We start from the raw sequence: 72089 nt of genomic DNA on the forward strand, positions 1-72089 counted from the left end.
CCCCATGATGTTACACTTAAACTCATAAGTTCTTTAGACATTTCCATTCCCTCACGACAAACCCAGATAGATGTAACCACTTCTTTATAGCGGCCAACAGAAGATTCAAGGAGAAACAAGAGCAGGTTCATGAGAAGTTTTCTGAGAAGGATCAGCCAGAGAAACTAAAACATCCTATGCGTCACACTAATAAATAATAAATTTAATTGACTTAGTGAGTTTGTGAATACACTACTCACATTATGTGTTAAGATTATTACTTTTCATGCAACCAGTAACAGATATTCAGTTCACAGAAATTCATTCGAGGATAACCACTTCTGATTCATGAAGTTTATTTTATATATAGACTTTCATTATGAATTATTTTCCAGAACCCTATGAAAGTCGGAACCAGATACACTAGGAAACAAGGATAACTTAGTTCAAATATCACTCGTACAATACCCACTTCTACTTACTATCATGGACATATCTCAGAAATGTTAACAGAAACATTGAGAGTAGTCCAAAAAAGCATGAAATTGTTTAGTACATTTAAGTTGATGGAATATGACTAGTGATGACCATCATTACTCACGAGATCATTCTTCTCCATGCAACGATTTCATGTCATCACAAGGAGGAAACCAACTAACAGGCGAGGCACCAATTCTACAGATAGACTCCGCTACTTTTCAGGCTGCGGTCACAGCTGCTATGACAGCCGTCATGGCACATTTTGATGCTATTAACGCTAGCAGAAGCGGAAGGGGTGTCGGGTATGCTAATCACAATAACAATCAAGGGAAACAACGAGTGTCGGTTGAAAAGGACACTCCAGACCATAAACCTAAGAACAAGAAACGAAAGAAAAAGGGGGAAAAGTCCGTTCAAGGTTCTAACAAGAGACGACAGCCTCTGACTACCCCTGCGTTCATAACAAAAGTCATGATATCTAGCATTCCATCTGCCACTACAACCCCCGTCAAACGATATGCTGGAAACCTCCCAAAGTGCAACAAATGCAACTACCACCACAACGGAGCTTGCCGAGAGATGCAATGTACCAATTGCAGCAGGAAGGGGCACACTGCTCGATTTTGCAGGGCGTCGGCACAACCAATCTCCCAAGTAAAACAGGTTTGTTTCAAGTGCGGCGAATCTGGACACTTCAAGAAAGACTGCCCAGCGGAAAGAAATGACGAAGGAGTTCGCTTCTGCAGAATCCCGACTCAGCATATCACTTCAACCACTGATGCTAGTATAGTTCAGGTATGCCATGCATGTGGTGAAATGGGACATGCCAAGAAGGACTGCCCAACAGAGAAAGGTGACGGAGGAGAAGGAGGAATCTAACGACTTGACATAAAGGAGTATCGAAGGACCCCTCTTTTGAAATTTTGGTACGTCTCCTAAAATGGTAATTACTTTAAAATTTTAATTTATATTTATATAAGATTAAAACTTGGGGAAAACATTTAAAAGTAATCATAATAACTTGTTCAAGTCACAGTATTCACAAGAGAACTAAAGATCTGTTTAGGGAAGCTATGATGGCTTAGTATATACATTAGGGTTGTGCATAACTAAGATTTTGCAGACTTAGAGTGAGTAATTTCGCCTTAATTCCTGTTCCTTGTCTGGTTGTGGATTTGAGGCAGAGTTTCTCAGTCGACCGTCCAATCCATCTTAATTATTCATAACTTGTATATTCCAGGCAATCATAGTGGTACCAAGGAGGATCATAGTTTAGAGTATCAATACTAGATAACAAAGCATTTTCACGGTATGTACGCGCACATCGCGGTACGATACGTAGAAGTGTTAACAACAAGGAGAAAACAGAAAGCACTAGAACATTTACAAAGAGTACATTTTCGAGCACACTAGGGAACTACATCATCATATAACAAACATTTCTTTCAAATCGGCCAAAACTTTGTTCAGTAAACAGTCCGTTACTATCATTCGTCATGAGTTGGCGTGGTCCTCACCATACTAAGTTCATATGTTTCTATCGCCTCGACCGTCAAATTCATGAAACCTTCGTCATTCGTAACGACAGTCCGACCTAAACCTCAGTTTTTGTCTTTCGTATTCCAAACCCCGAAGTACTCATGCGAAGAGTACTTTGCCCTCCGAAACCTTGTCGTCGTATGTTCCAAAGACCTTTCCGAAATACTGCTCGTCCGGAACACCAGGTTCAAGCACAGAGGCTAAGGACAAATACAGCCCACCTATCACTATTCTGTGTATACTCGAGGGTGGTATATGATTCCGCAGATCTAGTATGTGTGTTTCCGCCCTATCTCCTGTTCCTTGTTTGGTTGTGGACCTGGGGCAGAGTCGCACATCCGACCGTCTAACTAATCTTAATTATAAACGACTTGTATACACGAGGTAATGATAGATGGACCAGGTATGAATCCTATCATGAACAGTAGGGCAAAGTTTCCAGGTCTACGAATAGGTATTCTGCCAATCAGAGGAGCACAACCGCAGTAGTATTGCTAAGAAAGCTAATTTCGGGATGAAATTCCATCTAACGGGGGGATGATGTGACAACCCAAAAATTTTGCCTTGTAAGGCCCAGTCAGTCAACTCAACTGAGTGTCATACTCATTTCTGCTATCATTTAGCCTCGTTTGGAGTCCGTTTAAAGGTTCAAGCTCAGTACATTCAAGCCTCGAGTATAGGATTGGGTCGCGTACACTTTTAGCACCAAAATCGAGCCTTACACTCCAACATAAGGAGTGTACGGCCGTACACTAGGGTGTGCGGCCGCACACCCCTCTCCTGGAAGCACACTCACGTGTACAAAGGTAGAACTCAGCCTTCTTTCATCCCTTTTCACACTCCCAAGCCTAGAACTCGATTTCTCTCTCAACTATCATCCGATTTGCAGCCTAGATCTTCGAGTTTGTAAGTGTTCTTCTCCCGATTTATTGTTAATCTTCATAAACTAGTTACATCCTTTGATTTCATCCATTTGAAATCATGTTTTGGCTAGATCTTCAAATCTTCAACCATTTCACCAAGAACACACACTTGTTCTTGGCGATTTTGGACCTTCTCGAGCCTCCGGATTGTAAGTACCCTTCCCTTTTGCTTGAATCTTGTTTAGAACACTTTATTTTGTCTTAGAAAAAGCCCAGAACTCATAATCACATGGTGTGTGCGGCCACACACCCAGGTGTGGCCGTACACCCCTTAAAATACCCTGAAATGGCCTCCAAAATGCATTTCCAGCTTCAACACTTGCTGAGCATTATTCCTACAAGCCTCCCTACCCTTGGATAACGGTTTTGTGCACTTTTTATCATGAGTGTGTGGCCGCACACTCCTTCATATGGTCGTACACTCCCTTTAAGTGAATCACATGTGATTCCAACACTTGGTCAAAGTGTTTCCTAGTCCCGTAAGGTGTTTCCTTGCATTTGGTCGCTTCTAAACACTATATTTATGTCAATATATGCCATTATATGTCATTTAGGACTCGTTAAGTCTCGGGACTTCATTCGTGGAACTTCTCATCCTTACGCGCATATTCGTTTGAATCACCCACATAAGGTGAGTTCATACCCCTATAATGAATCTTGTAACTGTTTTAAATGCTATTAAGGGGGGCGGGGAATACAAGTTCAACACAATGATAATTGTGTATTAAACATCTTTCAAAAGATTTCTTATGTCTTTTATAAGTGATCAAATCATTTCAAAAACTCTTTTCAAGTTATGTTACTTTATAGTTTAACAAAACTCCGTTTTTTTTAAAGTACAAGCATAACTTAGTAGAAAAATGAGTCTTTTCAGTAACAGTTCAAGTAAAATACTAGTAAACTATAAGGGGTATAGTTTAGGGGTTCAGTTCATACTATAACTATTACAAGAAAGAACATACTATAACTAGTGTAGAGAAGGAACATACTATAACTAGTGCAGAGAGGAACATACTATAACTATAACAGAAGGAACATACTATAACCAGTGTAAAGAGGAACATACTATAACTATAACAGAAGGAACATACTATAACTAGTACAGGAAAGAACATACTATAACTAGTGCAGAGAAGGAACATACTATAAATAGTGCAGAAGGAACATACTATAACTATAACAGAAGAACAAATCATGAATTACACACTTATACTATATATTCCTAGTATTCTAGGAAGAGATTGTATCTTAAACTCATTACTTTTAACAAATTAAGGTAATACATCACGCCGGGTTTGTATTAACAATGGTACGAATACCACGTACATGGGTTAGCAAACACGATGCCGAGTTTGTATTAAAAAGGGTACGAATACCACGTACATGGGTTAGCAAACACAAAGTAAAACGTCATACCGGGTTTCAATAACAAAGGTACAAATACAACGTACCAGGGTTAGCAAACACGAGTACGATTTATAAAGGGTACATCTACAAAGTATCGGACAATAATATATACAAAATACAAAATACCGAGTTGTTACTAACAAGGGTACAAATACAACGTACATGGGTTAGCAAACACGAGGTAATAACACTTCATTCCGGGTTTGTACTAACAACGGTACGAATACCACGTACCAAAGTTAGCAAACACGACATAAAAGTCATGTCGGGTTTCAATAACAAAGGTACAAATACAACGTACCAGGGTTAGCAAATACGAAGTATGATACAGGGAAACATATAAACATATGTAAAACTTACAACAGTATCAACTGAAGCGTTAAGAGTACAAGATTTCATTACTTCTAATAGTTGTCCAAACATTAAAATAACGCCACATAATTTAATTATAACATCAGCATTCAGTTAGAAGATGCACTCAGTCTACTATCTATTCGATCTTAACTATATACATATTTCGTATACACCAACTAATCATAAGGAGTACCAGGTATAGGTCGGGTCATAGTATACAACTTCAATACATCGTTTTCTAGTACAAACACATATTTTCAAATAGAACATTGAGTAAACTAAACCAGAAACTTAACAGTGAAAGGTTTAATCCATTTTATTAAACCAATACAACTTAAAGGACCTTAATTAGTTAAATATATAATACCTTAGTTTACACATCAGGGTTATATATATGTAATATCCGACAAATAGTTAGATGTGTGTTTTCCGCCTTACTTCATGTTCCTTGTTTGGTTGTGGGCTTAAGGCATATTCACACAGTTAACTATCTGTTCGATATTAGATCATATATAACTAGTGTAAACTAAGTGATTATAGAAAGAACTATTGTGGTTACTATTTTTACTAAAGGAACTATTACAGTTAACTCCGTGAGTACCTAATGAATGCATCAGAGTTATATACAATGAAGATCTAACAAACAATGGGATGTGTGACTTCCGCCTCATTTCCTGTTCCTTGTTTGGTTGTGGGCTTAGGGCAGATTTACACAATCGATTGTTTGTTTGATCTATATTCTATATAACTTATATTCATTTAGTATTCATAGAAAGGATTGTAGAGTCATTTATAATTATCTTTCTTCATATCAGAAGGTATAGGATCTTCTGAGGAACAGGCAAACTTTTCTAAAAAGAGCTTTCAACTTACTAATACATCACTTAAATACTTATGAACTCACCAGCTTAAATGCTGATCTACACTTTCAAAATAACTTGTATTCTCAGGTAACTTGTAGACAGGTACACGTGCTGGGATTCAGAAGATGGAGCATAGTAGCTTCATGTCTTGTTTTGTCATTTACTTGTGTAATCTATCTTATGTCAATCACATACTTTGTAAAAACTTTCTTCTAATGAAATGGTTGTTTATTACATTGATTACTATGATGCATGTCTTGTGATACTAAACATGACGTCCTCCACCCCAGAACGTTTCCGCCGTTCCAGTTTTGGGGTGTGACACTAGGCTTCCAAGAAGATCAAGATCAAAGGATTAATAATTGTTTGCTATAACAATTGAAAGGTATGTAACTCTAAAACCCTAGTTGGTTAATTTTGAAAATAGCCTCTCTCCTTAGGGTTCTTGTTTTGCAATTCAAAGTTATATGTTCAATAGTTAAAACATAGATCCAAAGTAGGTTACATGTGAACTTAGGAATTGTTTTCTAGTTTATTTGTTTTACCCAAAACCCATCAGTGGTATCAGAGCCATTGGTTTTGTTTTAAATTGAATAGCTATAATAGTTGAATTGCAAATTAGGGTTTATAGCTATTAAACCCTAAAAGGCCATGTTTTCTTTTTTTAGGGTTTTTGGCTTGAAGGGGTTTCGAAAACCCTAGCCTCCATGAACCCTAAGCGAAATTAGGGTTAGGATTTTGGAAAACCCTAGCCTCCTCCCTTAAATTTCGAAATTTGCTTCATATTTTAGGGTTTATCTTATTTTGGATAATTATTGCCTTATTGGATAATTATTGCCTATGTGGATAATTGAGAAAAATAAGGAAATTATCCTTTACCCTAATTTTCGAAATCTAGAGGGATAAGGATTATGATTAAATTAATTGTTTAATTTGATTGGATAATCCTTACAAGATTTAATAAATTAATTAAAAGTTAATTAATAGATAATTATTAAATCTAGTTATTTGGTTTATTTTAAATTTAAATTAACAGTTTAATTTTTCGAAATTTATGTAAACCTTAAAGTTTTAAAATGTTTAAAACACACCTTATATATATATTATAATTAAAAGTTAAATATTATATATGTATAAGAATATGGTTAATCAAATCGCTAGTATGCCTCATTCACGAAACTAGTCTATAAGGAGGTATAAGGAAACTGCCTATAAAATGGTAGTTGAATGGGTGTCCACTCTCACCCACCGCTTCCTTGATTAGTGGAGGGTCGTTAGCAGAACGGGTTTGATAGGACAACTACATCTCATTAAAAGTATAATGTTATTAAAGAAAGTAATAGAACATTATTTTACAAAAATCCCAACTCTAGTTACTTTAGGAAAAATGTGAAAAGTATGCTAATCCATGAAATTGCACATTATGCTTTATTGGTCGTTAGTGGAGCGTGTGTGGATTACCAGCACACTAATAGGCACTAATAAAGAGTAGTAATAGGTATCTCATAATTATCATTTTGGTGGAGCGTGTGTGGTTTACCGGCACATCAATAGTTAATGATAAAGACAATGAGGTTACCAAGCACATTTGCATGGTTATTCACATCTTGTTTGTGATCCTCGGTATCCCAGTCACAAATAGAAGAGCATAATCCGATATTAAAACATGTCATTGAATAGTTTCAATGTATCTCAAAAGGAATTAGGAATTTCACTTCGTTTATTTCGTCTAATGGTGGAATTGGCGAATCATCATTTACCTACCTTTATGAAATTTACACTTGGATCTCGACATCCCATTTCTAAGTTGTGAATCTTCATAGTTGGATCCTAACCTTGATATTATATCTTTGGGTTATTCTATTAAGGTATCTTGAAATCTAACTAAAACTTTCTTTCTTTTCAGATATCTACTCCTGGAAACACTTCTGCTTCATCCTCCTCCAACCAAAACTTCTCTTTGCTCAATATCTGTTCCAAAGTCGTTATGGATGGCTCAAACTATAACGATTGGATGCGCAACATCAAGATGACGCTTCTTTTTTAGGACAAAGAATATGTCCTTGAAAAGGAGCTCAAAGAAATTGATGAATCTAAAGCTACTCCTGAAGAATATGCTGCCTACAAGAAGCACTATGACGACGCCACCAAAGTGGCATGCATCATGGTCGCAACCATGTCCCCAGAACTGCAGAGGTACTATGAGGACTACCGGCCCTTTGAGATGAACAAGGACCTTATGGAGAAATACCATAAGCGAGCTCGTCAAGAAAAGTTTGAGGTAGTCAAGTCACTCATGGCTTGCAAGATGAAGGAAGGGGAGTCGGTTGTTAGTCATGTGCAAAGAATGCAACACTACATAGAGTGTTTGGTCAAGCTCAACATTCAATTTGATGAGGAATTGGCCATTGACATGGTTTTGAACTCACTACCGGATTGTTATGGTCAGTTTATCCTAACTTACCATTTGAACAACACTGAGCATACACTGGCCCAATTGCACAACTTGTTGCAGACAGCTGAAGCAGGGATGAAGGGTAAAAGTATAGCCTCCACTCCTGCAAGTGCCCTGTCTTGGCTATTGGACAGGGAAATTGGAAAAAGAGGAAAGGTCCTCCTAAGCAAAATTGGAAGGGCAAGGCCCAAGCTGGGTCATCTAGTAATGGCCCAAAGGCTAAGCCCAATGCTACAATTCCCCATGTTTCTGATCCAAAGGATGTTGATTGCTTTTATTGCAATGACAAAGGGCACTGGAAGAGAAGCTACCCAAAATATCTGCAAGATATCAAAGATGGCAAAGTGAAGCCATCTTCAGCAGGTATTTACACTATTTATTCTAATAACTCATTATCTTCTCATTCATGGGTCCTTGACACAGGATGTGGTTTTCACATTTGTTTCTGATTTGCAGGGGCTAAAAGAAAGTGAGAAGGTAGAGCGAGGGAGGATAAACTTGATCATGGGGAACAGAAAGTCTTCACCAGTAACCAAGATCGGATTTTATCAACTTTTTCTTAATAATGATGTTAGATTAGATTTATTGAATTATTGCTATTCGTCCGAGATGACAAGAAACATTATTTCATTTCATGCATTGTTCAGACAAGGTTTTAAGTATTCTTTTAATGATTTGAATGGTTCAATTTCTGTTTATAAGAATGGTGTCTTTGTGTTTGAAGCTTTACCTTGTGATGGTGTGTATGAAACAGTGACTTGTGTTGATAGCTTAGGTAATAGTGTATTTAATATTGACTTGTCTAATAGTGTAGACAAGGCATGCTTGTGGCATTGTCATCTTGGACACATTATCAAGAAACGCATAGCCCAACTCCAAAAGGATGGAGTGTTGGAATCAGTTGACCTAAAATCAGATGATATGTGTGAATCTTTTCTTTTGGGAAAGATGAAGAAATCACCATTTACAGGGTCTTGTGAAAGAGGTGAAGGTATGTTGGACCTCATACATACAGATGTATATGGGCCCTTCAGATCAACTACAAGGGATGCTAATCGATTCTATGTGACTTTCACTGATGATTATAGCAGATATGGCTATATCTACTTAATCAAACATACGTCAGAAACCTTTGAAAAGTTCAAAGAGTTTAAGCATGAGGTCGAAAATCAATTGGGTAGGAAGATAAAGGTACTTAGATCCGATAGAGGCGAAGAGTATCTTAGTATCGAGTTCAACGACTATCTAAAATAATGTGGGATAGTCTCACAATTAACTCCTCCTAGGACACCACAGTTAAATGGTGTAGCTGAGAGGCGTAATCGAACCTTGTTAGACATGGTTCGTTCTATGATGAGTCGTGCTTCGCTTCCTATTCACTTCTGGGGGTATGCCTTAGAGACAGCCGCCCACATCCTCAATCTTGTCCCTACAAAGAAGGTTGCCAAAACACCTCACGAAATGTGGACGGGGAAAGTTCCCTCGTTAGCACATATTAAAGTCTGTGGTTGTGAAGCTTTCGTAAGACGAGAGACTCACGACAAGCTAGCAGCTAGAAATGAAAAATGTGTTTTCATTGGTTACCCAAAACAGTCTTTTGGATATTTGTTCTACAGACCTAGTGAAAACGTGGTCCTTGTAGCACGAAGAGGAGTCTTTCTAGAAAGAGAGCTCATATTCAAAGAGGACAGTGGGAGCACCATTGACCTTGAAGAAATTCAAGAGTTAGCCAATGAAGGAACCTTAGATGACACTAGCACTCAACTAGAGGAAACAGTTCCTGTTGAACCAGTTGATAAATCATTACCTCTTCGAAGATCCACTAGGGTGAGTGTCCCACCTGAGTTGTATGGTTTTCATATTACTTCAGATGGTGACACATTCATCAGTGATAGGACACCGGTAAATTTTGATGAACCAGTTACTTACAAAGAAGCAATGGCAGGCCTAGAGGCTTCCAAGTGGAAAGAGGTAATGGACAGCGAGATTAAATCCATGTATGACAACCAAGTTTGGAATTTGGTTGATAGTGCACCAGGTCGTAAGACAGTTGGGTGCAAATGGATCTTCAAGAAGAAGACAGACATGGATGGAAATGTGCACACATTCAAGGCTCGACTGGTTGCAAAAGGTTTCACTCAAACCCTAGGGGTTGACTATGATGAGACCTTCTCGCCAGTAGCTAAGATTAAATCTATTAGAATATTTCTCGCCATAGCTGCCTTTCATGACTATGAAATATGGAAAATGGATGTCAAGACTGCCTTCCTTAATGGGAAGTTGGCTGAGGATGTTTACATGAATCAGCCAGAGGGTTTTGTTGATGCAAAGTTTCCCAATAGAGTGTGCAAGCTTGAGAAATCCATTTATGGATTGAAACAAGCATCTCGCAGCTGGAATCTTTGCTTCCATGAGAAAGTCAAAGAGTTTGGTTTCTCTAGAAGTGAAGATGAGTTTTGTGTGTATATCAAGGCTAGTGAGAGTATAGTAACTTCTCTGTTATTATATGTCGATGACATATTACTCATTGGTAACGACGTTCCAACCTTGGAAGATGTTAAGTCTTGGCTTGGAAAGTGTTTTGCCATGAAAGACCTTGGAGAAGCTGCCTATATTCTTGGGATTAGAATATTGAGAGATAGAAAGAAGAGACTAATTGGACTTAGTCAAAGCACATACTTGGATAAGGTACTAAAGAGGTTTAATATGGAAAATTCCAAGAAGGGAGAGATACCTATCCAGAGCAATACCAAATTGAGTAAGACTCAATGCCCGAGTACAGATGAGGTAATAGCTGACATGAGTCGTGTACCTTATGCTTCCGTTGTCGGATTGATCATGTACGCTATGACATGTACTCGCCCTGATGTGGCATTTGCTTTGAGCATGGTCAGTCGCTATCAGGGAAACCCGGGTAGAGCTCATTGGATAGCGGTTAAGAATATACTCAAGTATTTGCGAAGGACAAAGGACTGGGTCCTTGTACTTGGTGGCAAAGATACTTTGAGAATAGATGGTTACAGTGATGCCAACTTTCAAACGGATAGAGATAACTTCCGTTCTCAATCAGGCTGGGTATTTTTACTGAATGGAGGAGTAGTTACTTGGAAAAGTTCCAAGCAAGATACGGTGGCTGATTCTACTTGTGAATCAGAGTACATAGCAGCGAGTGAAGCGTCGAAAGAAGCAGCTTGGTTGAGGAACTTCATCGGAGATCTCAGAGTTGTTCTAACCATCCAGGAGCCTATGGAACTGTTCTGCGATAATGAAGGAGCGGTTGCCTTAACAAAGGAACCCATGGATCATGGTAAAACCAGACATATCGACAGAAAGTACCAATTCATAAGACATAGATTAGAAGAAGGCCATCTTGTTGTAAAGAGGGTATCATCTGAAGACAACCCAGCAGACCCCCTCACAAAGGGTCTGAGTAGGGTTAAGCATATTCAGCATGCTCGGAGCATTGGACTGAGAGATGATATTATTTTTAGTAGTTAGATTAGTTTTGTTCTGAAACTTGTAACAAAGTAAATGTAACTGACTTTTGGTGATTAAATAATAAAGTATTATTTATGAGTTTGGTTACTGCCTTTTGTCAATTGTTTATTGTTGTGTTTCATATTTTCATGTTTTACTTCCTGAATAATATGATTATTCAAACTCCACAGTCGGTCATACTTTTGGAAGTAAGTAGTAAATTAAGACTGTCATGAATTGGATTGCAGATTGTCTAAGGATAGACATAGCAATAGAATTGATGCAATGATTCATGAGTACTCAGAAATTGAGATTTGAGTATTGCATAAACCCTCGCTCAGAGTATTACTTCATGGAATTCATCACGAGTAATACTGAGACGATAATATCTTATAATTTTGAAACGAAGATATATGAGTTGTAATTTGCAAATTCGATTATACATTGGTGATACGAAAACGCATCAATAACTTGGTTTTATAAAACGTATTGTGATGTATAGTTTGATGAGTAAAAGATACAAGCATATGAGTCAAAGTTTATTCATTCCTTTTTCCCTAACCGGAAAAGCAATATTTGTGGGCCCCTCGATGATTTGGTGTTGACTTATGTGTTGAGCCCAGCCAGGACTAAATTGATGTGTTCAATTAGAAGTCCTATATCATCACAAATCAGAAACCGGGAAACATAGATTCTGGACAAAGAGATTGATTACATTCCATGTCTTATGTCTGGGGATATCTTGCAGAACAAATGATTATATGATCACTTATCTTAGGACATGTAACTGACTGGGTCAGAGTTCAGCAGTGGCTTTTGGAAGCTACAATTTGCTGGTCAAATTTAGAAGTCATACTAGCAATTATAGTTATAGACTTATCCAAGTGGGAGACTGTTGGATTAGGTGTCTAAGCCCATAACTATAATTGGTATGTACTTGAATTGATAGCAGCACAGTCCTTTTGGGTTGCCCTCAAACCTAGCAACTGGACAAGGAAATTATGAAAGGAGAGATATTGATTTATTATAAGACTAATAAATTAATATAAATGATTTATTAACATGTTAAAAGGTTAACATATTAATTAGAAATCATAATATTTAATTATAGTTAGCCATAAATTAATTAGAATTAATTTTGGGGTTAATTGTAATAATTATAAAGCGCATGGACTAGTTTGCAATTATCTAATAGTTGAGTGGAAGGTTCTAGAACCTCCTTGGAAGGGGGTGGACGAAATCTATAGGGGAAACCCTAATGATTTTGTCCAAGGGGTTTGGATAAGGCCTTTGGATAAGCTTAGGCCTCAAGTAAAGGAACATTAGGGTTTTCCCTAAACCCTAGATCCCTCAGCTATATAAGGAGCCTCCTGGCTCCCAAAATTGGCACTCCTTCTCTTGAAGAAACCCTAGGACGATTTTTGCATACCTTAGCCTCTCTCCTCACAAGTTTCCTTCTTGCTAGCTCTTGGGTGTGATTCCATTAGAGGCATTACAATTGTTGTGCTAGGCTTCCAAGAAGATCAAGATCAAAGGATTACCAATTGTTTGCTATAACAATTGAAAGGTATGTAACTCTAAAACCCTAGTTGGTTAATTTCGAAAATAGCCTCTCTCCTTAGGGTTCTTGTTTTGCAATTCAAAGTTATATGTTCAATAGTTAAAACATAGATCCAAAGTAGGTTGCATGTGAACTTAGGAATTGTTTTCTAGTTTATTTTTTTTTACCCAAAACCCATCAGTAATCTCCATTCTATAAAGCTCTAAAACACCTAGTTTTTGGATGTTTCTATTATCAGGATTACGGCCTGTAAATGGATCGAGTAAAGGTCTTGGGCTTCAAGGGAAAAGATTTTATACCCTACCGGATGTTGATAATGTTGGGTTAAGTGATTAAAGCCATCGAATTGTGCTTCGAAACAAAAGGGTAAAATGGGAAAAGTTATATATTAGGCTTCTTGCATGGATTATGGTTTTAGTTCGACATGTATTAATACAAAAGTAATTATATAGAGTTGTAGGGAAAGTCATTACCTTTCCATCAACATAAATATCATCAAAAACGAAGTTGAAACGAATAAGTTATGACTGTTTGAAGTTAGAATGAAATTTGGGGAAAGACTGTCCTCACGACGTGATAGTAATGCTTTCATGATGTGAGGGCCTTCATGAGGTGACAAACAGGCTATCACGAGGTGAAAACTGGGAAGCCCAAGCCCACAAATTTTTAGGACTTTCTAGGTATTTAAAGAGTGGTTCCCTCTTTTTGGGGTATTTTTCCATCCTCCATCTCATCTAAGGCCTCTTGAGAGAAACCCTAGCCTCCCCTTCACCACTTTGAGCCTCATCTTTCCTCTCTCATCCATTTTTTGAACTTCTTGGTGGATTTTGGAATGAAGCTCTTTCAGGATGGAGTTTTGGAGTCGTGCATAAGAATATCTCAGCTTCCAACTATTTTATGGACCTTGGGTATGATTCAAGTTTCCACCTTTATTCTTATAAGTTGCTAGATCTAGATTCTAAGATTGTTTTTGGTCCATTAAATGAATATTGTCTTGTGGGATGTGATAAAGTTTGCAAATTTATCATTCTACCTTTTCACAAGAGTATTTTGGTCTATGGATTTGATCTTTGATGATCTTTTGGGCACCATGCTTGAAGTTAGGATCTTATTTTGGTCATTTTGACATAGCTTGTGTTTAAGACATGCATTGGACATGCAAGTCCAAAAAGAAATGATTTTTATGGTGCTTTGGAATGGATAAAGCCTTCTGGAAAGTTGGTGTTGATGACTTAATGGATTAAGGACTCAAACCATTAGGATTATGCTTCAGAATGTGGTCACGTCGTGACCTGGAGAGTGTCATGACGTGACGATCAAGGATGTCGTGATTATCTTACCTTGTTGTGTTCACGATGTGAACAACGAGGGCTCATGTTATGGTGCATTCTCACGACGTGACCAAGGGCTGGTCACAATGTGAGGGTCAGCTGTTAGTATTGTTGGTTGTTGAATTTGACTTTGACAATTGACTTTTAGCATGGGTTGATTTTGGTCAAGCTAAGGGTTTTGGAGTGTAGACTGAGATGATACTCTTTATTACTGTTAGATTCCATCTAGGATCAGTCATTGCCGAGTGAGAGTTGTGGTGTTTAGCTGTTACTTGCGAGGTGAGTCTTCTAAGTAAACTTGCATGTGTGGTAGTATATGCATGTTGACCAACTGTGTCTTATTTGTTGATTTTGGTTACATGTGAAATGAGTTGCTGATAACTTCTAGACTGATCTAAATCCATGGGATTGCTGATATTCCCTAGGGTTGCTGATAACCTGATATGTGTGTTGTTAATCCATAGGGTGTGCTACTAGTTTGTTGATAACCTTAGTTGATTATTATGTTACGATGCATATGGTATTGGGGAACTCACTATCTTTTGTGCTTACAGTTGTGGATTAAATATTTTGTAGGTACTTATCGAATTGCGAAGGTGTGATTGTACGTATACATCAACCGATTTATGATTTGAGATTTCACATTGTCTTCCTAATAACTCTTATTTCTGAATAATGGATTAGGAACAAATGGGTTGCTTTTGATGTAATATTGTTAAAATGGATGTTTTATTTACTTTAAAATGAAAATTTTAGCCATGGTTTTTGGGATGTTTCAAGTTGGTATTAGAGCCCTGGTTTGAAGGATTTGGATAGACATTTGTGGGATTCCAAACTTAAGCTATAGAATTGAGAGTTTTACTAATCATTTTTTGATTCATTTCAAGAGAATAAAAGAGAAGATCCAATGTGTACAGCCAGCTGGAGCTCGTAAAGTGATTTCCCAAAATATCCATACTTGCTTTATATGTTGTGATTGACTTGTTTTTATATGTGTTATATTATGATGTGTATGCTATAAGATAGGTTAAGGATCTACTCAAGGTTTCATGCTAGAGTGCCTGCTAGGAGAGATGCCTTTATGTGTGCGCTATGTGAGTTGTTAGTGATTAATGTGAAGGCCAAGGATCCTCAGGAATTGTGTGTTAGAATTTCCTGGTCTTTATGATGCCTTTAGCCAATTAGTTTTTTCTGCTTGAATGTTGCTTGCTTTGTGCTATGAGAAACTTATATTGATGTTAGTTAGCTATTAAGCGAATACGTTAAGTTACATGCCACAAGAATTAAATAGTTTTAGAAGGTCTGATTTGGCCTATTGAGCAGCTCTTGTTTGAGTCCAATCGTTGTAGTGCAGGATCTTTTAGACGAAGGACTGTATAGTCCTTGCTACAAGTAATTGTATTCATATGATAGTTAGTTGACATTGGTAGAAGTTTCTGTGACATCCCCAACTTCACGGTCATTTTAAAATTTTTATTTATGCTTATTTGAAAATCAGAGTATTCATTTTTAAAGAATAATATTGCAGAATTTGTTCCCATAAAAAACATGATAAATATATTATCAAAGCATTTCCGAATAAATGTATTTTGTTTATATTAAAACTTTGGGATGCCATCGTCAATACAGAAACATAAACATAAACAGACGTTACATTCATTTACACTAGTGATCTACATCTCCTTTAATCTCTCAGTGTAATGTAGCTTCGTATCGACACTTGTGATACAAATAAAATGAGTGGGTCAGGTTGGGAAACCTGGTGAGTACATAGGGTTTTCAACCCACAATAATATAATTATTATGTTTAATCATTAAACAATTAACCCAACTTCCCATCCCCATTATCTTCTTTATTCTTAAGGATCTACCCTAAGAATCATCTATTCATCATTCATTCATTCCTAAGGATTGTCCTAAGGAATAGGCACGAAGTCCATCGCTGCCAGGGTTCATCCAACAGGCACCAAGTCCATAGCAGCCGATGTTATCTGTTAGGCACTAAGTCCATAACTGCCAATATCCATTTATAGGGCACTAAATCCATAGCTGCCAACGTTCATTTGTAAGACACTAAGTCCATAGCTGCCAATGTTCATTTGTAAAGCACTAAGTCCATATCTGTCGGGGTTTATCTATTTGGCACTAAGTCCACAGCTGCCAGGGTTTATCTATTGGGCACTAAGTCCATAGCTTCTAATGTTCATTTATTTCATCTTTCATCTCTCATCATTCATCTACCCAACTTTACCCAATATTTTTATTGGTATAAAATACATAAACAATTTAAATCAAATAAAACATGTATATTTTGTTCATCCAGTATAGATATCAAGAACACAAATAATATGCACACATAGTACGTAATTTATATTAAATACTTCATATCTATGTGTAAGATGAAAGTAACTATGCACTCACTTGTTAAAGTGATGATTCCTAACTCGGGCAGCGCTTCGCTTCTAACAATTCTATTTTCCTTCGGCGAAACCTAGTATCATTACCGCTAGATTTTAGTCTAATATTTATTGCGACTATTTACGAGCAACATTGTTTTATAAGTGTTAAACAATACTTTTCAACTACTATGTTCAGACAGGGGCCATACATGAAACGCCAGAGGGAAGGACCATTTTGGCATTATAGCAATTCTGAAATCCAACAACCCTATGCGACCCTTCAAACCAGATTCCCCGTATCGTGAGTAGTTAAAAGATATTATAATAACACTTTGTATATTATATTTTATAACATATATATTGTTTATAAGTTCATAATAACGATATTGAACTTAAACATAAGTTATACTTAAAGTAGGGTAAGCATAACTCACTTACTAGGAGGTTTGGCTAGGAACCGAGCTCTGCAGGGGTAGAATTTGCGAGCCAAAAGCTCTTTTTCTCGGAGTCTTCTAGTGCTCCGGGACTCACCTCTAGCACTTGGAAGTTTCTAGGGATTGGGAGTGTTGAGAGAGAAAGAATGGGTAAGGTGTGAGTTTTTGGGGTGATCTGCGCCTCTATTTATAGGCTGAGTTTGGTTCGAACGCGGGGCGTTACCTTGCTGAACGCAGGGCGTTCGTGGCCAGGTGTCACCATCTGGTTCCAAGCCGTGGTGAGTAGAGATGGCTAAAAAACCCGTACCCGATGGGTACCCGAAACCCTAACCCGATTTTACCGGGTAAATCCCCGAGTTGGTCGGGGATGGGGACGGGGATGGGTATTACCCGAATGCAAAAAGTGGGGATGAGGTTGGGGATGGTTCTATCTGTCGGGTACCCATACTTGTACCCGAAACCGGCCCCGATGGGTACCCGATATATATATATATATATATATATATATATATATATATATATATATATATATATATATATATATATATATATATATATATATATATATATATATATATATATATATATATATATATATAGTATTATTTATGTTTTTATTTTAAATAATGCATAAGCAAATATTCAGTAGACAAATTAAGGTTTTTTAACAATCAAACGTATAGTTTTGAGAAGACTTTTTATGTCGTTTTTTTTTTGCAAAAAATGGTTTAATTTGTAAACTTGAATGTTAGTGTTCGTGTTTGAAGACATTCAGTGATTATAGTGCTTTATATTAATTATGTTAGTTTTTGTTTTGTTGGTTAATCTATTACTATGAGTTATTTTCCATAAAATTTCAAAACTTTGTAATGGGGAAAAATCCCCGATTACCCATTAGGTATCCCCGTTACCCATTGGGGATGGGGATGGGGATAGATTTTTAATCCCCGGTGGGGATGGGTTCGGGTATGGGTATGGGGATGGGGATTCGGGTATGGGGATGGGGAACACGAAACCTGGTATACCCGCACCCATTGTCATCCCTAGTGGTGAGGAAGCAGTGGCTCAGATCGCACCACGTGTCGCTCGCTGGTTACTCCAAAAACTAATTATCTTATAAAATCCGTAACTTTTGCATACGAGCTTTTTTTTTTTGACGTTATTTATATCCATGCGTAGGTATCGACGGGGTCTACAACTTTCGTTTAGACTCCGTCAGCTAATTTTGACTTTATTTTTAAAGTTATATTTTAACAGACAGTTAAAAGCCGTTAAAAATTCATAACTTTTTAATCCGCCGTCCATTTTCGACTGTATTTATATCTTTAAGCTCTTATTAATGAGATCTTCAATTATCATTTAGGTTGTGTCGGCTAAAAATCGATCGATCTGAAATTTGATTTCCGAGCTGTGCACTGCTATGCTAAATCTTAGAAAAATCATAACTTCCTCATACGAAGTCATATTTGGACGTTCTTTTTATGCACGCTCTCGGTTTAAAATATACTACAATTTCATTTAGATCACTAAGTCTAAAAAGTAATTTATCAAAAATTCACTTTTTACGTTATGCGGTGTCGTGCCGGTTTAGCCGTAAAACTTCGACGGGTCATAACTTCTTCGTTATAACTCGGATTTCAGTGTTCTTTATATGTACGGAACCCTTGTGACATATACTATAACTTAGTTAAGATTATTTATTATAAATAATCTTCTATCAAAAAGTCATTTTTGACGCTTACTATCTCTAAATTGACTAGCCCGAATCTGCGGGTGTTACAGTTTCTTTCGCAACTGATAGCAGGATGTGGGTGAGTATTCCTAGTGATCTCGGGGGAGTGCTAGAGTGTGCTGATGCGAGCACATGTGAATAAGGAAGTATATGTTGGGAATCTAGGACGGTTTTTATTGCTTTCTAAGATTTTGGGTGTGCTGATACATCTGGCAGTGGTAGGGTTTCTAGAAAAGCATTCTAGTGCGTGCTCATATGTGAGAAGAATCCTAGAGGGAGAGAGTCTAGGATGAGCGGTAGTGTATGCCTACGGTGGCACAGGTATCTGAGATTGATTGTGGTCTGGTGTAGCGACTTAGGGACTTTGAGACACTTCTTGAGATACGTATGGATAGGTGTGGAAGGTAGTAGGGGCCCATACTACTTAAATTACAGTATATGAACGAGGATCAAGAAGGTTTAAAAAGGTTTCTAAGAAGCTAGTGGAGGGTATATAGTGTGGTATAGCACTAGCATTAATTATAGTCATCACCGTCATTGTCGGCATGTCGGCTTTGATTGTGCAAAATGAGATCGGTAATCATTTGGGTCTGATTGTCATTGGCAGTTTGGGTCTGGTTGGTGCTGACCTATGAGATTTAGCTGATTCAGATACATCGAGGACCTTGCTCGAAGTAGTGTTAGTATGAGTCGCGGGACATTAGAAGGAAGTTGTCGTGATGATCAACTCAAGGATTACAGCCTAAGGCTGAGTGGTCAGCCGATGGAAAGGGATGTTACTTGCTACATCAGGGTTGTGTTTTCATGCCTCCTATTCTCAAGGGAAGAGATAGGAGATGGTGATCTCCTCATCCGTTTTGCTGAAAGAAGGTGAATTCTGGTTCGCAGTAAATCGTCTCTATGTCGCATTGAAGTGATATTTGAGACTAAATGGTTCTTGTGGTTCAATGGACAAGGTAAAGTCCATGTTGCAGGTGGAATACATAACACAAATTCTAGAAGATCGGGTATATCCGGGGAGACATCAAGTTAACCCTATTCTGGGCAGAAGAGTTATGTGGAGGTGTTGAGTTTTTTAGAGATGTGTTTAAGCATTTGTAAGGAATTCTCAAAATTTCAAGAGGAGGATGGGGTTGTGGATCAAATATCCAAACGCAAGGGTTTATGTGTGTAAGTTCAGTTTGTAAAGGTGTTTCTTCTATCCAATGATGTTCTGACCAATTTCGCTAAGTTTAATGGGCGATACTGGGAGAAAGGTCTCCATCTGAGATTCAGAGATTTCTTGATCTTAGGATAATCTTGCGTTGTGATTTGCATCCTAAGAGTCAAGTCGGGTATGTTCATGGTTAATCCAGTCTGAGGCTTTAGGGTTGTAGACATCAGTCGATGATTCTTCGCACTCAAAGTGGGGGAGAAATGGGTATTCTGCATGGAGAATCGTTGGACGGTCTGATTTTATGGTTTCATCGTGATGGGTCAGAGTAATCTGCAGTTCAGGGATGTTATATTTTCGTTCAGGGTTTATAGATACATTAGGGAAAGAAGTGGGCTATCATCGAAGTGTTTGTGATCTGGAAGTTTCTCGTTACGTTTGTGACAACCGACAAACTTCTGGTCAAGTCAAGGTCAACGGGTCAACTGGTCATCCCAACTAGTGCTAGTATGTTAGGGATTACTTTATGTTTACTAATGTATGACTCTAAATCTTAATGCAAAGTAACACTTGAAAGTCTCAAATGTTCAAAATTCTAAACCCTAATCAGATTGAGGGAAGTAATAACTCTATAAAACACTATTACATGCCCTTCGGGGGTGTATGACACTCAAAATAGAATGTAACTAAGTCTAAGGACCTTGCCCTACGAAGAAAAACATTAATAAAGCCCCCCGACAAGATCTCTCTCAATCTCTCCCACTGTATCTCTCTCACTCCCAAATCTCTCCAAGTATGTGAAATCTCTCCCAAATCTCTCCAAGTATGTGAAATCTCTCCCAAATCTCTCCAAGTATGCGAAATCTCTCCCAAATCTCTCTAAGAATACGAAATCTCTCCAAGTATGTGAAATCTTTCCCAAATCTCTCCAAGTATGTGTAATCTCTCCCAAATCTTTCCAAGTATGTGAAATCCCTCCCAAATCTCTCCAAGTATGTGAAATCTCTCCCAAATCTCTCTACGTACCTTCCTCAGTCGAAAACAGCCCAAAACCCAAAAGGACCCTCTTGGTCCGGAATCCTCTTGGTCCGGACTCCTCTTGGTCCGAAATCCTCTTGGTCCGGAATCCTCTTGGTCCGAACTCCTCTTGGTCTGAAACCCTCTTGGTCAGAACCCTCTTGGTCCGGAATGCCTTCTGAGGAACCAAGAGGACTCACAATCCGGAATGCCCATGTTGCTTCGGACAAGCTCGCAAGCCCGGAAGGGTCACTTCGGAATAAGCCTCTCATCCGGAAGAAGCAAGTCCCGCTTCGGAAATTTCAGCCGGCTTCGGAACCCTCGGTCCGGACTGCTGGCTTCGCTCCGGAATGCGCATGCGACTTCGGAAATTCTCTCCTTGCTCCGAAACTTGGATCATGACTCCGGAATCCTTCCTAAGCCCTTCGGACCCTTGCAGGAGCAAGGCTACACTCCGGATTTTTGTCATTTTCAGACTTTTTCATCATTTTAAGGCACTTTGACGTCGGAAATCACACCAAACTCGTATTTTTCATATCTTAGACCCCTTAAACCCCTATTTTATGCCAAAATTAATTATTTTAAACATATTTATATAAAATAATACCCAAGATTTATTTAAGGGATCCTAAGTAGATAAAGGGTTTGACTTTAGGATGTGATGTAAATCTCTCATTTCCCATGCAAATCTCAGTAAAACACACAATACCCATGGAAAATAAGCTTTACCCACCAGCCCTCCATGAAAATATCAAGTCACCTCCTTATCTCTCCATTTAGAATACGTGAACTCCTCTTATCCCATTTCCTCACTTCTCGTTGTCATCTCCAGCAAACTCCTAAGAATACTCCCAACTCCTTCAAGCTTCAAGTCTCATCTCCTCTAAAGAAAATTTCCAGATTTCTTTTTGTATGTATTTTATCTTCTTGAATAGTAATTCTCCACATTATTCCTAAGATTTCATTATATTTACAAATAAATATTTTCTTAGAATATTCTAAAGTTCAAAGAATTTTTCAAGTGTTGGAGCTTGGAAACTTCCTCACATCTCTTCAAATCACCCAGCAAGCTAATCAAGGTGAGCTTCATACCCCACCTTTTTCAAAGTTTTTATTGTTTTTGGGGGAGAGTACAAGTCAACTCTTGTTCTAAATCCTTGGATAATTGCATGTACTGTATAGATCTATACGGGGTTGACACCCCGCACCTTCGTTGTTCGCTACAGCTAGACCGGCCAGTCTAGGGTGACAAATGTCTTAAACGAAATTGACGCCTGAAGAACGTCATAACGGGCACTCCGTCATATTAGTATGGTTATAACGACTCACTAGAATATATCATAAATGTATTTATACGGATTTCACTTTTGGTTTACAAACAACTATGTTTTGGTTTGTTCAAATGAAACTTCTCTACACAAGTGTTATGGTTTCCAAAGCTACTATTTTATACATCAGAAAATATAGGATTTTCTGGAGGAAACAATTATATACGATTTCGAAAATGACTAACGAAGACACACATGCAACTATACTCGAGTTGAAACAAGTCATACAACGGTTTTGATAAGAAAATATTGGATTTTCTGGATTTCTAAACTATCATCAAAGTTTTATACAAAAATGCTTATGAACTCACCTACATATTTTATGTTGCCGCTTTTCAAACGACTTGTATTCTCAGGAAACCAATAAGCATGTTGTGGATTGCGGACTCAAGATTATTTTGCTATATTTTGGACTTGTTTACTGATGTCTCTTTTGTGTAAAATTTGCGAACATGAACATGATGTAAAACAATGTAAGCTGGTTATATTGATGTATGATGTTTGGATTTGCTATGTTTCATTTATATGCAATTGTTATGATACTGTACAATGAAGTCACCCGCCTCCGGACGTTTCCGCCGTTCTGGTCCGTGGGTGTGACAACGTTCCTCAGGGGTCTAATGGAGTCCTCCGTGGACACAGAGAATTAAAGGTTTTGTCAGATTGTGGGTGCATAGTAAGTTGCCGTTATGTGCGTGTGTGTGTGTGTTGTCCTTGCTATAGAAAGTTGGTGGGTAGGGATTTTGTTGTGGTCAGTAGTTCCTTTGTGGTAGCTCCATGGACCTGAATGAAGGAACTTAAACCACTATAATTGTGTATCAAGTTTGGGAAGCATGGTTACCCCACAATATGGGTTTGTTAATTTTGGTTGAGTTGGACAGTGGTTGATCGGTCTCAGGGTTCGTTGGGGTTAATCGAAGGTTTCAAGCAGTATCAGTTGAGGGTAGATTTGATGCGTTAACCCTTAGTCCAATTCAGTAAAGTTTGTATCTTGGCCTCTGTGTAGGTGTTTTGTCGACTTCTTGGTTATGGAATTGCGCTCCATAGTGGGATTGAGATGGCATCTGGCCTTAGTTATTGGAAGATCAGATATCGGAGTAACATTTTTTAGTTTTTCAGGTATCATCGTGGTTATGAAAAGTTCGGTTTGGCAGGTCACGTCTGCTGGGTTTGTTTTGTTGGATTAGGTGTCTAAGCCAATACTGAATTAGTATATACTTGAATTATTAGCAAAGTCATTTTGGGTTGCCCTAAAACCTAGTAATTGAATAGGATAACTTTTAGAGAGAGAGACTAATTTATTGATTTATTATATGATTAATAAATACAAAATAAATGAATTTATTAATATGTTATGCAAATAATATATTAATTAGAAATAGTATTATTTAATTCATAATTAATCAGAACTTAATTGGAATTAATTTTGGGATTAATTGGATAAATTAAAAGTACAAGGGTCTAATTGTAATTGTTCAATAGTTGAACAAAAGGTTCCAGAACCTTCCTCCATAAGAGGTGGACGATTTTGGAGAGGATTATTCTAGGGTTTCTAGAATATCCCTTATTGATAATTAGGGAGTAGATAATTACCTAATTTGAGATATTAACATAATATTCAAATTAGGGTTATCTAGGGTTTCCTAATTCGACTATAAAAGGACCTCTTAGGATCTAATTTTCGGCCATCTCATTCTCATAAGTCATAGCCGAAATTTCCATCTCCCATGTCCTTTATATTTAAGTCTCCTTGTTGCTAGGATTGGGTGTGAACCATCAGAGGCACATGAATTTTAGTGCTAGCTTCCAAGTGATTACAAGAATGATTATGTTTGATTATCTAGTAGTATAATCAAGAGGAATGTTGTTCTAAACCATTTTGTTTTTCGAAAATACTAGGGTTCTTGATATTCAATTGGTTATTGCATTCAATAGTGAAAACATAGATCCTTTAGGTTGCATGTAAACTTAGGGTTTAAGTTTTTCCGCCAAAATATGATTTTTGTAACCTATAAATTCCATCAATGGTATCAGAGCGTTTGTTTTAAGTTGAATATGCATAATATTTGAATAGATCAAGATTAGGGTTTATAGAAATTAAACCCTAAAGGATGAAAATTTCGACTTGGGCTAGGGTTCTTGAAACCAAAGCCTCTGCCCTTATTTTCAAAATTTCTAGGGTTTCATAGGTTTCCTTATTTGATAATTATTTCTTTTAAGTGTTTAAAATAGAATAATTAAAATTGGATAACCCTTATCCCTTGATTTTTAAAAATATAGATGGAAAGGAATTACGATTAAATTTAAATTATTTGATTAATAGTTAATGGTAAATAATTATTTAATCCTCATAATATTTAAATTAATTTAATTAGTTATTAATTAAAAGATAAAGATTAAATCTTAATTGGTTTATTTTAAATTAAATTAATTTTTTTAAATTCGAAAATTTGATTTAAACCTAGTATTTTAGAAAAAAAAATTAAATACACTTCATATATATATATATATATATATATATATATATATATATATATATATATATATATATATATATTATACATCAATAAATGTTAATTACTATATGTACAAGACTAAGTCAGTCAGATCGCTAGTATGTCTCATTCATGAAGCTCAACTATAAGGGGGTATAAGTAGTTGAGAGTTCCAAATGACTTCGTTATGAGTAGGGTCTTAGCGTTTGGAGAAAGAGGTAGTTATTTTATTTAAGTGTTCCAAATGACTGGGCAGTTTGTAGGCATCAGTTGGGTTACGGATGGCCTCTCGAGTTCGATATGGATGTATTGATTATATGAAGTGGTTGGAGGTAGCATATGGATTGTGTTGGTGAAGTTAAAATTCTAACAAAATCATATTTTTAGGGTGAAATCCAGTTTAAGTGCGGGAGAATTATAATACCTAGTTTTTCAGATGTTTCCATTATCAGGATAGAGGGTCGTGAATGGATCGAGTAAAGGTCTTGGGCTTCAAGGGAATAGAGTTTAGACCATATCAGACATTCATAATGTTGGATTAAGTGATTAAAGCCATCAAATTGTGCTTTGAAGCAAAAAGGGTAAAATGGAAAAAGTTATATATTAGGCTTCTTGCATGGATTATAGTTTTAGTTGAACATGCATTAAGTCAAAAGTAATTATATAGGGTTGTGGGGCTCGTCATTACCTTTCCGTGTGTATAAAGATCGTCAAAAACATAGTTAAAACGAAGAACTTATGACTGTGAAGTTGGAGTGTAATTTGGGGAAAGACCGTTCTCACAACGTGACAGTAATGTTGTCACTACGTGAAAGCCGTCACAAGGTGACAAACAGGTTGTCACGAGGTGAAAACTTGGCAACCCAAGCCCACAAATTTTAGGGTTTTCTAGGTATTTAAAGAGTGGTTCTGTGTTTTGGGGGTATTTTTCCATTTCCATCTCATCTAATGCCTCTTGAGAGAAACCCTAGCCTCCCTTTCACCACTTTGAGCCTCCTCTTTCATATCTCATCCATTTTTTGGAGTTTTTAGTGGATTTTGGAATGAAGCTCTTTCAAGATGGAGTTTTAGAGCCTTGCATAAGAAGATCTCAGCTTCCAACTATCTTATGGACCTTGGGTATTATTCAAGTTTCCACCTTTATGCTTATAAGTTGCTAGATCTAGATTCTAAGCTTGTTTTTGGTCCATTAAATTAATATTGTGTCGTGCGATGTGATAAAGTTTACAACTTTATCATTCTACCTTGTCACAAGAGTATTTTGGTTTATGTATCTGATCTTTCATGATCTTTTAGGCACCATGCTTGAAGTTAGGATCTTATTTTGGTCATTTTGACCTAGCTTGTGTTTAAGACATGCATTGGACATGCATGTATAAAAAGCAATGATTTTTATGTTGCTTTGGAATGGATAAAGCCTTCTATAAAGTTGGAGTTGATGACTTAATGGATTAATGACTCAAACCATTAGTATTATGCTTTAGACTGTGGTCAAGTCGTGACTTGGAGAGCGTCATGACGTGACGATCAAGGATGTCATGATTATCTTGCCTTGTTGTGTTTACAAAGTGAACAACAAGGGTTCACGTTGTGGTGCGTGCTCATGACATGAACAAGGGATGGTCACGATGTGAGGGTCAGCTGTTAGTATTGTTGGCTGTGGAGTTTGACTTTGACCATTGACTTTTGGTCAAACTAAGGGTTTTGGAGTGTAGACTGAGATGATACTCCTTATTACTGTTAGGTGCCATCTAGGATTAGTCTTTGTCGGGTGAGAAATGTGATGTTTAGCTGCTACTTGTAAGGTGAGGCTTCTCACTAAACTTGCATGTATGGTAGTATATGCATGTTAACCAGCTGGGTCTTATTTACTGATTTTTGTTACATGTGAAATGAGTTGCTGATAACTTTTGGGTTGCTGATAGGCCCATGGTTGTTGATAACTCGAGAGGTGTGCTGTTAATCCACAAGGCGTGCTGCTAGCTCATTAGGACCGATGATAGTCTCCAGACTTTGCTGATAACCTTAGCCGATTATTATGATGTGTCGTATATGGTATTTTGGGGAACTCAGTAGGTTTTGTGCTTACAATTGTGGATTAAATATTTTTCAGGTACTTATCGGATTGCAAAGACGAGACTGTAAACATACATCAACAGATTTATGATTTGAGATTTCGCATTGTCTTCCGAATAAATTTGATTTCTGAATAATGGATTATGAACAAATGGGTTGCTCTGGATGTAATTTTGCTAAAATGGATGTTTTATTTACTTTGAAAATGAAAATTTTAGCCATGGTTTTTGGGATGTTTAAAGCCCCTTTCACACACTTACCTACTCCAACTAGCTTCTTTCTATGTAGGTCTTGCATAACACAAAATTCGGGAAAGAAAGTTACTGCACACTGAAGATCCCTTGCCAATCGGCTAACTGACAACAAGTTACATGTGAACTTTGGAACATGTAAAACTCCCTTGATTCGCAACCCCGTTGGGCAAGTTGAAAACACCCTTTTCTTCAACGGGTATGGAGTCACCATTTGGTATAGTAATGAGTAACTCATTCGTGGTCTCTATTTTTCTTTCAAGCCAATCTGCTCTGTAGGTGATGTGCTCGTTTGCACCGGAGTCTATAATCCAATCATTACAATGATTGGCCTTCCCTATCGTGTTGGTGATTATTGGTACGCATTCTTCAACTGAATCGTTCCTCTGCATAAAGATCTTCAGAAATTGTTGATATTGTTCGTTATTGAGTCCTGATATAGGACTTCTTTTGGTTTCTGCATTAGTCGTCTTGGTCTCTGGCTTTTCTTGTCTTCCCTTTTCACGTGACCATGTTTTTCACAAACCTCGCATTGCCCCATTTGATCGATTGTCGATTTATCACCATTCATGGCGATACTTTGGTTTTTAGGGTTTTGGATGAGTGGCTCTTATAACCCGCTACTTGATTTTTGGGGAACAAGAATAGGAGGCCTAAATAGGCAAAAATAAGAAAGAAAAATCACTAATTTAGAAATAAAAAAAGAAAAAACATATCACAAAATATATGCAATTCTATATGATCCATAGACCAAACCAATAGAATCTTGTATAAAATTAACATCAAGTCAATATGGGGATGATTAAAAGCGAATCTTAGATTTGTAGATGAGTGAGACAATGATGACGTGTCAAATACATGCCACATAGATGTCGTGCCAACAAGATTCACGAGTTAAACCACTCAACAATTGACCCGAGTGGAACATTTTTTCAAGTACTTATGAAAAAAAAAAATAAATAAATAAATAAAACGGTTTATACAATAAAGCAAAAAAGTCGATGGATCAAAATTAAACTTTAAAGTGCTTCACTTGCATGAGCTCAATCTGAATCATAAAAAGTGGTTTAATTCAGTCATAAAAAGCATGGGAGCAAATGAAATCTCAGCTTTGAGCACCCAGTTTGGAGGACTTTCATAATCATGTTCCCCAGTTTCATAGATAGTACTAACAAATTGTTGGTAATGAAGAAAACACATGATCTTGATGGGAGACTGATATAACCCAATTTCATCCGAATAAGCATCAGTGGACAATCGTGCCACAAATGTTCCTAGTACCAAGGAGATGTAATTGTGATGGGGTTTGAAAAGCGCTACAAGAACAATGGGATCTGAAATCGGTCACATGGTATGGTGCTAAGTGGTGGTAAATAAATTTAAACGGAATTATAGTGGAAAAGAATAATTTGTTGATGTTTTTATTGTAAATGTGCGTTTTGATATGTTGGAATAATATAAAAAAAGAATAGAATCAACAAAATTATGGAATGAGTGAGTTTTCAATAATAAAATAATTTATTCAAACTTATTGTTTGTTATGTATAAAAAGAAAAACTAAATAAAATTAAATCGATAAATAAACATAACGATAAAATTAAATCAATAAATAAACATAAAGATGTTATTTTATAAAGTACTATTTTAATTAAATAAAGGCAAAATTTCACAATTGGTCCCTGTGGTTTACAAAATATCATACTTTGAGGACTTTCTAGCAAAAAGTCATGCGACTGGTCCCTGTGGTTTGTAAAATTAAATGAAAGGTCCTCCTGCCGTTAACTCTAACTTTCTAACTGTTAGATTTTAATCAAAAAAAAACTATTTTTCCCTTTGTACCAATATTGCAATACACTACAAACCTCAAGGACCATTCGTGTAATTTTATAAATTTGAAATTTTGTATATATAAAAATTATAAATATAAATTATATATATGTATATATATTTTTTCAACAACTTGATAATTTTTTTTTATCTTTTTGACATTTTATTTTCTATTTTTATTTTATAATTTTAGTTATTTATGGTTTTTTAATGTTTTTATTTATTTTGATTAAAGTTTAAATAAACTTAAATTCGATAAACCATATCAAAACTTTTTTTTTCATAATTATGAAATGAAACGTTAATGTATTTTTTTTTAATATTATGTTGTTACGGTTTATTTTATTTATTTATTTATTTTATTTACTTTGATGCTCCATAGTTAATATCGTTAGCAACTTTATTTTTAATTGCATTTATCATTATCATTATTTCACCTTTTGTTGTTTTTTATATACTCTAATATATTCATTATTCTTCTATTGTTCTTTATATACTCTAATATATTCGTTGTTCTTTATATACTCTAATATATATATATATATATATATATATATATATATATAGTTATTTATTATTCTTCTATTGTTTTTATTTATTTTGATTCAAATAATGAAAAATAGAAAAACAAAAAAACAAAAACTCAAACACTAAAGTTGTAAAATACTCAAATATATTAATACATTTTACACCTTTCATATTTTTTGGTTTTTTTCGCATTCTTTTTATTAATTTTGGTTACTTATGGTTTTTGTAACTTTTTTTTATTTTGATTTGTTTAAATAGAAAAGTTATGTTTATTTTCTTTATTTATATTTATAAAAATAACTATTTTATTTATGCGAATCAAAATAAAGAAAGTTACAACATGCTACAACTAGCAAATAGTCTTTTATCAACATACGACGAGAGGTCATTAGAACGAGGCACATCAATCTATTATAGAAATCATAAAATTTATTCTTAAGTTTGTTAAGAAGAAGAAGGAGTCTCCAGTAAGGATCGAGATTGTGACTTGAAGGTCATAATTTGGAGTCTAATGCGAGATAGGGAGCAGGTACAACATCGAGCACCGCCTGTAGTCAACGAGTGTAAGAGTTAGATACTCGTTCGAAGCAACACGGAAGTTACGATTATTGACTAGGATGAAGAGATAATGTATGGAGTCATTATACAAGCGTTATTTCGTTGATGATTTCGGAACATAATCCTCCTAAGGGGGAGATAATTGTAACGCTCGTAGATCCGGGCTAGTCAATTTAGAGACAATAAGTGTCGAAAACGACTTTTTGATAAAAGACTATTTAGAATGAATAGTCTTAATAACAGTTGTAGCATATGTTACAAGGATTCCGTACATATAAAGAATGCCGAAACCCGAGTTATAACGAAGAAGTTATGACCCGTCGAAGTTTCGCGACGGAACTGGCACGGCACCGTGAAGCGTAAATAGTAAATTTATGATAGAGCGATATTTGGCCTTAGCAAGCTAAACGAAAGCCCTAGAATACGTTAAACCGAGAGTGTGCATAAAAAGAACGCTCAAATCTGACTTCGTATGAGGAAGTTATGATTTTTCGAAGTTTCGACTTAGCAGTGTACAGCTCGAAGTTCGAATATTAGATCGAGCGGTTTTTAGCCGACACAACCTAAACGAGAATCGAAGACCTCGTTAATAGTTGCGTAACGATAAAAAGACAGACGAAAACGGACGTCGGATGAAGGAGTTATGAATTTTTAACAGACCAACCTTGTCCCGGCCTGTTAAAAATATAACTTTTAAAATAAAGTCAAAATTAGCCGACGGAGTCTAAAGGAAAGTTGTAGAGTACGGTCCCGCCTACACGTGGATATAAAGAACGTCGAAAACGGAGCTCGTATGCGAAAGATACGAATTTTTGAAGTCGGAAGTGCAAATCACGAAGGCTGTGCGAGGGGTACGCCCAGCGTAGGTCTTCGGACGCCCAACGTTCTCCTTACGCCCTGTGTACGAGGTTTGGAACGCCTCGCGTACTGTTGTCTTCTGCGAATCAAAACGAGCCACGTCGCCCCACCTTGTATCCGACGCATGTTGTACGGAGCGAAGACTACGCCCAGCGTAGGGCCTCGGTACGCCCAGCGTACGTCCGAGGTTCGCACTATAAAAAGGTTGCGAGGGCAGCCACTTTCTTCACACCTTTCAAAGCCTTCTCTCTCTCTCTAGCCCTAGAAGCCCCCTAAAGTCTAGGTCAACCCCTAGCACCCGAATGAAGCCCCGAGGCTCCCGGAGCCCCGAGAAAAAGGGTCTTTCGGCTCGGAAACGCTGCTCCAAGCGGAGCCCGGTTTTCCAGAAAACTCGTTGTAAGTGAGCTACGCATACGCTATTTTTAATATAGGTTTTATTTAATTATAGTAACGTTATTAGGACTTTATAATAATTATTTAGGCTATTATTATGGGTTATATAAGTGTCGCTCTAATATCTTTTTAACCACTCGCGGTACGGGGAATCTGGTTTAAAGGGTCCAATAAGGTTGTTGGATTTCAGAAGTGCTATATGCCAAAATGGTCCTGCCATCCGGTGTTTTATGTCTGGCCCCTGTCTGTATATAGTGGGTGAAGAGTATTGTTTAACGCTTATATAATAGTAATAAGAGCTATACTATTAATTAGTCTCGGTGAATGTTAGACTTAACCCTAGTGGTAATGATACTAGGTTCTGTCAAATGAAATTGTTTTAAGAGTAACGAAGCGTTGTCTGAGTTCGGAATCACCACGTTTTCAAGTGAGTGCATAGTTACTTTCATCTTACACATAGATATGAAGTATTTTATATAAATTACGTGCTACATGTGCATATTATATGTATACTTGTTATCTATGCTGGATGAACGATTTTACACATGTTTTAAATGATTTAAAATGTATATGTATTTTATATCTACAAAATGTGTTGGGTAAAACATGGGTAGATGTAATAGTTGTTGTGTGACAAAATAAAATAATGAGAGGCCTCGTTATAGATGTTATTGATGATCCAGTCATCTAACGGAGTATAGATGACGACCGCAGACTATTCTAGATAGTCCAGTGGAACGCTAGCAGGCTCGCAAACTGTAGGTGTTTATTTGAAATGTGTGCTCACCAGCAGTACTCCATCCCCCACACGGTTGCCTTATTTGACATGAATTGCTGAGGAACCCCCGAAGCATGTGTTGTCACCCCGATGAAAGTCCTTAGACTAGGTCCCTTGTGTTAGATGTTTTAGGGACGTAAAGTGAGGAGAACGGGAAGGGGTAATCGGGTTTGATTGGTTTGATAAAGTTAATAAACTTATTTATTGTGGGTTGAAAACCCTATGTGCTCACCAGGCCCCCAAGACTGACCCACTCAGTTTCTTGTATTACAGGTAGTAGCGCATGAGCATAGATGTTTGGATGAGAGATAAGGGGTTTTAGGCCTGTAAATACGAAATAATTTAGTAAGGCTTATGTTGTATTGTTTATGCTTTTGATCTGTATCGAACATGACATCCCGAGTCTTTTTAATGAAATACATTTCTATGGAAATGCTTTGATAAATCTTTATCATATTTTGTTTTAGGAACAAATTCCACAACTCTTTTATTAAAATTATTACTCTGATTTTTAAACAAAGCATAAACAAATCGGTCTTTTATGGCCGTGAATATGGGGATGTCACAGTTGGTATCAGAGCATTAGTTTAAGCGAACTAGGAATTTGTAGGATTTCTAAACTTAAACTTAGAATGCTAAGCGATGATTGTGAGGTGTGAGCACTAGTTTATTTTAGGAATTGTGCCGAAACTGCTTTTATGTGCTAAATGCTTTGTGCCTGATATGCTGTTATTTGTTCGGATCTATGGTCTGTTGCCGACCGGATCTGGAAACCTTATGTGTTTAGGATTCTAAACGTACGTCTACGGTATTAGAACTAACATGTAAACGTTTCGGACAGATAAGGATAAATTAAACGTCTATCCTACATAAAGATCTAAATTCACCCTATTCGGTGTAAAGATCAAAATGACGAGAACCCGCAGTAGAGCCGAGAATGCAAATGGGAACAGGAATCAACCACCAGCGATTGAACAAATATCTGTTGTAGCATATGCTCCTGAGCCAATTACAATGGCCGAAGTACAAGCCATGATACGGGCTATGTTGGCTGAACAACGAGAAGAGATGAGGCAGATGTTGCATGAAAATAGGGACGAACCTACAATGCCAGTGGAACAGCCTGAATTGAACGATGGTCAGTCAGAAGGAGGGAACTACAGTGGGACCGTTGGTCAAGCCAACCCACCAATAGTTCAAAAAAACAACCAGGATGACGGAATCGAGAGGAATGGATCCAAGTACAAGGATTTTCTGACTTGCAAGCCATCGACTTTTACTCGAAAGGAAGATCTGATCGGAGTCATGGATTGGATCTCGGAGATAGAGTTAGCTTTCATGACGTGTGGTTGCAGAGGCAAGTTACAGAACACCTTTGCAGTACGTCAGTTCCGAGGAAGCGCTGTGCGCTGGTGGAATACCCTGGGGAAGACTCTAAGCCCCAATGAGCCCCTACAACTGACGTGGGCAGAGTTTTTAGTGCAGTTCAAACACAAGTACTGCTCATCCCAAAACCTGCTCGAGCTAGAGAACAAATTCCTGACCTTGAAGAAAGGAAGGATGTCAATTGATGAATACACCAACAACTTCACAGAGAAGATGGAGTTCGCCTTGCGTCTTGTTCCGGATGAGCTGAAGAAAATCGACAAGTACGAAAAGGGACTTCCATGGGAGCACGCGCTGCCAGTGCGTCAGGCACCTACTCTGTAGGCAGCTATCTGGGCTGCAAAGTCTGTGGAGGATATGATTAAGGGAAGAGCTGCCAGCAAGGTTGAGGTTGGCGAGAGGAGGAAGTTCGAGGGGTCTGCAAAGACCAACAATAAGAAGATCAAGTCTGGTTCAAAAGAGTTTAGTGGAGGAGGAAACGAGGCGAAATGGTGCGAGAAGTGCAAGAAGAAGCACTTCGGGAAATGTAGCGAGGAAGTGACCTGCTACAAGTGTGGGAAGACCGGGCATTACGCCAACGAGTGCACCGCCAACAAAAGGATGTGTTATGAATGTCGTGAAGAAGGGAACATTGCTAAGGATTGTCCGAAGAAGAAAGAGGCGTCAAGACCAAACATTCCACCGAAACCGAAGGCAAGAGCGTTCCATATGATCCTTGACGAAGTAGATGGCAATGAAAGGGATCAGGAATGAGGATCTATGAAGCAGTCGTGTAGATAGTACCACGTGGTGTAGCCTATTAGAGGCATAGTATAGGTTGAACTTGAACACCTATGTAATCGTTTCAAGGAATAATATAAAACCCTCGTTTTGTTATCTGATGTGTCAAGTTGTTGTGTGATTTTCTTGTATGGTGACTTGGGTGAACTGCGACACAATACTTGGGACGAGTATGAGTAGGGTGAAAGGTAGTAGAGGCCTATACTACCGGAAGCACAGGACTCACACTTGGATCATGGAAAGTCACAAGGTTACCAAGAAGCTAGTAATTGATACCATTTTATTCAAGTATGTTGTTACCATTGTTTCGGTAATAACTAAGAAAATTGTTGTTATTCCGACCCCAGTGGTCATATCAAATTCAGTCCGACTACGAGGAGCATGTTACGTGGTTCGGAGAACCAAGTTTGATGTAACATCTGACTTAAGCCAGAAGATTGAAGTAAAAGATAGTCAAAGCGATTGTGATCGTTGTTAAAGTAAGAAACTTGTAGTTAGAAGTGCTACGTACTAGAATGTGATTATATCACATTAGAACATGAAGGAAGGTATAGTCTGTTCTGGAATTTGACTCTAAGAGACCTGAGTCTAAGTGTTGCAACATACGACGAGAGGTCATTAGAACGAGGCACATCAATCTATTATAGAAATCAAAAAATTTATTCTTAAGTTTGTTAAGAAGAAGAAGGAGTCTCTAGTAAGGATCGAGATTGTGACTTGAAGGTCATAATTTGGAGTCTAATGCGAGATAGGGAGCAGGTGTAAGATCGAGCACCGCCTGTAGTCAAGGAGTCTATGAGTTAGATACTCGTTCGAAGCAACATGGAAGTTACGATTACTTCCTAGGATGAAGAGATAACGTATGGAGTCATTATACAAGCCCTATTTCGTTGATGATTTCGGGACGTAATCATCATAAGGGGGAGATAATTGTAACGCCCGTAGATCCGGGCTAGTCAATTTAGAGACAATAAGTGTCGAAAACGACTTTTTGATAAAAGACTATTTAGAATGAATAGTCTTAATAAACGTTGTAGCATATGTTACAAGGATTCCGTACATATAAAGAACGCCGAAATCCGAGTTATAACGAAGAAGTTATGACCCGTCGAAGTTTCGCGACGAAACCGGCACGGCACCGGGAAGCGTAAATAGTAAATTTACGATAGAGCGATATTTGGCCTTAGCGAGTTAAACGAAAGTCGTAGAATACGTTAAACCGAGAGTGTGCATAAAAAGAACGCTCAAATCTGACTTCGTATGAGGAAGTTATGATTTTTCGAAGTTTCGACTTAGTAGTGTACAGCCCAAAGTTCGAATATTAGATCGAGCGGTTTTTAGCCGACACAACCTAAACGAGAATCGAAGACCTCATTAATATTAGCGTAACGATAAAAAGACAGACGAAAACGGACGTCGGATGAAGGAGTTATGAATTTTTAACAGACCAACCCTGTCCCGGCCTGTTAAAAATACAACTTTTAAAATAAATCCAAAATTAGCCGACGGAGTCTAAAGGAAAGTTGTAGAGTACGGTCCCGCCTACGCGTGGATATAAAGAACGTCGAAAACAGAGCTTGTATGCGAAAGATACAAATTTTTGAAGTCGGAAGTGCAAATCACGAAGGTTGTGCGAGGGGTACGCCCAGCGTAGGTCTTCGGACGCCCAGCGTTCTCCTTACGCCCTGTGTACGAGGTTTATAACGCCTCGCGTACTGCTGTCTTCTGCGAACCAAAACGAGCCACGTCGCCCCACCTTGTATCCGACGCATGTTGTACGGAGCGAAGACTACACCCAGCGTAGGGCCTCGGTATGCCCAACATACGTCCGAGGTTCGCACTATAAAAAGGTTGCGAGGGCAGCCACTTTCTTCACACCTTTCAAAGCCTTCTCTCTCTCTCTAAGTTCTCTCTCTAGCCCTAGAAGCCCCCTAAAGTCTAGGTAAACCCCCTAGCACCCGAAAGAAGCCCCGAGGCTCCCGGAGTCCCGAGAAAAAGGGTCTTTCGGCTCGGAAACGCTGCTCCAAGCGGAGCCCGGTTTTCAAGAAAACCCGCTGTAAGTGAGCTACGCCTACGCTATTTTTAATATAGGTTTTATTTAATTATAGTAACGTTATTAGGACTTTATAATAATTATTTAGGCTATTATTATGGGTTATATAAGTGTCGCTATAATATCTTTTTAACCACTCGCGGTACGGGGAATCTGGTTTAAAGGGTCACATAGGGTTGTTGGATTTCAGAAGTGCTATATGCCAAAATGGTCCTGCCATCCGGTGTTTTATGTCTGGCCCCTGTCTGTATATAGTGGGTGAAGAGTATTGTTTAACGCTTATATAATAGTAATAAGAGCTATACTATTAATTAGTCTCGGTGAATGTTAGACTTAACCCTAGTGGTAATGATACTAGGTTCTGTCAAATGAAATTGTTTTAAGAGTAACGAAGCGCTGTCTGAGTTCGGAATCACCACGTTTTCAAGTGAGTGCATAGTTACTTTCATCTTACACATAGATATGAAGTATTTTATATAAATTACGTGCTACGTGTGCATATTATCTGTATACTTGATATCTATGCTGGATGAACGATTTTATACATGTTTTAAATGATTTAAACTGTATATGTATTTTATATCTACAAAATGTGTTGGGTAAAACATGGGTAGATGTAATAGTTTCTGTGTGACAAAATAAAATAATGAGAGGCCTCGTTATAGATGTTATTGATGATCCAGTCATCTAGCGGAGTATAGATGGCGACCACGGACTATTCTAGACAGTCCAATGGAACGCTAGCAGGCTCGCAACCTGTAGGTGTTTATTTGAATTGTGTTCTCACCAGCAGTACTCCATCCCCCACATGGTTTCCTTATTTGACATGAATTGCTGAGGAACCCCCGAAGCATGTGTTGTCACCCCGATGAAAGTCCTTAGACTAGGTCCCTTGTGTTAGATCTTTTAGGGACGTAAAGTGAGGATAACAGGAAGGGGTAATCGGTTTTGATTGGTTTGATAAAGTTAATAAACTTAATTATTGTGGGTTGAAACCCTATGTGCTCACCAGGCTCCCAAGCCTGACCCACTCAGTTTCTTGTATTACAGGTAGTGGCGCATGAGCATAGATGTTTGGATGAGAGATAAGGGGTTTTAGGCCTGTAAATACGAAATAATTAAGTAAGACTTATGTTGTACTGTTTATGCTTTTGATCTGTATCGAACATGACATCCCGAGTCTTTTTAATGAAATACATTTCTATGGAAATGATTTGATAAATCTTTATCATATTTTGTTTTGGGAACAAATTCCGCAACTCTTTTATTTAAATTATTACTCTGATTTTTAAACAAAGCATAAACAAATCAGTCTTTTCTGGCCGTGAAAATGGGGATGTCACACATATATATATATATATATATATATATATATATATATATATATATATATATATATATATATATATTAAAATGCAACCCACGACTAGCAAGAAGCTAGACGGAGCGCAGAAAGCACAAAGATACAAAGTTACAGGGTGTAAGAAGGAGAATCAATTACAAATGAAGGGGCTAAGACACCAATAGACCCACTTATAATGAAAATGAGATCTCCTATTTTTATGTTTATCCAGGTGAAGGTAGTGATTTAACATTATCCGCAACCTTGGTCGGGGAGACTAGTAGATGTTTGAAGATCCTATCACATCGCGCTTTCCAAATCAGCCATATGGTTCCATAATAGATCGTAATTAAGTACTTCTTCTGTTTAGGACTCCCTTTCTAGCTCCCAACGGAGGAGATAACATCTGCCACGGTATTAACCTGAGGGATGTCCGCGTTACACCAACGAAGGATCCAAACCCACACCTCTTTCGCAAACGGGTAGGTCACCAATATATGATTTGCATCTTCCGCCACATAGGAGCAGAAGCTACAAACCAGAGAACTGAGTTGTATTCCCCTGCAAAGTAGTGCACAAGCATATGGAATTCTACCAAGGTAGGCACGCCAGACGAAGCATAGTACTTTTATTGGAACTTCGTGAATCCAATCGATGCAATGAACACCCAGATGTGCAGATGACCTGTCAATCTTATGCCTCAACACATTCACATAATAATCACCATCCCTGGATAGTCTATATTTCCAATGATCACCTGAAGCAGAAGGTTGAAAGAGATCGATCCTAGACAATAAGGATTGCAAGTCCTGAGCCTGATCATCACTGAGATGGAGTGTGGACCAGTTCCACGAGAAACCGCCAGGATTTACCCTATCTGCTACTTTGCACTTCTTATTTCGTTCCAGTCCATATAAACCAGGGAAAGATGATTTCAACGGTTCTGATCCACTCCATACATCCTGCCAAAAAAGGGTGTCATCACCTGCACAAACCTTCTTAACGAATATATCATTGAACTCAATACCCATTTTTGGAGCTCAGTTGGAATCTTAGCGACATTGTTCCAAACCCTCGATATCGACTCCTTGGAGATTTGACCAGCCGACTTGTTTTTTAAGTTATGGATGCCTTTGATCGTGATCCTCCAAAGCGACGAGTGTTCCGTTCTAAGCCTCCACCACCATTTGGTAATTAAGGATAGGTTTAGAGCTCACATGGACCCGACCCCTAAATCGCCCAATTCTTTAGGAGCCAATACCTTTTCCCATGCAACCCAATGGATCTTATATTTTTGAACAAATTACACGAATGGTCCTTAATGTTTTGTTTTTTTCCCTAAAGTAGTCCTTACGAATCTTTTTTCCCTCAGATGGTACCTACAGAGCAAATGTTGCACACAAATGATCCTTATGACTAACTTTCTTAACAAATTATGTTAAGTGTGTGTGAAAAGACGAAAATGCCCTTTGTTTTTATTTATTTATTTATTTTTAATATTTTGTTAATTAGAAATTAAAAAAAGTGGCTCTCTCTCTCTCTCTCTCTAACCTATAGATCTCATCCACTTACTCCTTTTATCCCGTCTCCTATTGATATTTGTTCTTACTTGATTGTTAAAATCTAAACCTGAAAATCAAAATTGAAAAGCAACTTATTTGGGTTTGTTCTTTCTTGATTTCTTTGTGGAAATCAAAGTCTAGACTGCAGAACCTACTCCACCGGCGATCTTTGAAGTCGTGGGTGAAGATAGTGATGCTGAATGTTGAACCACAGATCCATCTTCTCCGGCGGCGGTCCTGAACCACAAAATCGTTTTCTCCGCTGAATGTGGCTTGATGTCGATTTTATTGTTGAATGGTCGATGCTGCAGAAGGTGGCTTGAAGAGAACATATGAGATCGATAGTGGTGGCACATCCATTAGAGAAAAAGTGATTTGAGGGCTAGGGTTTAACTTCCCTGACGTCTTTTTCCCATATCAGCTTCTGCTTCTTTCGATCTTCATCATCTTCTCTTCGATCTTCTTTTCATTTCAGTAATTCCTCAAACTCCATTTTCTGTACTTGAACTCTTGTTTTTGTTAGGTTTCTACCGGTTAAAGATCAAAATCTCATGATTTTTTTTATTAATTGGAGCTTTTTCTAGTCGTGATCATATCAGATTAGAGAAAATTTCTCTATTTTTACTTGTTACTTGTTGCTCAAGACTAGATATTCTGATTGCTTGATCTGATTTCGTTTCTGTAAATGGAAGAGAGTGGGGGTGAGGGTTTTCCTTTTCATCTGCTCAATTTTGATTTCCTTTTCTCAATTGTAGGTATGGTTAGAGTAGCTTGATTTCGTGGATTCAGAAAAGGAGAAGAGAAAGGGAACTGGTCGGGTGGGGTGGATCGCAAACAATGATTTTGGTTGTAGGGAGTATAGTTTTTAATGTCTGTATATGTGTTCTTCAAGAGAGAGAGAGAGAGAGAGGACTATCTGTGTACCTAAAACAAAGGGTATTTTTGCCATTTAAAAAAACTTAACAGAATTTGTTAGCAAAGTTAGTCACAGGGGCCTTTTGTGTGCAATGTTTGCTCCGTAGGTACCATCTGAGGGAAAAAAGTTTCATAGGGACTAATTTAGGGAAAAAACAAAACCTTAAGGACCATTCGTGTAATTTGTTCTATATTTTTCCTCGTCGCCTCCCCAAAGGAAACGTCTTTGAATTTTCTCAAGCTCGTTAACGACACCGATCGGGGCTACAAACAGTGAAAATAAATATATGGGGAGATTACCTAACACTACCATAATCAATGTTAGTCGTCCACCAAATGAAAGAGTTTGGGCCTTCCAAGAGGACAGTTTTAAATGAAATCAAAATGATTGGCCTCCAGTGTTTTTTGACATTCATATTTGCCCCCACCGGGACCCCAAGGTAGTGGAATGGGAGTGAAGTCGGTTCACAGCCAAGAAGGGATGCCCAAGGATTAACTTCAACCGGATCCACACCAATCCCCAAAACCTTTGACTTGTGGAAGTTTACTGTTAGACCAGAGGCAACGTGAAAGCAGCAAAGGATACGGGCTAGGTTCTTTATATTTTTGTTATTCCATTCTCCAACGAATAAGGCGTCGTCCGTATAGAATTAGTGGGAGATAGATAAATCTGAGTTTGGGATTTCGATCCCAGTGAAGAGGCTTTTTCACAAGCTGCCTTCATTGCTATGTTAAGACCCTCCATTGCTACTATGAATAAGAAGGGGGATATTGGGTCACCTTGACGAACCCCTTTTTCCATTGGGAATTCTTCAGTCGAGGATCCATTAACTAAAACAGGGGCACGAGCGGAGCATAGGCTGCCCTTGATCCATAATCTCCACTTCGTACCGTACCCCATTTGCTCCAGAATAGAATCAAAATATTCCCAATTGACTGAATCGAAGGCTTTCTCAAAATCGGCTTTGAAGAGAAGCATTTGTCTGCGTGTCTTCTTAGCCCAAGAGCATAGTTCGTTGACCTTGAGTGGACCGTCCAAGATGTTTCTTCCTTCCACAAACGTTGTTTGAACCTCGTCAATGTTGATGCCGATGACTCCTTTTAGGCGATTGGCAAGTGTTTTTGCAAAGATCTTGTAGAGGCATCTTATTCCTAATTGGCAGAAGTCACTTAGAAGGAGGGGGTCTTTAATTTTTGGAACTAGTGTTATGAAGGAAAATTTACACCCAGGTGCAAGATTTCCATGCATTTCAAAGTATCTGACGAAGGCCAGAATGTCACTGTGTAAGGTATCCCAATGGCGTTTTAGAAATTTAATATTTGTATTATTGAAAGTTAAATATATGAATAAAAATAATTTGTAATTATAATATATCAATTAATTTCCTAAAGAAATTAATGGTAAAAACACAGCCTACATCCATCGAATGAAAATGAAAATCAGTCTAATAGAATAAATTACATTCTCTCTTTAATTACGGCATACCAAATAAACAAAAACAAAAAAAAAATGGCTTATATTGAAAATTTAATTCCGTCCCATGATTGAATGAGAAAAAAAAAAAAAAAAAAAAAAAAAACATGCCATCTAAGGAATAAATTTAACAAAACCAAAAGAACCACATTCGTTCAGTAATTGTCTATTCAATTCCATCGGACAAACCGAATATCTATGAAAATTAACGAAAAAGAACACACTAATTTATAGATTACTAATTGAGTAATTTCATACTCTCATACTATGTATAGCACCATAGTTCCACTAGGAGTAGTATATAATAAAAAAAATACATAAGTGGCTGAAACTTCTTCTAATTTTAGAAGGGTCGAGGTTTCGTTTTCGCAAAAAGATAAATAAATAAAAGAGTGGTAGACCTCAATGCTCCATACCAATAGGTTAAAACATTAGAGGATGAAGTCGCTTTCAAGGTGTCTAGACCATTCCAGGTGGGGTTAAACTCCCTTTATTGTCATATAAATAGCATGCCATGCATCATTCCCTCTTTGCATTAAAGAATCATAACTTTATAGATAGGAAGATCATCTCAAGTTTTCATAGCAATATGGTATCTCCATTTTACTTATGTTTAAAAAGAAAACCTCTTCCACATTCTACATTTTTTTCTTCTAACATTTATTGTTTTATGCTTCTCTTTAAGGACCAAGAATGCCAAATCAGCAAATCTAGCATGTATGTCAATTGGAGAAACAAACCAGCTATAGAAGGCAAACACGGTGGAATACTTGCAGCTTCTTTTGTCTTAGGTAAGTCTGTTTTATGTATGTATGTATGTATGTATTGATTTGTTCTGATTTTGTGTTTGTTAAAATATATAGTTGTGGAGGTATTGGAGAATCTAGCATATCTGGCGAATGCGAGCAACCTTGTACTATATTTGTCAAAATTCATGCATTATACACCATCAAGTTCTTCAAACATTGTTAGCAATTTCATGGGGACAGCGTTCCTCCTTGCTCTCCTTGGTGGATTTTTAGCCGATGCTTTCTTCACCACTTATTGCATTTATCTTATAAGTGCTATAATTGAACTCGCGGTAAGAACTTTAAAATAGAAAGATTATTTAGTCATATTTTTACTTGACACTTGCATCAATAATTAAACTAGCTAGATCTAGTAAAATTTGAAGAAAAATCATCCGGATGTTTTGGGATCTTCAAAAACCCTGGAGGTTGTTTGACATAAACTTCTTCCATTACGAAAGTATTTTAACATCCACCTGACGTCTGTATGCAAAATATAGCTTCTAGCCTAGCAATATATGGGCAAAGGTATCATCATATATAGACTATCCTTTCTGCTTGTTTGTAACCTTGTGCAACGAGTCTTGTCTTAATCCTTTTCATATCTCCATCTTCATCAATTTTATTAATGAAACGCTCATAATTAAAAACTAATGACTATCCATTCTGTAATCAGTCTTGCCTTATTTCTTATTACAATCCATTTTCATCCATTTTATTCGTAAATACGTGTAATAAAAACTAAAGAGTGGAATGATTACAAAGTTTAAACTAACTATCTATATTCATGGCATCCTTTTTTCAATTCCCATAATAAAAGGGAATTAGGAATAGGACATTCTATCATTTTTGCATATGCTTCATTATCACAATTGGATCGTATTCTAATGCTTAACTTTCAAGAATGAACTGTGCATGACTTCATGCTGATGCAAGCGATATTAAGTGGTAGGAGTTCAACAAATAATACCTCTCTCAACCAGAATCCTAATGACATCTTAAAGTTTTGTTTTTATTCTATTTACTCAATGTGACGAATATGCCCTTATCACATATGTGGTCCATGCACATATATCCGTATAAGAGAAGAAAAAATTAAATAGAAAAGTATTCATGTGTACACTAGTATCTTCCAATGAAATTTGTCATGGCATGAACATTTATGGTCTCATCCATGCAATTTAACCAAAAATTATAGTTTTCTTCATGCACATATATTCCTCAATTCATAAAGTACAGAGTAAAATACAAAAATGGTCCATGTACTTTCTAAATTTTACCCTGTTCACTCGAAAATTGAAACATTTTTCATTTCTCGTCGCTCTTTCAAAGTTTCTCATCAATTTTGGTCCTTATTTCAATGTTTCATTACAGAATCAATACGGAACCTTGAAATAAGGATCAAAGATTGAAAAAAGATGTAAAATTTGGATTAAGCATTGTAAATTGTAAAAATCCGTACTTATCAATTTTTTTAAAGTTGGCATCATTTATTAGAGATTCTTAGAGCCATGTAGAAGTTGAAGTCATTGACCAAATTTGACTATTAAACAGGGACTTCTAATACTCACCATGCAAGCACGTTCAAGTTCTTTGAAACCAGAAAGTTGTTTATCAGCAAACAGGAATACAAAGTGCCACGAAACAGAAGGTGGTAAAGAGGCACTTTTGTTCATTGGCCTTTATTTGGTTGCATTGGGTGTTGGAGGGATAAAAGGGTCTCTTCCACCTCATGGGGCTGAGCAATTTGATGAAGAAACCATTCAAGGAAGAAAAAAAAGATCGTCTTTTTTCAATTACTATGTTTTTTGTCTCGCTTGTGGTGCACTCATTGCAGTGACATTTGCTGTGTGGATTGAAGATAATAAAGGATGGCAATGGGGTTTTGGTATTTCCACTTTGGCAATTCTGATATCTATCCCCATTTTTCTACTTGGTTCCATGGTTTACAGAATTAAAATTCCGAATGGAAGTCCTATTACAACTATATTTAAGGTAGTATCTTGATCTCTTTAATTAAACGAGTTGAGATTTCAGACTTGTTACATAGAATAAATAAATAGTACTTACACTTGTTACACTTGTCGAATAAGTTGCAAACCAAAATTACTTTTTCAAAGTTAAAAAGAAAAATTCAAGTAAAAGTTTACTTTTGAAATTATATTCTAAATTTCTAACTTTTAATTTAACTTTCATCTTTTTGAGAAGAGTCTCAAATGGTAACATATTCAACACTTTAGGGTCTTGTTTCCTTGGTTTTCAATTTTATAAGAATAAAATAATGTACACAATATTTTGAATAATCAAATATTTATTTTTGGAACAGAAAAGGTTCAGTTATCGAATTTTATACGATAATCTGTCATTTTCCATTAAAAAAATAAGGATTATTTCGTTAATTTGAGAAAAATATAAAATATTCGCGACTTTTTTGTTTAAAAAATAAAAGTTTTGATTAAACCGTAAACTGACCCAAAATATTGAGACTATTTTCCTAAAAAAAATAAACATTTAAACTGGTTAGCAGTTTGGTATCAGGTTAGAAATTCCAACCCTAACCTGAATTTATAAAAATCTCAACCCACCCTGTTAATTTTGTGTTCAACGTTTTTCTATCTCTAATTTATTCTACAGTCTACCCTACCTACTTAGCACTTATTGGATAACTTGCAAAACTAAAGTTCTATGTTTACATCAGGTACTTGCTGCTGCAATCTTCAACAAATATTTACCGAAAAACGGCAGAAATGCAGTAGTTAACACAAACGTATCTCCAACATCAAATTCAAACGAAAGAAAAGAAGAGATAACAGAAGATCTAAGCTTCCTCAATAGAGCAATTACCAATAAGTCTAATCTTCCAAGATTTTCAGTCACTACAAAACAAGTAGAAGAAGTCAAAATCGTCCTAAAAATCTTCCCAGTATTCATTTCAACCATAATGCTAAACTGTTGCCTAGCTCAACTATCCACCTTTTCAGTCCAACAAGCCGCCACCATGGACACAAGAATCGGCTCATTACTTGTCCCACCAGCTTCCCTCCCTGTATTCCCTGTCATCTTCATTATGATACTAGCACCCATGTATGATCATGTCATCATCCCATTCGCAAGAAAGATAACCAAATCCGAAATGGGTATCACTCATTTACAACGCATAGGAACAGGGTTATTTTTGTCGATTATGGCAATGGCAGTTGCAGCTTTAGTGGAAAAGAAACGAAAAAAAGTCGCGTTTCAAGAAACCCTAATGAACTCAACCCAACCTCTACCCATTACTTTTCTTTGGGTTTCTTTACAGTATTTGTTTCTTGGGTCGGCGGATCTTTTTAGCTTAGCTGGCATGATGGATTTCTTTTTTAGTGAGGCGCCATTTAGCATGAGATCTTTGGCAACTTCTCTTTCGTGGGCTTCATTGGCTATGGGGTATTATCTTAGTTCTGTGCTTGTTGCGATTGTGAATAATGTTACGGGTACCTTTCGTCATACGCCTTGGCTCTATGGAAGTAACTTAAATCATTATCGTCTTGAAAGATTTTATTGGTTGATGTGTGCGCTAAGTGGGGTAAACTTTGTTATATATCTCATATGGGCGAAATCTTATAAGTATGGAGCGAAAATGGGTTCGAATGAGACACAAATGTTGTGTAAGTCATCGGGAGTTTGATAATGTAAGGGAAAATTAGCATATATTCTATAGATGATTGCGTATGTGTTAGTAAGTTGATGAGAGTATGTTGTATGATCATTAGAATGGAGTCATGCATGGTATTATTACATGTTACTTAGCATCCGTTAATCTTGAATACATGAGATATATATTTCTATATGATCTTTGTGCACTTCAAATCACATTAGGTTGCTAAATGAGTTAGAAAAGAATCAGAAAATCAAATCTGAATGAGTCAACTTCAAGTCACAATAATCACTTTGGATGTATATCCAAAGACATGATATTGGAAAAAGCAAGAAAAAGGAAAGAGCTAGAATTTTGTTAAATCATGTCTAATCATGTTCAATATGTGGCTCTAACATGGTGGAGCAATATGAAGTGATAGCACTTAAAGCCTAATCATATCTAAAGTGAAAGTATATTTTAAAAGCATTTGAATTTCCATTTTTGGAATGGATAATTAAGAAGATTAACTTTTTCACAAAAGCTATAAAAGCATCACATCAAACTACCATACCATAAATCATTGACAGCTTACATTAAATTGAAAGATTAAAGTACAGAAGATAATGACAGATCACAAAGTGGTCCAATACTCAATGCAAAGTCAAAGAGTCATCATCAATCCTCAAATCCTGATAGTATTTCAATTTTGACATAAATTAAGGATGTGATTTTTTAACAGATTCACTCGATCTTTATATCCTCATTGTTGTCTGTACTTTGGAGTGGACATGTAAAGCATAGAAATACAAGAAGCTATGAATCAAACCTATTATTTAAGGGAAAGCCGCTGCATGTGAAGAATCATGTTCGTTTTGTAATCAACTACTACAATCTATGAATGGAAATTGAGTTCAACAAATGGTACTAAAAAATCAACAGAAACTTTACTTACAAATAAGAGGTTCAGAGAACTGAAAACAGACTTGAGATAGAGAGTTGATTTCTCGACGGTTGACGAGATTAAAATTGGCTGATGAAGGAGGAAGAAAATAGAGTAGCATTTGATCAAACCTGAATGGAATTCGAAGATCGATTTGTAAAGTCTATCCTGAAAGGTAGTATTCATTAGGGGATGTAGCTCAGATGGTAGAGCGCTCGCTTAGCATGCGAGAGGTACGGGGATCGATACCCCGCATCTCCATTTAATTTTAACATTTTAAAATTATTGATGAAAGAGAATAACAAGCTATTTAATTTTACTTTTGATATAGTTCGATATGTTCTTGATGCATGTCAACGTTTAATTCGGAAGGTTCCTAGTGTTTTGTGTTTGTTGCATTTTAGTCTCTGTATAATCTAAAAAGACTATTGTGCCCTTATTAACTAATTTTTTAATTAAATTTATTATTTATGTAACATTATTTATAATTTTTGTATTTCTTTTTAAATAATTCTTTTTTTTGTTATTATACAATTACTAAGGACGTACAACCATCCACAGCATATATACAAACATTACACACCACCTTATCTAGTCATCTATGTATTTCTGACCAAAAAACTTCCCTGCATCCTTTGTTTTTGTCGTTGCATCCTTTATCTTCTCCGGTGAGCTCAAATGATGGTTGAAAACTTAGCAGCACGAGTAAAACGCAAATATGAAACCAATAAACTTTGTAGCTGAGCAAATAAGTACTGCAATAAAAAAAATCCTAGAAATCCATCCCCAAAATTCATACTAGAATCAAAAATCAAAACTAAACTAAAAAATCCTAACCAAAAATTCATCCCAAATTCTTTGATTTTCTGCTTCGTAGCACTGCTAGCACACGACACCCACACTGACGAACAAATTGACAATTAAAACCTAGATCTCATATCGATTCTTCCCCCTCTTTCTCTTTCACTCACTCTGGTGGGTTACTCCGATGACGAATAGGTATGTGAAAACCATGTTAGTTTTCTCCAAGAGCGTCTCCGATCACTACAAATAAAATGACATTTAGTGACACACATTTTTAATGACATATCTTTTTTATGCCAATATAGTATTTTTTTTTTAGTGGCATATTTTATATGTCACTATAAAATTAATAGATTTAATGGCACTTAACAATTTATGTCACTAATATTAAAGTTAATTAATGGCATAAAAATTTAAAATACCATTAAAAACTCTATATTTTGTGTCATATATTTTTTTATATGCCACTAAAGTTTTACCATATGATTTGAATGATATGTTGTTGTGCCACTAAAAATTTGAATCGATGTTTCTTATTCCCCTCTCCTTAATGAATTAGCGTTTATTGTTAAAAAGTATATATGAAATTTGACATTTCCCATATCTCTTATACATGTTTCCTTTTACTTAATATGCGTTAGAGAGCAGAGACCAATTAATTTTTTTACCCCAATCCCATCATTCTATTTTCTCTCTCATACGAATGTACGATCAACACCACCGGGATACCGCCATCGTCGCTCACTACTTCTACCTACGACTTCACAACACCATCGTTGCTACACTACACAACTATGCATCGGAGATTTAGACCTCGAACAACGAATCTCCATCTTTTCTCCACTCGACTTCACTTAGGTACTCTTTTTTCTTCACTTCGACCATCGAAATTGATTATCGCAACCAGAAGAGAACGATGTTTGGATGTAAGGCTTTAAAGTGAAGTTAATAACCAGTATCAGATAACCAGACAATCAGTTGATTAGTTCAAACTTTAAAAAAATACCTAATTTTGTATTTATTTCATTAGTCAATTTCGATAATACAACATTATATTCTCCATCCAATTATATTCACTTTAAATAATAATCATATATCGCAATTATAGACAATCAATTAAGCATATAGTGAATACCTACTTATCTATCCATCTAGCTCAACGAGTCTAGTCTGATCATTTATCATTGTGAAGCTAATCTCAAAAAAACAAATGATAGTGTCACAAATTATTTTACATTCATATCATAACAATCATATTACTTTGTGAGCTAGAATTGAATCAAAATATAAAGTATGTGTTGATACATATCTATGATCAGGTCTGGAGATCTTAGCAGTTCCTTGCAATCAGTTCCTAAAATAAGAGCATGATTCTAGCGAGAAATTGGAAGAATTTTCATGCACAAGGTTTAACATCACATATCACATCTTCTAGAATGTGAGTTTTCAGTCATCCTTACAAAAAATACATGTGTTTTGAACCATAAATCACTCATTTTCATAAACGAATTGAAGTTTGATGTTTGAATGGTGAAAATATGTCTAATCCGCTATTTCTTTATTTAAAGATTTGTGTTAATAGACCAAAAGCATCACATGTGTACAAGTTTCCTAAAGCAAAGAAACAGGGTGTTTGTTGGGTCAAGCATCAATTGGAATTTTACCAAGTTTCTAGGTGATAAAGAAGGTCGAGTCATAGGTCTTTATGGGCCAACTACTTCACCATTATCCATTCAGGTAACAATATTACATGCATATTTATTCTTTATTATGCATCACATGGAGTGAGTTTATTATTAAACTTAACTTGTTTGTTGTTGTTGCACGGAGATATTCAGAAAGCATTAAATGTAGAGCGAAATACAGTTGAAGGAATGGGGTCCATACACCAAAACTTATAGCCAATGTAATAAAGATACATGGTGGTAGTAGTAGTGATATATGCATATGTTGGGTAATTTGTAGTTATGAGATGTTGAGTTTTTAGCACTTTGGTTTGGTTGTTCCAACTTATTTCAAGGATCGATTTTGTTGTTGACACTGATGTGCACTACTTTATGCTTGTTGCATGATGCACTCGTGTGGATGGTAAAACATAATTCAGACAAGTGAGGTAAACTTACATATATACCCCCTCATTAGCATTTTTCCCATTCAGCTCGTTCTTATTATTGCTGCTAATCATCTATCACTCTTTTTTACTTTCATTGGGGGCAGATTATCATATGAGTAATTTGGTGCAATTTTAGCAAATACGAAGGAGTTAAACTCAAAGAAGCAAACAAAATATAGATGTGTAAGCATAAGCTTTCTTGACTTTGTTCATCCAAAATGACCTCAAACCTTTCATCGTTTTAATTTTGTAACCTTATAGGATACTTTATGGAAGGCAAATGATATATTTGTCCTAGAAAACAAGGACCTACATGCTGTTTTTTAGGGATTAATTACTAATAATGCCAATTAAAAGAATGATTATATTGTTGTTTTGAAGTTATATACTATTTAGTTGTACTCATTTATAGGTCATTACACATTATAAAAGTATTGTTAGAGAGTTGTAAGTTGCACGTTCTTTTTGTTAATTTTTTTACATAATTAAGGGTAGTTTTGTCATTTTTCACTTACCTTTATGTTTTGGTCTGAATTTTCCATCAGGATTGTTATAGCATCGGGAATGGCTTCTCAAAAGCGTGAATGGAGAATTTTTAACACAAAAGAAGGTAAGCAATTACTTCTAATATACTATATACACTACAGGTTAGATGAATTTGACTTAATGGGCTTAATCAAGCAACAACCATCCAAATTTGCTAGAATCTTACTTATTGCACCCATCCTACCCTTTCATCAAATATTACAACTATAAAGTGGTCTGAAATGTAATATTATCAATTTTTTGTCCTAAAATAGTCAATATTTGATCTTCAACGGTCAAATGTGTAACTTTGTAACAATTTACTAAACTTGTTGTCATATTGATGCAGCTACGCCTGTTGGCGAGGTGTTTTGAACCAGTTGATGCCTTTTTCACCCCATTGTTTGAATATGTAAAACATATTATGATCCCTTTTGTATTATATATATTCCCAGTTTACCGATGTCCAATTTTTACTAAAATATCCCTATATATAACACAAGTTATAAAATAAATGTTGTCTTGTAAGTTGTTGTTTGGATATTATCCGGTTACTATAACATCTTCGGTCTCATGTTTAAGGAGGTAATTAATATCCTAGTAAAATTACAATAAAACTTGATATTTTCATTTGTGTATTTGACAAGGAATTGTTAATATTGGTTATATTCGAGTTATTCAAGATACATGAAGTTTGGTGAAGATGTTCAATTGCAATGAAGTGTAAAGTTTTTTGTTACTTTTGTTTAGTTATTTTTATATTTAGTGTTTATGTGATTCCACATTTAAACTTTTTTGACATTGATATAAAATAACGAAATTTTTATTATTTTCCGTGGATTAATTATATTTAATTCACTTTTTTATTTTATATTATAGCTAAAAAATGTGTTACTATTAGTAGTATAATTCTATAATTGCATTAGTATTTAATGACACAAAATATGTGCTACAAAAAAAAATTTATTTTATTGTGGCAATTAAAAAGTGCCACTAAAACAACAAAATTTCTAGAATTGAATTAGTATTTACCAACACAAAATACGTGCCACAAAAAATATTTATTCTACCGTGACAATTAAAAAAGTACCACAAAAAGCCAAAATAACTGCAGCGGCAAAAAAATGTCATTAAAAATTTTTAGTATGAGCATTTCTAGTGGCACTTATTATGTGTGTCGCTCATTCTCTGAGAAGCCTGACATTTTATTAGGTTCTTAGTTGCACTTTTTGTGTGCCACTAAATAACATATTATTTGTAGTTGATGTTGTAAAAAAAACCATTATTTATTATTTATGTACCATTATTTATTATTTTTGTATTTCTTTTTAAATAATTCTTTTTTTTGTTATTATACAATTACTAAGGACGTACAACCATCCACAACATATCTACACACATTACACACCACCTGATCTAGTCATCTATGTATTTCTGACCAAAAAGCTTCCCTGCATCGTTTGTTTTTTTCGTTGCCTCCTTTATCTTCTCCGGTGAGCTCAAAGGATGGTTGAAAACTTTGAAACACAAATATGAAACCAATAAACTTTTGCAAATGAGCAAATAAGTATTGCAATAAAAAAAATCCTAACCAGAAATCCATCCCCAAAATTCATACTAGAATCAAAAATCAAAACTAAACTAAAAAATCCTAACCAAAAATTCATCCCAAATTCTTTGATTTTCTGCTTCGAAGCATTGCTAGCACACGACACCCACACTGACGAACAAATTGACAATTAAAACCTAGATCTCATATCGATTCTTCCCCCTCTTTCTCTTTCACTCTCTCTGGTGGGTTACTCTGACGACGAACAGGTGGGTGAAAACCATGTTAGTTTTCTCCAACAGCGTCTAAGCTCACTACAAATAAAATGACATTTAGTGGCACACATTTTTAATGACATATCTTTTTTATGCCACTATAGTATTTTTTTAGTGGCATATTTTATATGTCACTATAAAATTAATAGATTTAATGACACTTAACAATTTATGTCACTAATACTAAAGTTAATTAATGGCATAAAAATTTAAAATACCATTAAAAACTCAATATTTTGTGTTATATATTTTTTTATATGCCACTAAAGTTTTACCATATGATTTGAATGATATGTTGTTGTGCCACTAAAAATTTGAATTGATGTTTCTTATTCCCCTCTCCTTAATGAATTAGCGTTTATTGTTAAAAAGTATATATGAAATTTGACATTTTCCCATATCTCTTATACATGTTTCCTTTTACTTCATAAGCGTTAGAGAGCAGAGACCAATTAATTTTTTTACCCCAATCCCATCATTCTATTTTCTCTCTCATACGAATGTACGATCAACACCACCAGGATACCGCCATCGTTGCTCACTACTTCTACCTACGACTTCACAACACCATCGCTGCCACACTACACAACTATGCATCGGAGATTTAGACTTCGAACAACGAATCTCCATCTTTTCTCCACTCGACTTCACTCAGGTACTCTTTTTTCTTCACTTCGACCATCGAAATTGATTATCGCAACCAGAAGAGAACGATGTTTGGATGTAAGGCTTTAAAGTGAAGTTAATAACCAGTATCAGATAACCAGACAATCAGTTGATTAGTTCAAACTTTAAAAAAATACCTAATTTTGTATTTATTTCATTAGTCAATTTCGATAATACAACATTATATTCTCCATCCAATTATATTCACTTTAAATAATAATCATATATCGCAATTATAGACAATCAATTAAGCATATAGTGAATACCTACTTATCTATCCATCTAGCTCAACGAGTCTAGTCTGATCATTTATCATTGTGAAGCTAATCTCAAAAAACAAATGATAGTGTCACAAATTATTTTACATTCATATCATAACAATAATATTACTTTGTGAGCTAGAATTGAATCAAAATATAAAGTATGTGTTGATACATATCTATGATCAGGTCTGGAGATCTTAGCATTTCCTTGCAATCAGTTCCGAAAATAAGAGCATGATTCTAGCGAGAAATTGAAAGAATTTACATGCACAAGGTTTAACACCACATATCACATCTTCTAGAAGGTGAGTTTTCAGTCATCCTTACAAAAAATACAAGTGTTTTGAACCATAAATCACTCATTTTCATAAACGAATTGAAGTTTGATGTTTGAATGGTGAAAATGTGTCTAACCCGCTATTTCTTTATTTAAAGATTTGTGTTAATAGACCAAAAGCATCACATGTGTACAAGTTTCCTAAAGCAAAGAAACAGGGTGTTTGTTGGGTCAAGCATGAATTGGAATTTTACCAAGTTTCTAGGTGATAAAGAAGGTATAGTCATAGGTCTTTATGGGCCAACTACTTCACCATTATCCATTCAGGTAACAATATTACATGCATATTTATTCTTTATTATGCATCACATGGAGTGATTTTATTATTAAACTTAACTTGTTTGTTTTTGTTGCAGGGAGATATTCAGAAAGCATTAAATGTAGAGTGAAATGCAACTGAAGGAATGGGGTACATACAACAAAACTTATAGCCAATGTAATAAAGATACATGGTGGTAGTAGTAGTGATATATGCATATGTTGGGTAATTTGTAGTTAGGAGATGTTGAGTTTTTAGCACTTTGGTTTGGTTGTTCCAACTTATTTCAAGGACCGATTTTGTTGTTGACACTGATGTGCACTACTTTATGCTTGTTGCATGATGCACTCGTGTGGATGGTACAACAAAATTCAGACAAGTGAGGTAAACTTACCTATATACCCCCTCATTAGCTGTTTTTCCATTCTGCTCATTCTTATTATTGCTGCTAATCATCTATCACTCTTTTTTACTTTCATTAGGGGCAGATTATCATATGAGTAATTTGGTGCATTTTTAGCAAATGTGAATGACTTAAACTCAAAGAAGCAAACAAAAGATATATGTGTAAGCATAAGCTTTCTTGACTTTGTTCATCCAAAATGACCTCAAACCTTTCATTGTTTTAATTTTGTAACCTTATAGGATACTTTATAGAAGGCAAATGATATATTTGTCCCAGAAAACAAGGACCTATATGTTGTTTTTTAAACAAGGACCTATATGTTGTTTTTTAGGGATTAATTACTAATAATGTCCATTAAAAGAATGATTATATTGTTGTTTTGAAGTTATATACTATTTAGTTGTACTCAATTATAGGTCATTACACATTATAAAATTATTGTTAGAGAGTTGTAAGTTGCATGTTCTTTTTGTTAATTTTTTACATAATTAATGGTAGTTTTGTCATTTTTCACTTACCTTTATGTTTTGATCTGAATTTTCCATCTGGATTGTTATAGGATCGAGAATGGCTTCTCAAAAGCGTGAATGGAGAATTTTTAACACAAAAGAAGGTAAGCAATTACTTCTAATATACTATATACACTACAGATTAGATGAATTTGACTTAATGGGCTTAATAGAGCAACAACCATCCAAATTTGCTAGAATCTTACTTATTGCACCCATCCTACCCTTTCATCAAATATTACAACTGTAAAGTGGTCTGAAATGTAATATTATCAATTTTTTGTCCTAAAATAGTCAATATTTGATCTTCAACGGTCAAATGTGTAACTTTGTAACAATTTACTAAACTTGTTGTCATATTGATGCAGCTACGCCTGTTGGCGAGGTGTTTTGAACCAGTTGATGCCTTTTTCACCCCATTGTTTGAATATGTAAAACATATTATGATCCCTTTTGTATTATATATATTCCCAGTTTACCGATGTCCAATTTTTACTAAAATATCCCTATATATAACACAAGTTATAAAATAAATGTTGTCTTGTAAGTTGTTGTTTGGATATTATCCGGTTACTATAACATCTTCGGTCTCATGTTTAAGGAGGTAATTAATATCCTAGTAAAATTACAATAAAACTTGATATTTTCATTTGTGTATTTGACAAGGAATTGTTAATATTGGTTCTATTCGAGTTATTCAAGATACATGAAGTTTGGTGAAGATGTTCAATTGCAATGAAGTGTAAAGTTTTTTGTTACTTTTGTTTAGTTATTTTTATATTTGGTGTTTATGTGATTCCACATTTAAACTTTTTTGACATTGATATAAAATAACGAAATTTTTATTATTTTCCGTGGATTAATTATATTTAATTCACTTTTTTATTTTATATTATAGCTAAAAAATGTGTTACTATTAGTAGTATAATTCTATAATTGCATTAGTATTTAATGACACAAAATATGTGCTACAAAAAAAAAATTATTTTATTGTGGCAATTAAAAAGTGCCACTAAAACAACAAAATTTCTAGAATTGAATTAGTATTTACCGGCACAAAATACGTGCCACAAAAAATATTTATTCTACCGTGACAATTAAAAAAGTACCACAAAAAGCCAAAATAACTGCAGCGGCAAAAAAAATGTCATTAAAAATTTTTAGTATGAGCATTTCTAGTGGCACTTATTATGTGTGTCGCTCATTCTCTGAGAAGCCTTTACTGACATTTTATTAGGTTCTTAGTTGCACTTTTTGTGTGCCACTAAATAACATATTATTTGTAGTTGATGTTGTAAAAAAAACCATTATTTATTATTTATGTACCATTATTTATTATTTTTGTATTTCTTTTTAAATAATTCTTTTTTTTTTGTTATTATACAATTACTAAGAACGTACAACCATCCACAACATATCTACACACATTACACACCACCTGATCTAGTCATCTATGTATTTCTGACCAAAAAGCTTCCCTGCATCGTTTGTTTTTTTCGTTGCCTCCTTTATCTTCTCCGGTGAGCTCAAAGGATGGTTGAAAACTTTGAAACACAAATATGAAACCAATAAACTTTTGCAAATGAGCAAATAAGTATTGCAATAAAAAAAATCCTAACCAGAAATCCATCCCCAAAATTCATACTATAATCAAAAATCAAAACTAAACTAAAAAATCCTAACCAAAAATTCATCCCAAATTCTTTGATTTTCTGCTTCGAAGCATTGCTAGCACACGACACCCACACTGACGAACAAATTGACAATTAAAACCTAGATCTCATATCGATTCTTCCCCCTCTTTCTCTTTCACTCTCTCTGGTGGGTTACTCTGACGACGAACAGGTGGGTGAAAACCATGTTAGTTTTCTCCAACAGCGTCTAAGCTCACTACAAATAAAATGACATTTAGTGGCACACATTTTTAATGACATATCTTTTTTATGCCACTATAGTATTTTTTTAGTGGCATATTTTATATGTCACTATAAAATTAATAGATTTAATGACACTTAACAATTTATGTCACTAATACTAAAGTTAATTAATGGCATAAAAATTTAAAATACCATTAAAAACTCAATATTTTGTGTTATATATTTTTTTATATGCCACTAAAGTTTTACCATATGATTTGAATGATATGTTGTTGTGCCACTAAAAATTTGAATTGATGTTTCTTATTCCCCTCTCCTTAATGAATTAGCGTTTATTGTTAAAAAGTATATATGAAATTTGACATTTTCCCATATCTCTTATACATGTTTCCTTTTACTTCATATGCGTTAGAGAGCAGAGACCAATTAATTTTTTTACCCCAATCCCATCATTCTATTTTCTCTCTCATACGAATGTACGATCAACACCACCAGGATACCGCCATCGTCGCTCACTACTTCTACCTACGACTTCACAACACCATCGCTGCCACACTACACAACTATGCATCGGAGATTTAGACTTCGAACAACGAATCTCCATCTTTTCTCCACTCGACTTCACTCAGGTACTCTTTTTTCTTCACTTCGACCATCGAAATTGATTATCGCAACCAGAAGAGAACGATGTTTGGATGTAAGGCTTTAAAGTGAAGTTAATAACCAGTATCAGATAACCAGACAATCAGTTGATTAGTTCAAACTTTAAAAAATACCTAATTTTGTATTTATTTCATTAGTCAATTTCGATAATACAACATTATATTCTCCATCCAATTATATTCACTTTAAATAATAATCATATATCGCAATTATAGACAATCAATTAAGCATATAGTGAATACCTACTTATCTATCCATCTAGCTCAACGAGTCTAGTCTGATCATTTATCATTGTGAAGCTAATCTCAAAAAACAAATGATAGTGTCACAAATTATTTTACATTCATATCATAACAATAATATTACTTTGTGAGCTAGAATTGAATCAAAATATAAAGTATGTGTTGATACATATCTATGATCAGGTCTGGAGATCTTAGCATTTCCTTGCAATCAGTTCCGAAAATAAGAGCATGATTCTAGCGAGAAATTGGAAGAATTTACATGCACAAGGTTTAACACCACATATCACATCTTCTAGAAGGTGAGTTTTCAGTCATCCTTACAAAAAATACAAGTGTTTTGAACCATAAATCACTCATTTTCATAAACGAATTGAAGTTTGATGTTTGAATGGTGAAAATGTGTCTAACCCGCTATTTCTTTATTTAAAGATTTGTGTTAATAGACCAAAAGCATCACATGTGTACAAGTTTCCTAAAGCAAAGAAACAGGGTGTTTGTTGGGTCAAGCATGAATTGGAATTTTACCAAGTTTCTAGGTGATAAAGAAGGTATAGTCATAGGTCTTTATGGGACAACTACTTCACCATTATCCATTCAGGTAACAATATTACATGCATATTTATTCTTTATTATGCATCACATGGAGTGATTTTATTATTAAACTTAACTTGTTTGTTGTTGTTGCAGGGAGATATTCAGAAAGCATTAAATGTAGAGTGAAATGCAACTGAAGGAATGGGGTACATACAACAAAACTTATAGCCAATGTAATAAAGATACATGGTGGTAGTAGTAGTGATATATGCATATGTTGGGTAATTTGTAGTTAGGAGATGTTGAGTTTTTAGCACTTTGGTTTGGTTGTTCCAACTTATTTCAAGGACCGATTTTGTTGTTGACACTAATGTGCACTACTTTATGCTTGTTGCATGATGCACTCGTGTGGATGGTACAACAAAATTCAGACAAGTGAGGTAAACTTACCTATATACCCCCTCATTAGCAGTTTTTCCATTCTGCTCATTCTTATTATTGCTGCTAATCATCTATCACTCTTTTTTACTTTCATTAGGGGCAGATTATCATATGAGTAATTTGGTGCATTTTTAGCAAATGCGAATGAGTTAAACTCAAAGAAGCAAACAAAAGATATATGTGTAAGCATAAGCTTTCTTGACTTTGTTCATCCAAAATGACCTCAAACCTTTCATTGTTTTAATTTTGTAACCTTATAGGATACTTTATAGAAGGCAAATGATATATTTGTCCTAGAAAACAAGGACATATATGTTGTTTTTTAAACAAGGACCTATATGTTGTTTTTTAGGGATTAATTACTAATAATGCCCATTAAAAGAATGATTATATTGTTGTTTTGAAGTTATATACTATTTAGTTGTACTCAATTATAGGTCATTACACATTATAAAATTATTGTTAGAGAGTTGTAAGTTGCATGTTCTTTTTGTTATTTTTTTACATAATTAATGGTAGTTTTGTCATTTTTCACTTACCTTAATGTTTTGATCTGAATTTTCCATCTGGATTGTTATAGGATCGAGAATGGCTTCTCAAAAGCGTGAATGGAGAATTTTTAACACAAAAGAAGGTAAGCAATTACTTCTAATATACTATATACACTACAGATTAGATGAATTTGACTTAATGGGCTTAATAGAGCAACAACCATCCAAATTTGCTAGAATCTTACTTATTGCACCCATCCTACCCTTTCATCAAATATTACAACTGTAAAGTGGTCTGAAATGTAATATTATCAATTTTTTGTCCTAAAATAGTCAATATTTGATATTCAAGGGTCAAATGTGTAACTTTGTAACAATTTACTAAACTTGTTGTCATATTGATGCAACTAAGCCTGTTGGCGAGGTGTTTTGAACCAGTTGATGCCTTTTTCACCCCATTGTTTGAATATGTAAAACATATTATGATCCCTTTTGTATTATATATATTCCCAGTTTACCGATGTCTAATTTTTACTAAAATATCCCTATATATAACACAAGTTATAAAATAAATGTTGTCTTGTAAGTTGTTGTTTGGATATTATCCGGTTACTATAAGATCTTCGGTCTCATGTTTAAGGAGGTAATTAATATCCTAGTAAAACTACAATAAAACTTGATATTTTCATTTGTGTATTTGACAGGGAATTGTTAATATTGGTTCTATTCGAGTTATTCAAGATACATGAAGTTTGGTGAAGATGTTCAATTGCAATGAAGTGTAAAGTTTTTTGTTACTTTTGTTTAGTTATTTTTATATTTAGTGTTTATGTGATTCCACATTTAAACTTTTTTGACATTGATATAAAATAACGAAATTTTTATTATTTTCCGTGGATTAATTATATTTAATTCACTTTTTTATTTTATATTATAGCTAAAAAATGTGTTACTATTAGTAGTATAATTCTATAATTGCATTAGTATTTAATGACACAAAATATGTGCTACAAAAAAAAAATTATTTTATTGTGGCAATTAAAAAGTGCCACTAAAACAACAAAATTTCTAGAATTGAATTAGTATTTACCGGCACAAAATACGTGCCACAAAAAATATTTATTCTACCGTGACAATTAAAAAAGTACCACAAAAAGCCAAAATAACTGCAGCGGCAAAAAAAATGTCATTAAAAATTTTTAGTATGAGCATTTCTAGTGACACTTATTATGTGTGTCGCTCATTCTCTGAGAAGCCTTTACTGACATTTTATTAGGTTCTTAGTTGCACTTTTTGTGTGCCACTAAATAACATATTATTTGTAGTTGATGTTGTAAAAAAAACCATTATTTATTATTTATGTACCATTATTTATTATTTTTGTATTTCTTTTTAAATAATTCATTTTTTTGTTATTATACAATTACTAAGGACGTACAATCATCCACAACATATCTACACACATTACACACCACCTGATCTAGTCATCTATGTATTTCTGACCAAAAAGCTTCCCTGCATTGTTTGTTTTTTTCGTTGCCTCCTTTATCTTCTCCGGTGAGCTCAAAGGATGGTTAAAAACTTAGCAACACGAGTGAAACACAAATATGAAACCAATAAACTTTGCAACTGAGCAAATAAGTATTGCAATAAAAAAAATCCTAACCAGAAATCCATCCCCAAAATTCATACTAGAATCAAAAATCAAAACTAAACTAAAAAATCCTAACCAAAAATTCATCCCAAATTCTTTGATTTTCTGCTTCGAAGCATTGCTAGCACACGACACCCACACTGACGAACAAATTGACAAATAAAACCTAGATCTCATATCGATTCTTCCCCCTCTTTCTCTTTCACTCTCTCTGGTGGGTTACTCTGACGACGAACAGCTGGGTGAAAACCATGTTAGTTTTCTCCAACAGCGTCTAAGCTCACTACAAATAAAATGACATTTAGTGGCACACATTTTTAATGACATATCTTTTTTATGCCACTATAGTATTTTTTAGTGGCATATTTTATATGTCACTATAAAATTAATAGATTTAATGACACTTAACAATTTATGTCACTAATACTAAAGTTAATTAATGGCATAAAAATTTAAAATACCATTAAAAACTCAATATTTTGTGTTATATATTTTTTTATATGCCACTAAAGTTTTACCATATGATTTGAATGATATGTTGTTGTGCCACTAAAAATTTGAATTGATGTTTCTTATTCCCCTCTCCTTAATGAATTAGCGTTTATTGTTAAAAAGTATATATGAAATTTGACATTTTCCCATATCTCTTATACATGTTTCCTTTTACTTCATATGCGTTAGAGAGCAGAGACCAATTAATTTTTTTACCCCAATCCCATCATTCTATTTTCTCTCTCATACGAATGTACGATCAACACCACCAGGATACCGCCATCGTCGCTCACTACTTCTACCTACGACTTCACAACACCATCGCTGCCACACTACACAACTATGCATCGGAGATTTAGACTTCGAACAACGAATCTCCATCTTTTCTCCACTCGACTTCACTCAGGTACTCTTTTTTCTTCACTTCGACCATCGAAATTGATTATCGCAACCAGAAGAGAACGATGTTTGGATGTAAGGCTTTAAAGTGAAGTTAATAACCAGTATCAGATAACCAGACAATCAGTTGATTAGTTCAAACTTTAAAAAAATACCTAATTTTGTATTTATTTCATTAGTCAATTTCGATAATACAACATTATATTCTCCATCCAATTATATTCACTTTAAATAATAATCATATATCGCAATTATAGACAATCAATTAAGCATATAGTGAATACCTACTTATCTATCCATCTAGCTCAACGAGTCTAGTCTGATCATTTATCATTGTGAAGCTAATCTCAAAAAACAAATGATAGTGTCACAAATTATTTTACATTCATATCATAACAATAATATTACTTTGTGAGCTAGAATTGAATCAAAATATAAAGTATGTGTTGATACATATCTATGATCAGGTCTGGAGATCTTAGCATTTCCTTGCAATCAGTTCCGAAAATAAGAGCATGATTCTAGCGAGAAATTGGAAGAATTTACATGCACAAGGTTTAACACCACATATCACATCTTCTAGAAGGTGAGTTTTCAGTCATCCTTACAAAAAATACAAGTGTTTTGAACCATAAATCACTCATTTTCATAAACGAATTGAAGTTTGATGTTTGAATGGTGAAAATGTGTCTAACCCGCTATTTCTTTATTTAAAGATTTGTGTTAATAGACCAAAAGCATCACATGTGTACAAGTTTCCTAAAGCAAAGAAACAGGGTGTTTGTTGGGTCAAGCATGAATTGGAATTTTACCAAGTTTCTAGGTGATAAAGAAGGTATAGTCATAGGTCTTTATGGGACAACTACTTCACCATTATCCATTCAGGTAACAATATTACATGCATATTTATTCTTTATTATGCATCACATGGAGTGATTTTATTATTAAACTTAACTTGTTTGTTGTTGTTGCAGGGAGATATTCAGAAAGCATTAAATGTAGAGTGAAATGCAACTGAAGGAATGGGGTACATACAACAAAACTTATAGCCAATGTAATAAAGATACATGGTGGTAGTAGTAGTGATATATGCATATGTTGGGTAATTTGTAGTTAGGAGATGTTGAGTTTTTAGCACTTTGGTTTGGTTGTTCCAACTTATTTCAAGGACCGATTTTGTTGTTGACACTGATGTGCACTACTTTATGCTTGTTGCATGATGCACTCGTGTGGATGGTACAACAAAATTCAGACAAGTGAGGTAAACTTACCTATATACCCCCTCATTAGCAGTTTTTCCATTCTGCTCATTCTTATTATTGCTGCTAATCATCTATCACTCTTTTTTACTTTCATTAGGGGCAGATTATCATATGAGTAATTTGGTGCATTTTTAGCAAATGCGAATGAGTTAAACTCAAAGAAGCAAACAAAAGATATATGTGTAAGCATAAGCTTTCTTGACTTTGTTCATCCAAAATGACCTCAAACCTTTCATTGTTTTAATTTTGTAACCTTATAGGATACTTTATAGAAGGCAAATGATATATTTGTCCTAGAAAACAAGGACATATATGTTGTTTTTTAAACAAGGACCTATATGTTGTTTTTTAGGGATTAATTACTAATAATGCCCATTAAAAGAATGATTATATTGTTGTTTTGAAGTTATATACTATTTAGTTGTACTCAATTATAGGTCATTACACATTATAAAATTATTGTTAGAGAGTTGTAAGTTGCACGTTCTTTTTGTTATTTTTTTACATAATTAATGGTAGTTTTGTCATTTTTCACTTACCTTAATGTTTTGATCTGAATTTTCCATCTGGATTGTTATAGGATCGAGAATGGCTTCTCAAAAGCGTGAATGGAGAATTTTTAACACAAAAGAAGGTAAGCAATTACTTCTAATATACTATATACACTACAGATTAGATGAATTTGACTTAATGGGCTTAATAGAGCAACAACCATCCAAATTTGCTAGAATCTTACTTATTGCACCCATCCTACCCTTTCATCAAATATTACAACTGTAAAGTGGTCTGAAATGTAATATTATCAATTTTTTGTCCTAAAATAGTCAATATTTGATATTCAAGGGTCAAATGTGTAACTTTGTAACAATTTACTAAACTTGTTGTCATATTGATGCAACTAAGCCTGTTGGCGAGGTGTTTTGAACCAGTTGATGCCTTTTTCACCCCATTGTTTGAATATGTAAAACATATTATGATCCCTTTTGTATTATATATATTCCCAGTTTACCGATGTCTAATTTTTACTAAAATATCCCTATATATAACACAAGTTATAAAATAAATGTTGTCTTGTAAGTTGTTGTTTGGATATTATCCGGTTACTATAAGATCTTCGGTCTCATGTTTAAGGAGGTAATTAATATCCTAGTAAAACTACAATAAAACTTGATATTTTCATTTGTGTATTTGACAGGGAATTGTTAATATTGGTTCTATTCGAGTTATTCAAGATACATGAAGTTTGGTGAAGATGTTCAATTGCAATGAAGTGTAAAGTTTTTTGTTACTTTTGTTTAGTTATTTTTATATTTAGTGTTTATGTGATTCCACATTTAAACTTTTTTGACATTGATATAAAATAACGAAATTTTTATTATTTTCCGTGGATTAATTATATTTAATTCACTTTTTTATTTTATATTATAGCTAAAAAATGTGTTACTATTAGTAGTATAATTCTATAATTGCATTAGTATTTAATGACACAAAATATGTGCTACAAAAAAAAAATTATTTTATTGTGGCAATTAAAAAGTGCCACTAAAACAACAAAATTTCTAGAATTGAATTAGTATTTACCGGCACAAAATACGTGCCACAAAAAATATTTATTCTACCGTGACAATTAAAAAAGTACCACAAAAAGCCAAAATAACTGCAGCGGCAAAAAAAATGTCATTAAAAATTTTTAGTATGAGCATTTCTAGTGACACTTATTATGTGTGTCGCTCATTCTCTGAGAAGCCTTTACTGACATTTTATTAGGTTCTTAGTTGCACTTTTTGTGTGCCACTAAATAACATATTATTTGTAGTTGATGTTGTAAAAAAAACCATTATTTATTATTTATGTACCATTATTTATTATTTTTGTATTTCTTTTTAAATAATTCATTTTTTTGTTATTATACAATTACTAAGGACGTACAATCATCCACAACATATCTACACACATTACACACCACCTGATCTAGTCATCTATGTATTTCTGACCAAAAAGCTTCCCTGCATCGTTTGTTTTTTTCGTTGCCTCCTTTATCGTCTCCGGTGAGCTCAAAGGATGGTTGAAAACTTAGCAACACGAGTGAAACACAAATATGAAACCAATAAACTTTGCAACTGAGCAAATAAGTATTGCAATAAAAAAAATCCTAACCAGAAATCCATCCCCAAAATTCATACTAGAATCAAAAATCAAAACTAAACTAAAAAATCCTAACCAAAAATTCATCCCAAATTCTTTGATTTTCTGCTTCGAAGCATTGCTAGCACACGACACCCACACTGACGAACAAATTGACAAATAAAACCTAGATCTCATATCGATTCTTCCCCCTCTTTCTCTTTCACTCTCTCTGGTGGGTTACTCTGACGACGAACAGCTGGGTGAAAACCATGTTAGTTTTCTCCAACAGCGTCTAAGCTCACTACAAATAAAATGACATTTAGTGGCACACATTTTTAATGACATATCTTTTTTATGCCACTATAGTATTTTTTAGTGGCATATTTTATATGTCACTATAAAATTAATAGATTTAATGACACTTAACAATTTATGTCACTAATACTAAAGTTAATTAATGGCATAAAAATTTAAAATACCATTAAAAACTCAATATTTTGTGTTATATATTTTTTTATATGCCACTAAAGTTTTACCATATGATTTGAATGATATGTTGTTGTGCCACTAAAAATTTGAATTGATGTTTCTTATTCCCCTCTCCTTAATGAATTAGCGTTTATTGTTAAAAAGTATATATGAAATTTGACATTTTCCCATATCTCTTATACATGTTTCCTTTTACTTCATATGCGTTAGAGAGCAGAGACCAATTAATTTTTTTACCCCAATCCCATCATTCTATTTTCTCTCTCATACGAATGTACGATCAACACCACCAGGATACCGCCATCGTCGCTCACTACTTCTACCTACGACTTCACAACACCATCGCTGCCACACTACACAACTATGCATCGGAGATTTAGACTTCGAACAACGAATCTCCATCTTTTCTCCACTCGACTTCACTCAGGTACTCTTTTTTCTTCACTTCGACCATCGAAATTGATTATCGCAACCAGAAGAGAACGATGTTTGGATGTAAGGCTTTAAAGTGAAGTTAATAACCAGTATCAGATAACCAGACAATCAGTTGATTAGTTCAAACTTTAAAAAAATACCTAATTTTGTATTTATTTCATTAGTCAATTTCGATAATACAACATTATATTCTCCATCCAATTATATTCACTTTAAATAATAATCATATATCGCAATTATAGACAATCAATTAAGCATATAGTGAATACCTACTTATCTATCCATCTAGCTCAACGAGTCTAGTCTGATCATTTATCATTGTGAAGCTAATCTCAAAAAACAAATGATAGTGTCACAAATTATTTTACATTCATATCATAACAATAATATTACTTTGTGAGCTAGAATTGAATCAAAATATAAAGTATGTGTTGATACATATCTATGATCAGGTCTGGAGATCTTAGCATTTCCTTGCAATCAGTTCCGAAAATAAGAGCATGATTCTAGCGAGAAATTGGAAGAATTTACATGCACAAGGTTTAACACCACATATCACATCTTCTAGAAGGTGAGTTTTCAGTCATCCTTACAAAAAATACAAGTGTTTTGAACCATAAATCACTCATTTTCATAAACGAATTGAAGTTTGATGTTTGAATGGTGAAAATGTGTCTAACCCGCTATTTCTTTATTTAAAGATTTGTGTTAATAGACCAAAAGCATCACATGTGTACAAGTTTCCTAAAGCAAAGAAACAGGGTGTTTGTTGGGTCAAGCATGAATTGGAATTTTACCAAGTTTCTAGGTGATAAAGAAGGTATAGTCATAGGTCTTTATGGGACAACTACTTCACCATTATCCATTCAGGTAACAATATTACATGCATATTTATTCTTTATTATGCATCACATGGAGTGATTTTATTATTAAACTTAACTTGTTTGTTGTTGTTGCAGGGAGATATTCAGAAAGCATTAAATGTAGAGTGAAATGCAACTGAAGGAATGGGGTACATACAACAAAACTTATAGCCAATGTAATAAAGATACATGGTGGTAGTAGTAGTGATATATGCATATGTTGGGTAATTTGTAGTTAGGAGATGTTGAGTTTTTAGCACTTTGGTTTGGTTGTTCCAACTTATTTCAAGGACCGATTTTGTTGTTGACACTGATGTGCACTACTTTATGCTTGTTGCATGATGCACTCGTGTGGATGGTACAACAAAATTCAGACAAGTGAGGTAAACTTACCTATATACCCCCTCATTAGCAGTTTTTCCATTCTGCTCATTCTTATTATTGCTGCTAATCATCTATCACTCTTTTTTACTTTCATTAGGGGCAGATTATCATATGAGTAATTTGGTGCATTTTTAGCAAATGCGAATGAGTTAAACTCAAAGAAGCAAACAAAAGATATATGTGTAAGCATAAGCTTTCTTGACTTTGTTCATCCAAAATGACCTCAAACCTTTCATTGTTTTAATTTTGTAACCTTATAGGATACTTTATAGAAGGCAAATGATATATTTGTCCTAGAAAACAAGGACATATATGTTGTTTTTTAAACAAGGACCTATATGTTGTTTTTTAGGGATTAATTACTAATAATGCCCATTAAAAGAATGATTATATTGTTGTTTTGAAGTTATATACTATTTAGTTGTACTCAATTATAGGTCATTACACATTATAAAATTATTGTTAGAGAGTTGTAAGTTGCATGTTCTTTTTGTTATTTTTTTACATAATTAATGGTAGTTTTGTCATTTTTCACTTACCTTAATGTTTTGATCTGAATTTTCCATCTGGATTGTTATAGGATCGAGAATGGCTTCTCAAAAGCGTGAATGGAGAATTTTTAACACAAAAGAAGGTAAGCAATTACTTCTAATATACTATATACACTACAGATTAGATGAATTTGACTTAATGGGCTTAATAGAGCAACAACCATCCAAATTTGCTAGAATCTTACTTATTGCACCCATCCTACCCTTTCATCAAATATTACAACTGTAAAGTGGTCTGAAATGTAATATTATCAATTTTTTGTCCTAAAATAGTCAATATTTGATATTCAAGGGTCAAATGTGTAACTTTGTAACAATTTACTAAACTTGTTGTCATATTGATGCAACTAAGCCTGTTGGCGAGGTGTTTTGAACCAGTTGATGCCTTTTTCACCCCATTGTTTGAATATGTAAAACATATTATGATCCCTTTTGTATTATATATATTCCCAGTTTACCGATGTCTAATTTTTACTAAAATATCCCTATATATAACACAAGTTATAAAATAAATGTTGTCTTGTAAGTTGTTGTTTGGATATTATCCGGTTACTATAAGATCTTCGGTCTCATGTTTAAGGAGGTAATTAATATCCTAGTAAAACTACAATAAAACTTGATATTTTCATTTGTGTATTTGACAGGGAATTGTTAATATTGGTTCTATTCGAGTTATTCAAGATACATGAAGTTTGGTGAAGATGTTCAATTGCAATGAAGTGTAAAGTTTTTTGTTACTTTTGTTTAGTTATTTTTATATTTAGTGTTTATGTGATTCCACATTTAAACTTTTTTGACATTGATATAAAATAACGAAATTTTTATTATTTTCCGTGGATTAATTATATTTAATTCACTTTTTTATTTTATATTATAGCTAAAAAATGTGTTACTATTAGTAGTATAATTCTATAATTGCATTAGTATTTAATGACACAAAATATGTGCTACAAAAAAAAAATTATTTTATTGTGGCAATTAAAAAGTGCCACTAAAACAACAAAATTTCTAGAATTGAATTAGTATTTACCGGCACAAAATACGTGCCACAAAAAATATTTATTCTACCGTGACAATTAAAAAAGTACCACAAAAAGCCAAAATAACTGCAGCGGCAAAAAAAATGTCATTAAAAATTTTTAGTATGAGCATTTCTAGTGACACTTATTATGTGTGTCGCTCATTCTCTGAGAAGCCTTTACTGACATTTTATTAGGTTCTTAGTTGCACTTTTTGTGTGCCACTAAATAACATATTATTTGTAGTTGATGTTGTAAAAAAAACCATTATTTATTATTTATGTACCATTATTTATTATTTTTGTATTTCTTTTTAAATAATTCATTTTTTTGTTATTATACAATTACTAAGGACGTACAATCATCCACAACATATCTACACACATTACACACCACCTGATCTAGTCATCTATGTATTTCTGACCAAAAAGCTTCCCTGCATCGTTTGTTTTTTTCGTTGCCTCCTTTATCGTCTCCGGTGAGCTCAAAGGATGGTTGAAAACTTAGCAACACGAGTGAAACACAAATATGAAACCAATAAACTTTGCAACTGAGCAAATAAGTATTGCAATAAAAAAAATCCTAACCAGAAATCCATCCCCAAAATTCATACTAGAATCAAAAATCAAAACTAAACTAAAAAATCCTAACCAAAAATTCATCCCAAATTCTTTGATTTTCTGCTTCGAAGCATTGCTAGCACACGACACCCACACTGACGAACAAATTGACAAATAAAACCTAGATCTCATATCGATTCTTCCCCCTCTTTCTCTTTCACTCTCTCTGGTGGGTTACTCTGACGACGAACAGCTGGGTGAAAACCATGTTAGTTTTCTCCAACAGCGTCTAAGCTCACTACAAATAAAATGACATTTAGTGGCACACATTTTTAATGACATATCTTTTTTATGCCACTATAGTATTTTTTAGTGGCATATTTTATATGTCACTATAAAATTAATAGATTTAATGACACTTAACAATTTATGTCACTAATACTAAAGTTAATTAATGGCATAAAAATTTAAAATACCATTAAAAACTCAATATTTTGTGTTATATATTTTTTTATATGCCACTAAAGTTTTACCATATGATTTGAATGATATGTTGTTGTGCCACTAAAAATTTGAATTGATGTTTCTTATTCCCCTCTCCTTAATGAATTAGCGTTTATTGTTAAAAAGTATATATGAAATTTGACATTTTCCCATATCTCTTATACATGTTTCCTTTTACTTCATATGCGTTAGAGAGCAGAGACCAATTAATTTTTTTACCCCAATCCCATCATTCTATTTTCTCTCTCATACGAATGTACGATCAACACCACCAGGATACCGCCATCGTCGCTCACTACTTCTACCTACGACTTCACAACACCATCGCTGCCACACTACACAACTATGCATCGGAGATTTAGACTTCGAACAACGAATCTCCATCTTTTCTCCACTCGACTTCACTCAGGTACTCTTTTTTCTTCACTTCGACCATCGAAATTGATTATCGCAACCAGAAGAGAACGATGTTTGGATGTAAGGCTTTAAAGTGAAGTTAATAACCAGTATCAGATAACCAGACAATCAGTTGATTAGTTCAAACTTTAAAAAAATACCTAATTTTGTATTTATTTCATTAGTCAATTTCGATAATACAACATTATATTCTCCATCCAATTATATTCACTTTAAATAATAATCATATATCGCAATTATAGACAATCAATTAAGCATATAGTGAATACCTACTTATCTATCCATCTAGCTCAACGAGTCTAGTCTGATCATTTATCATTGTGAAGCTAATCTCAAAAAACAAATGATAGTGTCACAAATTATTTTACATTCATATCATAACAATAATATTACTTTGTGAGCTAGAATTGAATCAAAATATAAAGTATGTGTTGATACATATCTATGATCAGGTCTGGAGATCTTAGCATTTCCTTGCAATCAGTTCCGAAAATAAGAGCATGATTCTAGCGAGAAATTGGAAGAATTTACATGCACAAGGTTTAACACCACATATCACATCTTCTAGAAGGTGAGTTTTCAGTCATCCTTACAAAAAATACAAGTGTTTTGAACCATAAATCACTCATTTTCATAAACGAATTGAAGTTTGATGTTTGAATGGTGAAAATGTGTCTAACCCGCTATTTCTTTATTTAAAGATTTGTGTTAATAGACCAAAAGCATCACATGTGTACAAGTTTCCTAAAGCAAAGAAACAGGGTGTTTGTTGGGTCAAGCATGAATTGGAATTTTACCAAGTTTCTAGGTGATAAAGAAGGTATAGTCATAGGTCTTTATGGGACAACTACTTCACCATTATCCATTCAGGTAACAATATTACATGCATATTTATTCTTTATTATGCATCACATGGAGTGATTTTATTATTAAACTTAACTTGTTTGTTGTTGTTGCAGGGAGATATTCAGAAAGCATTAAATGTAGAGTGAAATGCAACTGAAGGAATGGGGTACATACAACAAAACTTATAGCCAATGTAATAAAGATACATGGTGGTAGTAGTAGTGATATATGCATATGTTGGGTAATTTGTAGTTAGGAGATGTTGAGTTTTTAGCACTTTGGTTTGGTTGTTCCAACTTATTTCAAGGACCGATTTTGTTGTTGACACTGATGTGCACTACTTTATGCTTGTTGCATGATGCACTCGTGTGGATGGTACAACAAAATTCAGACAAGTGAGGTAAACTTACCTATATACCCCCTCATTAGCAGTTTTTCCATTCTGCTCATTCTTATTATTGCTGCTAATCATCTATCACTCTTTTTCTTTCATTAGGGGCAGATTATCATATGAGTAATTTGGTGCATTTTTAGCAAATGCGAATGAGTTAAACTCAAAGAAGCAAACAAAAGATATATGTGTAAGCATAAGCTTTCTTGACTTTGTTCATCCAAAATGACCTCAAACCTTTCATTGTTTTAATTTTGTAACCTTATAGGATACTTTATAGAAGGCAAATGATATATTTGTCCCAGAAAACAAGGACATATATGTTGTTTTTTAAACAAGGACCTATATGTTGTTTTTTAGGGATTAATTACTAATAATGCCCATTAAAAGAATGATTATATTGTTGTTTTGAAGTTATATACTATTTAGTTGTACTCAATTATAGGTCATTACACATTATAAAATTATTGTTAGAGAGTTGTAAGTTGCATGTTCTTTTTGTTAATTTTTTACATAATTAATGGTAGTTTTGTCATTTTTCACTTACCTTTATGTTTTGATCTGAATTTTCCTTCTGGATTGTTATAGGATCGAGAATGGCTTCTCAAAAGCGTGAATGGAGAATTTTTAACACAAAAGAAGATAAGCAATTACTTCTAATATACTATATACACTACAGATTAG

At 34.9% G+C, this 72089-nt stretch overlaps 2 protein-coding genes and 1 non-coding gene across 3 annotated transcripts; 2 read left to right on the plus strand and 1 right to left on the minus strand.

The window, feature by feature from the left end:
• Window positions 1-38137: 38137 nt before the first annotated feature.
• LOC145105797 (uncharacterized) lies at window positions 38138-38788 on the minus strand. Its single transcript, XM_079042875.1, has one exon. It carries the CDS (start codon window positions 38786-38788, stop codon window positions 38138-38140), a length of 651 nt encoding a protein of 216 aa, XP_078899001.1.
• A 3461-nt stretch (window positions 38789-42249) lies between these two features.
• On the plus strand, window positions 42250-46325 carry LOC145108175 (protein NRT1/ PTR FAMILY 4.6-like). Its single transcript, XM_079045179.1, has 5 exons — window positions 42250-42300; window positions 42394-42499; window positions 42572-42789; window positions 44051-44491; window positions 45195-46325. Exons 1-5 carry the CDS (start codon window positions 42298-42300, stop codon window positions 46161-46163), a joined length of 1737 nt encoding a protein of 578 aa, XP_078901305.1. The 5' UTR covers window positions 42250-42297; the 3' UTR covers window positions 46164-46325.
• A 918-nt stretch (window positions 46326-47243) lies between these two features.
• Window positions 47244-47316, plus strand: TRNAA-AGC (transfer RNA alanine (anticodon AGC)). Its single transcript has one exon. It is a non-coding gene; the product is annotated as a tRNA-Ala (tRNA).
• The last annotated feature ends 24773 nt before the right edge of the window (window positions 47317-72089 follow it).

The sequence above is a fragment of the Lactuca virosa genome, chromosome 4 (genome assembly GCF_052849685.1).
Source record: "Lactuca virosa cultivar CGN04683 chromosome 4, Lactuca_virosa_CGN04683_v6, whole genome shotgun sequence".
In the NCBI taxonomy this organism is placed as follows: Eukaryota; Viridiplantae; Streptophyta; class Magnoliopsida; order Asterales; family Asteraceae; genus Lactuca; species Lactuca virosa.

Bases quoted from the DNA above. Each gene is read 5' to 3' on its own strand.
- LOC145105797 (XM_079042875.1), bottom strand. From the start codon at position 38,788: ATGGGTATTGAGTTCAATGATATATTCGTTAAGAAGGTTTGTGCAGGT.
- LOC145108175 (XM_079045179.1), top strand. The intron at 42,500-42,571 runs GTAAGTCTGTTT...TAAAATATATAG, and splicing joins TGCAGCTTCTTTTGTCTTAG to TTGTGGAGGTATTGGAGAAT. The intron at 44,492-45,194 runs GTAGTATCTTGA...TGTTTACATCAG, and splicing joins CTATTACAACTATATTTAAG to GTACTTGCTGCTGCAATCTT.